The sequence below is a fragment of the Amblyomma mixtum genome, chromosome 9 (assembly GCF_055824585.1).
Source record: "Amblyomma mixtum isolate Tamu chromosome 9, ASM5582458v1, whole genome shotgun sequence".
Lineage (NCBI taxonomy): Eukaryota > Metazoa > Arthropoda > Arachnida > Ixodida > Ixodidae > Amblyomma > Amblyomma mixtum.
This window is the reverse complement of record NC_143020.1, coordinates 56,836,539-56,906,995: the sequence shown is the minus strand read 5'-3', so window position 1 is coordinate 56,906,995 and position 70,457 is coordinate 56,836,539. Positions and strand designations below refer to the sequence as shown.

Sequence of the window (70,457 nt, the reverse complement as noted above, 5' to 3'; positions counted from 1 at the left end):
CCTTGGAATCCCCCCCCCCTCCCCCACTTCCCTTTTTTTTCTAAACCGCGTCTCCGGGATTACTCTGCTCGTGGTCCATTGAGTTCCTGGAAGGTCCCTGTCGTCGAAGCCGGCACCATTCTTGAGAGCGAAGCATTCCATGGGGTCTGCTGACGCTGATGCACGCGCACAAGAGATCCGCCAGTGCCCCTGTCATCTTAGCTTATCTTTCCCCTTCATCTGAGAGGGAAAAATACCCCACTAACGAGGGGCCGAAACGGCCCTGCCCCAGAGGCAGTCGTGTCGGGACTCGACAGGTGTGACGCCCACCTGCCGCCAAAGAAAAGGGGTACCTTCCGCCCTGTCCCCTCGGGGTTGCTTAGTGTACTGAGTCAGACGCACAAAACTGGATGTTCTAAATGTTTCAAGAAAAAAGCCACACTTAGAACTGTCGGAATCGATGAATACTACTGCAACACTGTTGCGCATTTATACTTCGATATCCAGATCCTGAACTCTTGACAGCCAAGTTTTATGTGGCTTATTCCCGCGCTTTTTAGGTCCTTTATAATCATTGTAACTGTGTGCAGAAAATTCCGGCATGGATGTTCAGAGACAATAGTTTACGGCAATGGTTTTCAATTTTTATCATTAGACATTTCATTTTTATTGCTGCCGTTATTTATTTGTTACTTCATTTATACAGTTGTACTTCTGCAGTGGTATCTTTACCCGGCTGATTTGCATCTCGTGGCAATGTATGTCATCTTAGCAAGTTTTACTGTCCGTGCTCCTGGGGTTTTCCTTCATAATTTACTAACGATTTTTAAATCTTAGTTACCTTGCTACCTTTCATTTTCCAAATCAACTTTTACCTCGTGCAGTTTCGGGGTCTCTGCCTGTGCCCTTCTTAGGTACAAGAAATATTACTGCTTGTTGCCGCAATAAATTAAAATTTTCACTCGGTCCTCACTTGTCACAAACCGCACAGATTAAAATTCGATAAAAGGAATCAGGTTAATCACAGCGCTGCGCACCGAACGTTGCGGATACTGTAGCTTCATCCATTCTTGATAACCGTCCTTTCGTTAAATGTTCAGCTCAGGTTCACATTGGGAAATTTAAAGCGGAACATTTATTTCATGAATGTTTCCACCGTTCAGTCAAATACCACTGAATTATGCGTTCCTTGAATTCCAGAAGGGTCATTAGGATGCTGAACAGTCAATCCATATAAAAAAGTTAACGGTGCAGTGAAGAGGAATCTGAACTCGCCTTTTGCCGCGGGAACTCGACGTTCCGAGCATTCTTAGAAACTTCGACTTATTTCCCTGTATGGCAGATTTCTCTAATTAAATCGAATTAACGTCCGGCTCCCGCCTTTATTTTTTGAATTCTCCCCGTTCGGTGGGCGGAGTCGACCAAAGAGTGGAGTGCCTTACAGCCAGCTCCGTGTAGGCTTTATTTTCTCTTTATTTTGTTTTTTAGGTTTCCGTGAATAAATAGTTTCATTCGAAGATAATATAGCCGCAAAATGAGCCCGCACAAATAAAAATACGTGCGGACTATTTGCTACTACGGATTACTACGTATTACGCCGCCGACGGCAGCGCGGCAAGCGGCCACGGGACTGGGTGAAAGGCACTAAACGCGTTGGTCAACTCAGCCCACCGTACGGGGAGATAGCTAAAATAGTGCCAATATTTAAATCTGGAAACAGAAACTCCGCTTAAATATACCCTCCAATATCTCTCACGTGCATCTGCTACAAAATGCTGGAACATATAATTGCATCTCATGTTTTCTGTCATCTTGAGCAGAATAAATTTTTTTACGCTAATCAACACGTGTTTAGGAAGGGTCACTCCTGTAAAACACAATTATTCGTACTAACTGCTGATTTGCATTTTAATATGAACGAAAACATTCAAACTGATCGTATGTTCCTTGACTTTGCCAAAGCGTTTGACCGCATAGTTTACTGCCGCATGATTTCGAAATTACCATCACTCCGTCTAGACTCGCTAACTTTAATACGGCTTCGCAATTTCCTCTTGCTTTGCCAAAAGTTGATATTTGTTAATAATCTGTCCTCTGACCTTTCCCCGGTAGTTGCGGTGTACCGCAGGACATTCTGCTTTTTCTCTTATTATTTCTTATTTATATAAAAGATACCTAAAAATAAAACTTCCAGTATGCGAATATTCGCGGATGATTGCATTATATGCCGCCTCATTAGATCTACTAATGACCACCTGGCACTCTAAGCAGACCTTCTTAATATTAACGACTGGTGCAACTCATGGTTAGTGACCCTTAATGTATCAAAGTGCAAAGTCATCTCCTTCACCCGTAAAAGTAACAAGTCTAGCTATACTTATACCGTATTCAAAATGATCTACTCTCTCACGTAACACATTACAAATACCTAGGCGTTTCTTCAGATCTTTCATGGTCATTCCATATCTCATCCATATGCGCCGTCGCCTCCAAGTCATTAATCTCCGAAATCCACCACCTGATATTCGAAAACTGGCATACCTCACTTTTGTTCGTCCACAACTTGAATTTGCTTCTTTCATTTGGTCTCCCTGTCACAACAACATGATCACCACGTTAGAATCTATCCAAAACATTCCGTTTCAATTCATCCGCACTACCATGAGCCATCAGATTACGGAATGACATAACAGACAACATCGCTTCCGCATCTAATCTAGATTCTTTCCATACCTAACTCATCACATTTCACTGAAACCGTCATTTAGCACGCCTTCGTTCAAATCATATGTATCTCTTATTTTTTGTTCTTTACTTTGCTGCAACTGTCGTGCCATTTTGATGTTTTCTTACTTATGTTTCCTTTTCTTTTCACTCTTATATATATGCTTGCCTTAGTGGCGCTACGCTACTCACTGTTACCTTGTTCCGCCATCACAATATCCTTTATTACTGGTATTTATTTTGGTGGGATGTTTTAGGGGAATAGCTTTCCTTTGTAGCCGTATGGCTGCGCTCGGGTGGATGTCAACGAGTAATTAGTCCTTATTGGTATTTATTTTGGGTGGCGTATTTTTTCTCCTTTTATTTCCGCGTCTCTTCTTCTTCTCTACTAATTTGTTGATATGCTGTTTATCACGACTGTATGTTTCCCTTTTGTTTACTTTGGTTATGAATGCAGAGTATAGTATTTTTACGCACTACTTACACAATGCCCAATGGGCCTCTAAGGATTTCAAATAAATAATTAAATAAGCACAAGCGACGCCAAGGGAGCCTCTTGTCAATTCTGAGAACGAAGGTTGTCTGCTTTTGGGAGGATGCGACCCAGGAGACTATAACTACGAATTTGGCAACATCCCGGATTTGCATCGTGGGGGAGCGGGAGGGCGATACGAATAACTTAATGTTTAACAGTGAGTTTCTCAAACACTGATAAAAGATTATAAATGCAATGTAGCTTCCATCTTTGAGGGAAGAGTGATGAAAAAGAATATCCTGTTGGAACTTTTTTCCTCTTTTATTACCATAACATCAATTAAATGCGTATGCGTATCAATTAAATGATACGCATAAAGCAGAAAAAAAGTTACACAAAAAGCGGTGATGTTCCACATGAGGAATTTCCTGTTTTTAAGGGAACTGCGGGAGTAAGATATGCCTAAAAAGGAATCTTCACATCTTCTCGGGAAATTTTCTCGTTCCAACCGACTGGGTCACGTTGCTACACTGGTGAAAGGAGAAAGGGCTAAAAATATCGATTTTCGGGCCTAACTTGAGAAATTTTTCGTTATGAAATGTAACATCACTACTAACCGCAAAACAGAAGCATTAGTAGAAGGTTAAGTTTATGCATGAAACCGTCGAGGCGCTTTGAACAATTCTCGATCCATGCTTAGAAGCATGGACAAACTGCAGGGACTTCCAGAAATGATGCGTCCCGGATTCTCGCCTCGAGTGGATTAGACTCCGAAGATCCACCTTAGTTTGATCCGAATTATGTCCTCGCTCACATAGCCTTCATTCCTGAGGTGCCTCAGCCTAAGCGATGAAAAACGAAAAAGGACTCCTATGGTCCGCAATTTGGAACTGACCCAGGTATTCTGCTTCCGTCCGAATATTTTTCTACTCCCAATGGATGCATGAAACTCAGCCCAAGTGCTACGGATGGGGGCAGGCAATGGTTATCGTTACACAGCATCCGCACAGTCACTTGAAGCTGACAGGTTTGGTCGATACTTGCGAGCACAGCTACAGGTGACACGGAGCAGCCTAGGAGCCTTACCTCCTCGCACCTAAACTCAGCATAACCGTAATCCAGGTATTTATCTATCAGTGATTCGACACCCGTTATTGACGACTCACCGACAGCTATTCGTGGTTGTTGGGCTGGGAGCACTGGGTAGATGCGCTTCGATGTTTGGCTATTTTCTTGCGTTCCGGATTCTGGTCTCTCGACGGCAGCGGATAAGAACCCATTTCTTCCTTTTTCGACGCTCGCTGGTTCGTATTTGGGTGCAATATCGGATGTCACTGTGGTGCTCGAGAGGTTGCCAACTGCGTCGCTCTGTGCGGTGAGATTTGGCCTGTTTTCCTCATTAGGCGTGGTAGCTCTGGTGTCGTTCTCTGTCGTTCTGCTATGGTCTTGCTTGATTGTTACTTCGAGTAGTCGTTCCAGAACCTGACTGAAGGTGTCCATAGTGTGAGAGAGCTTCTCGAGTGCGTCGCTCTGTGTTGCGAGGTTCCTAGCCAGCTGCTCCACACAAGCCTGTTCTTCCAAAACTCGGCAACACGATCGCACGGACATAGAGTCGTGTCTGAAGCTGGTCTGGCTGCCGCATTCTGAAGGAGAAGGCGACAAGGCGCAGTCCGACTGCAGATGGGCGCACACGTCGGTGCAGAGGACAGAAGCCGAGCACATGGGGCAGAAAACTTTATGGTGTCTACATTCATCATCGAAAGGGCGGATTATCTCCTTTGTAGTCACCACAGTCTGGCAACCATATGCCGAGTTCCAGCGCTTCACTTGCGTATAAGAAATATGCGAAGAAAAACAATATAGGCTCTGTTCGAGATTATGCATTCAGCACTTTTTAAACACTGTGAACCCTGCACACGAGACGTTTAAAAGCATATCGATTACGCGACAAGGCCGGCATAATCTGAGTGCATATTGATCGTCGTAACCTAACAATTAATTGTAATAAATCAGCCAACCTTTAGTCACTGAATTTAGCCCGTATACTTGTTTTGAAGACTTAGCGGTGGCCACATTAAAAAACTGTGCCCCTTTGGCAGAGTTGTAGCATTGGCAGAGTTGTAGTTTATAGCTCCAAAATTTGCAATTAAATTCAAGCCAGTATGCATACAAAATGACAGGCCATGCTCTGCAAGAGCAAGGGGTTGCATACTAAATGACAGGCGTAATCCCGAGTAGATTCAACATATAATGCAACACCACCCCCTTTGCGGTTACTACGATTCATTACAAAATTCTTATAATTGTCAAAATGAAGTATGTCGCCCACATCATAATACCATGTCTCACTCAACATTATTCTGTAATATGAAAAAGAAAATTGACTTAGGAGATAAAATATGTTATCATGCTCTGCGGGTGCGGAGCGTGCATTAATGTGCAGATCTGAAGTGTACGATGCAGAGGGAGAGGGAACTGCTTGAGGTAAGACGAAAATGTGATATTTACTTTTCAGTCGTTTGTTTTCTTAGGGTGATTGGCTATGAGGTGGTACCGAAAATATCTTAGCAGGATCGTCTTCTTGGGTAATGGGTAGAATCTCAGAACCATCGGACTGCCTTGCAAGGATTTTTCCGTTTTGTGTCCACACTGAATTCCATTTGTGTTCCTTTTTACGCCTTATTGCCATACTTAGAAGCTTCTTCCGACTGGGGCATAAGTGCTCATTTACATATATCGTATTGTCATTATAAAGTCGAATGTCACGGTTGGGGAAGCGATTAAAACAGATGCTTGGGCAAGTTGGTAACTCATTTTCACCGGAGCAGCGCGCACTAAGACACGGACACCAAGGGAGACACGACACACACAGCGCTCGTGTGTGTCGTGTCTCCCTTCGTGTCCGTGTCTTAGTGCGCGCTGCTCCGGTGAATATGGTGAAGCGAGCTTTCTTTCCTTTCTTTAGCATGATGTCACGTTTCACTCCAGACTTAAATTGTACAATTATACTAGTTTTGTCACTGTTTCGGATCGGAACCCGATGGCAAACCTCGATATCGTCTGCAGAGATTGGTTCTTTGATGACATCACCAATTTTTGATACAATGGTAGTGATGTTTTCATCTTCCGTTTTTGAAACACCCTGGATCTCAATGTTTGCATTCTTGGAGTATTGTTCAATGTGAACGAGCTGCTTTTCAAGGTAAGCATTGTTTTTTCAAGAGCCACACATCTCTCAAGACTTGCCTCCTTTTTAGCGGCAAGTTTAGCATTCTTTGCTAATTGCGCATCGATTTTTTTCTTCAGTGATTCAATTTCTTCATAAGCAAACTCAAGACTCGTTGTCATGCTTTTCTGCTCAGACTTCAGATCGCGCATTTCATTACGCAAGTCCCTTTCATAGGCCTCTCGGGTCGTTTTAAATTCCTGCCTGAGATCATCTTTGAGCTTCGCGTAGATTTCGTCTTTGATTTTGGCAATTTCTTTTGACATCTTTACACAGGAAAAACGGCCCTAGACACTTGGCAGCAGCGACGGTAGAGTATGAAAAAAGAATGCACCGTACAACATACACTGCACTAACCTGCGTAAAAACGGCAGAACAGCGTCACGTGATGAACCCAGGTCGTCTCCGCTACTGCCAAGTGAAGGCCGGCAGCATCGAACGCTTCTTTTTACAGCATGAGACAGGTGACGTCACGGCCTCTGATGTCGTTAGGAATGCGCTGCTGGTGGCAACGCTATCATCCGCTTGAGCGTCGTTCCGGTGGGTGTCGTTCCGGTGGGTGTCGTTCCGATGGGCGTAGGCGCACGTGTAGTCAGCCGATCCTTCCGTAGCCACTCGTTGTGGTTTCGCAGAGTTTATGGTTTACGATTTATTGGGGTTTAACGTCCCAAAGGAACTCAGGCTATGAGAGACGCCGTAGTGAAGGGCTCCGGAATAAAGACCACCTGGGGTTCTTTAACGTGCACTGACATCGCACAGTACACGGGCCTCTAGAATTTCGCCTTCATCGAAATTCAGCCGCCGCGGCCGGGATCGAACCCGCGTCTTTCGGGACAGCCAATTAAAACCGGTTGAATTTTACTCGCACTGGTGGAGCAGAAGATAACGTGCGAACCACGTGATAACTTACAGGGCAAAACACTTGTCATGAAAACCAGGCTGAAGAAGCGAGGAGGGATAGATGTGGTTATGTGATGAGATTTGCAAACTCTCGCGAACTTTTGTGGCTATTTCATTTACGAGACGTTCCGGTCGGCTAATCAAAAAGAAAACCAAACGCGCTTTAGTTTGTGAATTTTCTCACATGAGAAAAATATAGCTAGAAAATAAAAGCTATGTTTTTGAGGCTTAAGGGCCCAAGGGGAGTCAGGCTGTGAGAGACACCGAAGCAGAGGGCTCCGGATCATTTCGACCAGCTGGGTTTCTTCAACGAGCAATGATACTGCAAAGTACATGGCTGTCATGCTGGCCGCCGAAACAGAAATGCTGCCGCCGAGGCTAGGAGCAAACCCCGGTTCCCCGGCTCAGTAATCAAGCGCCTTGACAACTAAGACACTGCGGCGTGGAAATAAGGAAAGAGATAAGTCAATGAGTAAAGCTTAGTTTTTTTCCTCAGCGTGTACTATAACCCATAGCTCATCCGTGTCGCTCCTCCAATGCCGCAGTTGTGTAATTCACTCTGCAAAAGTAAATGAATAGCCGGACACCAGCCGTTTCTGTACGAACCCCAGCCCGACTCGGGTCCGCAGCTTTAAGCCCGAGCCCGGCCCGGGCCCGCAACTTCAGGCCCGGGCCCGGCCCAGGCCCACCAAAACAGATCATGTCCCGGCCCGGCCCGCGGGCCGGGCCGGGCCGGGCCCGGGCTTTTGGGAAGCTTGCCATGACACGGCGTAGGCGTCTCACTGAGTGCTAGGCGCTCTTTATTTGGACATCGGGGTTTTTAAAATTATTAGTCCGGACAATTCACTTCGAACTGCCAAAACTTTACATAACTTCCACTTGACTTTACACTGCTGTGCAGGAAAGCACACTTTATTCACAGTTTTTTGTCTTGTTTTTTAAAACATTATTATATATCCATAGAAACACGGTATGATGAGCGAAATCTCGTGCAGTGGTCAGGGCAATTCTCTATACATGATCTTAGTTTCGATTCCTGGGCGCCGTCATGTTTGTTTTACTCGAGCGCCGACTACCGCCGACGCCATCGTGGGCTGATAATTTGCAGCCCGTGGGCTGCAGACGAAGCAGCATGTGATCTCTGGAAGTGTCATTCGCACGTTTTATTCCTTCCAAGCATAGAAATTGTGCGTGGGGTTTTGCCTCGTGTTCATCCACGTACGTGCCATGCTATTAGCGACTGCAACAACTAACCGGGAGCAGGCGGCCGTTCTTCGACGGAGCGATCAGCATCGGTGAGGCCATGCTCGCAGTTCACGCGTGTAGTTTCTGTCGCCGGTTGCCTCTAGAGCGAATGTGGTATGATGTTGCATGTTGGAAAAACGAAAGAAAAATGTGTTGAGACTCAAGATCGCGGAGAGCAATCGAATATCTAGTTTTTCAGGAAGCAGTTTCTTATGAACGCTTTCTCTGTCTGCTTGGCCACGGTGAGTGACAATGATGCAGAGCTTGCGACAGAGTACCCCGCTCACAAATTGAACATTACGGAAACAACATCGAGTACATGACCGAGACGAGTCCACGTCTGATCCGTGCATTGCTTGTTTGCGGAGAAACGCGCTATGAAATTGAAATTTGGTCACCCCTGTCGATCGTGCGCGGCGAACTGTTCGTACTACGAGCGATACAAGCCAGTTCACTGAAAGCAGTTAGCATTCTCGCCTACTCCGCTCCCGCCAGTACTCGCTGGTTTGCAAATACCAGAAAATGTGCAGTTATACTGTCTGATAGGTTGGTACGCTAATGGAACGCTACTACCGCTTACCGACAGGCCGAATCGCCGGACCTGTGTTGAGAATTCCGATCTCAATCGGGTAGGGGCACTGCTCAGGTCATTGAGTTTGTTGTATATCTGGTACGGTTATGCATAGTGGGCTTTTTTACGGTGCATTCGATTTGATTTCAGTCGAATAGTTTAGTATAATGCATGACAGTGTTTACCGTCACATGCATACCGTGTTTTTTTCTTCTTACGTTGCCGTAGCTGCATTTTTGCTCACTTTGCAGTTGGGTAAAATTTCGTGTCGCCGCTTCCATTCATGCCATGCTATGCAAATTAAATTAGTATTTTTGCACTTACGACGTTTATTTTTTTTTTTTCAGGTGGCGATGCCCTCACGCTCCCGACATTGGCGATCATGTGGGGTGGCAAAACCAAGTTGTGGGAAATTTGTGCTGTCCTTGCATCGTGTACTGTTGAATTAAAAGAGCTTTGCCATGAACGTGAAAAAGCTTCTTCTCTTAAAATTATGCACAGAGTATAGTTTTGGCAAGCCAGGCTCTCCGCTTCGATCCGCGCCCGATATTAAGCACAAGCAGTGAGTTTTTTTCTGTATGCATTTCATTCGATGCGTAAGCTTGCTGTTGGCGCAGGTATTTTTTGTTCACCAACTATGTCCACTGCCAATGCAGCTCGAGACCGGTGAGAAAGCGGTGCAGAAATAGACATCGCAGACGCGCTGAGACCTTTCCTTCGCATAACATGCTGCGCGTACATACTGAGGGCGTTTTTTTTTTTCCTACTTTGGATGACAAATGTCGCAACCGGAAATGAAACAATGATGTCTATAGGGCATTGACGTTCCGTACAACATTGCTGCTTTTGTTGTACAGACGCAAACACGCGCTTGACCGGTGGCTAAGCGGCCGCACGTTGCTACGCGCGCCGGATTAGACACTTTCAGTTGGACGTACGCAGTGAGCTTGCGTACGCAACGACACCGCGGGTAACGAATGCGCATGCGCAGAACGCAACGTATCTAGCTGCGCGTTGCGGACGTCCGCCCGCTATAAAGCATAGCGTAGCGTACGCAACGCGATACGCTACGTGCTGCGTAGAGAACATCGCGGCGACCATGTCGCCCGCTTCGGACCGATTTTACCTCGCCGCTGCTTTCTTCAGCGCGATGGCTCGCTCTAAACTGTGCTGTTAGCTTTTATTTTGTCTACTCTCACCCACGCGCCGAAATATTAGGGACAAATGCCCCTTGTTTTTCAGATAATGAGGTGATTTTTTACCTTTTAAGCCGAACTAACGTTGTGTACGTTTATCGTCATAGCAACCGCACCTGTCGAATAGTTTTTTTTAATCATGTGGCTACTTTTGCACTTCATTAAACATTTTTTCTTCCATTAAAAACAGTAATGTACTATTCAGTGTCCGAAACTGAAAAATGTTCAGCCGAGCGCTACTGCGCTTATAGTGTTTGTCACTAGATGGCGACACAACACAACGCGCTACACGATTGCTCTGCGGCGGTACGGCCAACTATAAGTGTGACGGGGGTGTCCTTTACAGCGTACGGAACGTAATGAGCGTTGCGTACGCAATGACGCTACGTACGCAGCAACTAAAGGTATCGAAAGGCAGCCCAGGGGAGGACGGCAACAGTGGGCTGCCGCGCAGCGCACATGTTTGAGAGTATTTCTCCCTCTCCTGCCCGCTCCTCCTAAAATGGTGAATAGCAACCGAACGCCGCGATGTAGCAAAAACAATGAAATTTTTAGCAGGTAGTCGGTTCCGGAGAGTGCTGGCTTTGCAGAAAAGCGTGACGAATGCTAGAGTTCCAATGAAATTTTTAACGACTAAATTAGGTGACATGTAATAGCAAAAACGATTGAAAACGAATCCTGAACGAGACGACTTGCTCTAATAAATTTTCGTACCCGACCGTTAGATCACTCAGTGCCCGACCGTTAGATCACTCAGATATGATGTCGTGTTGGAATTTTACGATAACGAAACGATTTTCATCTCCAGCGATAGCTAGTGTCGCTATTTGTATCTACCGCACGCGGATGCTGCCCGTGCGGATATTAAAGGGTCCACTCCGGCGCTTGCGAGTGTATATATATGCTTATCGGAAGGAATAATTTGGCGAATAATGCTTGCGGACTCTAGGGATTTGTTTTCCTCTGCAGAGTGCGCGAAATAAATCACTGAGAGCGATGAACGACTGCATATCCTCCAATTTGCCGCCCACTTACGTCTTCGCGGCTGTCGTGGCGTACCGCGGATTAAACTTCCTGTGATGCCGGCCAAGTTTTTATTTTCCAATTTTCCATGACTACCCGGCTGTAGTTGTAGCGATCTGTAGGCTAAACTTTCGGAGTTTCCGGTCAAGTCTCGCGGTTGGACTGAAGATAATGAGCGCCGAACACCTTGTTAACACCATATATGTTAACATTTAACACCATTTATGTTAAGATAAAAAATTCATGAAGCAATTAAGGTTTCATAGCTAATGAGTACATTACATGGTCGAAAGCAGGATATATGTGTGGCAAAACAAGGCTATAACAGCCTTTGCTGCAATATGCAAGTGCATCAAAATAATTGCGCCTTTTATAACGAAAGAAAACTCTGCCTTACAAAAAATGCTACTTGATCACTCAGAGTCCGAGTTTTATGATTCACTGCAACACATAAAAACTGTTTTATTTCACATTAAATCTGCTCACAACAAAAGTGATGCGCAGAGGTCAGTAGATATAAACAACAGTCAAGATCCACTTAAAATTTCTTGAGGTGAAGTTTCTTCCACAAACACCACTGGCCTTCGGGCATTTGCACGATGTCCTCCTCACTCCAACATGCAAGTACGGCTCACGAAATCAACTCCAGTGTCATCCGAAGCTGGTCTAGATGCACATAACCGTAACGTCTAAGGTCAAAGAGATTAAACGACCCTTCGGTATGATAAAAAGGCTCGTTCGATGATCCTGTGGGCCTTCGTATATATGTGCATAAAGGAGAGGGTTTATGTTCGAGCTGCCGTTTTGTACATTCCTTCGGGTGCACCACACTAAGCCTAAATCTGTGTAGGAATGGCCATTGAACTACGTCGTCCATGCTGCCCTCGTGTAGCTCCAACCCCAATTAAAGCAACAGAGCCTGGTCGTTTTTTCCTGAACACCACCGCAGGAGACACGCGGTAGCCACACAGGTACACTTGCTTGGTGTCATAGGCGGCGGATCCTAGCGCCACAGCTGTATCATGTAGCAGTTGAATGTTTCTGAGAAAAAAAATTGCACAGTGATGCTCCGTTTTCAGTCTGACGAATGAGTCTGTTCAATTGGCCCAATGCCCTTCAGTTTTCCTTTTCGCTATCCTCAGCTTCATTGATGGCTGCAGCAAGGCGTGAATAGCAGTCGTGCCTCTGTGCCGTCGCTTTTTCAAATTCACCTTTTATTTCTTCTTCTAATGATCTTATTCTGCTCGAGAGAGTGTCGGCTACCTCACTTCTAGCGATCAAGGATCCTTCTATTTGCTCTGGCGCGGTTATTTGGAGAAAGCTTCCGTTTAAAGTGTCGTGGCCTTCTCGGGCTCCCTGAGAGGGTTCCTGCTTTATAGCTTTCCTGACAGCGTTTACATCTTGCGAGATCTTGTTCAGTTGGTCGGCTCGTGCATTGCCATCGCTGAGCAACTGCTCCAGGAGTGCCCTCATTTCGCCTGTGTGCTGATCTAGGGCTTTGCTCAGAGCCGTCAAAAGTGACTCGTCATGTTGCCCAGTCTGCCCTCCGTGTTCTGAAGGAGGACGAGCTGGGAGAACTGAACAGCCAGATCTGAGGTGCTCGCACACGTTGCGGGAAAGAACAGAGGCCGAACACTTTGGGCAGTGAACAGAGTGGTGTCCACAGTCGTGCTGGAAGTGTTCGGCGATGTCTGAAGCAGCCATTACAGCAGTGCAACCGTTCTCTTCATTCCAGCAGCGGACCTGCATTCAAAGCGGTAAATGTTAGTTATTGAAATTACTAAAGGTGCAAGCAAGAAGATTAATAAAACATCAAGATGGCATGGCCTTGTCATCCCCTGTATATGACTTCGATTATTCAAATTAAAATATAAACAAAAACGCCTCCTCCACGCTTGTATAGGGCAGGAGGAAGATGCCGAACTGAAAATGACCCAAGTTATATAATAATGACTCAAGACAGGCGCAAAGAATTAATAAAATGTGTGCTCGCAATCAGAATCTTGACTGGAAGAGAAGGAATCATAAGTGGAATTTTAGCACATTTCCTCTGCAACGCTAAAATTGATCGCCCCTAATTTTCATCCTAAAGAGTTACCGTAAGGGCATGACGCGGTTCCATTAATCTCTTCAGCAGCCTGAGGTCCTCTTTGCAGATCACTCCACAGATATGAAAACTTCTTTATTGCATTATTTTGACGTCTATGTCATCTTATTTTTTTTTTAACACACAAGGCGTCATTTCAGCCAAGTCGAACAAACCTTCCTCACCGGTACCAGTGGTTGAGGAGTAGCAGTTCGAGTCACAGACTCGCATCTCGATCATTTTTTTATTTTCAGCGCAATTGCTTTTCGTTCTTCCAGGCACTACGTAATGGTGGTGGGATTGCATCACCACACAGTAGACCCATGAGGAAATGTTAGCAAAGTCATCACTGTTTCACTGCGTCATTGTTGTCTGTTGTTTGAATTACCCGCATGAGTCTGTGCTTGGTTTTGACGTCATGACCCTCTCGATCAATCCCGATTTTCTCGACATGCCATTGCCGATGGCTGGTTCTCCGCTGAATACGGCCCTTAATGCTTTCAAGTTAAAATTTGCCCTAAAAAGGCAGTTCTCAAGTGTGAACGCTTCAGAGACTGCATTTTTCAGGCTTGTGTTCAGGTTTTATGCTGTGCATTGGCAAGGAGTCCGATCGACGAGCCTTCAAATTTGGCATATTGCGCAACCTTGGAGCTACTGCTCTACTGAAAGTCGGGTTGAGCCGACTGAGTGCTAAATATTAGACAGCTTTAGCATGGCGTGTAGTCGGAGCCCGCACGCAGCCAATGCGCTTCCGCAAGTCGCTTTGACGGCGCCAGATGGCGCCAGGCACCGGGCAGCATTAAAGCCCCTAAAGAAACTAAAGTAGAGTCAATACGCCCTCCCTCTTCTCTCTTCCTCCCCCGCGCGCGGCCGAACGACTTTTGTTTTCTTTGTGATTTCATGTGACTGCGGTGGCCGCCTCTAGCCCGCTCCGAAGGAACTAACGCCCCTTTTCAATTGGTTGCGCTGAATTCCCGTATTTGCCGAGTTCTCTATGTCTCCGCATTAACCGTGCGTTCCGCTGCATAAATACATCGGTGACTTAGGAGAAACATTTGCATGCTTCACTGAATCGTTTAAAGGCAAAAATGAGCACGCATAGATGGATTGTTTTGGTAGAGCCGCGCGCATCGCGTCCGGGTGCGCCGAGCTTTATGCGGCGTGCTAAGTTTGATATCGAGGGTGGGGCATGCATTGAACGTGACCGTGAATCACGAGGCCGTAGAAGGAATTTGCGGTGATCTGTTTTGGTGAAGAGGAGTATGCAAACAGAACGACCGTCGCCGCCGGATCGCTGGACGTGCTACAACGGATGCACAGGTTTGACATCCGAAAAGACACCTGGAAGTAAAGGCATTCTAAATGCCCGTAGTTCAACCGATCTTCTAGTGGCTTTTGGTTTTGGTCTGCTGCAGTGTATCGCGGACAAGGTAAGACGCTTGAGGGAGTGCTCGAAATACGGTATGAAGGCCACGCTACGTGTACACTTATCTGTGCCTCCCCTGTTCTCCCGCGTGCATGAACTGTAACGATATAGACTCCCGCATAAAAATTTTATTTGGAATAGTTACTTAGTAAGGAGAAAACCTACCTCGCAAATAACCTTCGCCTGCCAGCAATGGGATAATAAAGTATACGTAAATGTTTCATCGGCATCAGTCATTTAGTGAGAAGCAAAACCTACCTGGCTTTTAACACATCTGTCCGATAATCTTCCACATTCGTATAGTCGCTATTAGAGCACTGCACGGGCCTTAATTATTCACGCGTCCCGAGCCCGTCAACCTTTTTCGTTACGCGCCCCAACCCGGCCCGATTTTTTCGATATAGGCCCGAACCCGGCCCGCGAGGTAGACTTGCCCGGCTCAGGCTCGGAAACAGCCCGAGTACTAAATGCACATCGGCAAAGCCAAAGCCTTTTCTTATACTGATCTCATTAAAAAAAAAGAAGCGGCTACAAAGCTTTTAAAAATGGAGATAATGGAGGCGTCACTGTGGGCAACGTTAACAAAAAAAACAAACAACTGTTTTAGCATTAATAAAAGAGGTTATCACAGATTTGCTCGCATTCGTAGCCTCCTCCAAATTAGTTCGGCGTCGAGGGGAAGCGAGAACGTGGAAGTGCTGTTACAAAGTATGTGACAGGAAACGCACTACCCACTTACGATGGGCACTATCACGCATACCCACAGCTACTGGTCATATTTTGAGAGTAAACGCAAGCCAGCGCGCGCTGGCTGGTGTTTCCACCAACGGTGCTACGGTGCCTTGACGATGCATATCGGCGCGATAATTCTTTGTCTTTTTCTGTAATATATATATATATATATATATATATATATATATATATATATATATATATATATATATATATATATATATATATATATATATATATATATATATAATATACACGCACGCACGTGCGCACGCGCGCGCGCGACTGCAGAATGTAACGCGTGCGATTTACGATTTCAGAGCGCAGTTTGATCTGCGCTTATAGTACTCATGTATGTCTAACTGCGGCATGCGCTCAGATTTAAGGAACTTCACTCTACAGTTAGACGTGTGCCTCGCGTCACTTACACGCTTGCGTGCGTGCAATCACGATGCGCTCAACGCAAGCGCCCTTATGTCGAGCTTACTGCGGCCATACGCTCGATCGCGAACAAACCACTGGACAGAGTAGCTTGAAAAAAAAAAAGGAAAACTCAGCATCTATTGAAAGCACGTCCCTTACTTCGCAAAGTCTGGTCGATGACGTTGCGTTAAAATTCGCCCGGCCAATTCTGTGTAGCCAAACCTTCCTCCGGCCCGCGTCGGTTTTCGATGATGGGATCGCGAAGAACCGCTTTCCACCGTCGTGACGGTTCCTGCACCCGAAGGCGCAGCAGCCCGTCACGCCGCACAGGTAGACGGCTTGAAGTTAGGTGACTGACACACGTTCCGAGCAAAACAAAAGCCGATGTTCTTCACAGCAAGCAATAGCGCAGTGCCCGCAACGACGCCTGCCGAACCTACGGTGCGCGGTTGGAGCGGACGATATGGCGTCTGCGGCCGCGAAAAGCGCGGGTTGAAAGGACTTTTGCGCGCGAAACCCTCGACCAATCGGAAGAGGCGACGGGCGCAGGAGAGGGAGAGGCGGCGCTCTGCAAAGGTTGTCATTACTTTAAAAATTTCCAGGGGCTTTAAAACTATCAACGCAACGGCGCCGTCTACATAGCTTGCACCGTCATCACATCCGGTGGACGTCGGTTTCTAGTCGGCCATGCTGCCGAACCACCGTCAGCCCGCCTCTAGCTTACCGCTGCCTATGGTAGCTCGCATCGTGTTGGTTCTCGTCCATCTGTAGATTCAGTATGGTTTTTTGCGCCACCCTTTGCTGCTCCAACCGTAACGACATTTCCAGTTGAAACAAGAGGCCGATTAACACGAACTTCGTCTGCATTCATCAGATAATCGTAGGCATGCAAGTGCGAGCTCTCCATCTTCGACTCAGTACGAATCTGCGCGAGCTGTGGCTGGCTCGCATTAAGCGCGATAATTTGGACCTCGATAACTGTAATCTCCTTGTCTGCGGAGCACACTTTGTGCAGGTAAGAGGCTTGTGTCGTCAACTAAATGTCAGCGAAACCATGGGAAGACACGGTTGCACCCTGAAGTGAACGTTGCTGTTTTCATTGACCCCATCCGATTTGTCTGACAACACAAACCTAGACTGAGACCAGCGTCGCTGCATCCTAACTACAGCTCAAGGCAAGCCGGTTCGGATCGCCACGACCGCAGCGAGCAATGGCGGCAGAGAAAGCGGCGTGCCGAGGCCGAGCTTTTCGTCTCGTAGGCGCATCGCAGACAGGCTTCTGTAGAACTCGTAGAGTGCCTCCATTGATTAGAAGGCTTTCGTCCCTTCCAATTTCACAAAGCTGCAAAGAGTACATAATATCCCCCTGGGTCACTTCAGGGAACACACCAACGCCCATCGTCGCGTCGACTCCCGGTCGCTGCGGGTACGGCCCTATATCGTCGCTAATTTTCACTTTGTGTGCTAAGCGCACGCGCGCCGATGGAACAAATACAGAGAAGTAGCCTGCGCTGAATGGTTCTTTCCTCTGTGGGGCAGGCACCGCGCCCGAAAGATAAGAAAGTAATCCAAAGCGTCCGAGGAGTGGTCGGGCACCGCAGGGCGGAGAAAGCCGAATGGCCCCGCAGCATGGCCGCAAGCGCTTGATGGGGGCGGAAGTGACGACACGTGCAAGCTATGTCTACACAGCGAAAACTCGTCTCCTCATGCGGTGGACACTCGTCCGACGATAACAGGAGCTCGCATATCCTTTTCGAAATGAGTGATTGTATACGCACGACGTCGTGTTCGCCGACCGGAAGTTCGTACACGCACGATGGATGGATGGATGGATGGATAGGAGCGCCCCCTTTGAAACGGGGTGGTGGCAATTGTCACCATGCTCAGCTTTTCTTTCTTCATTATTTTTTTTTGTTTACTGTGTTGGCAATTCTCATTAAGATTCTCCATCAACTTTGCCTACGGTTTCCTACTATTCTAACCTTATGCCACATCTCTGCTTTTCAGCCAACAATCCTCCAATCGCTTTTTGCTGACTTCCACTGCAGATTTATTTACATGACCATTGTTATCTTTAAACCCTAGGGCCTCAGAAAGAGTGACTGTGCCTGCATCGACATCCGGATGGATACCATCACATTTGATTATGAGGTGTTCAATTGTTTCCACAGATCTACCACACACTGCCCATGTGTCATCTTCTTCGTTAAATTTCTTTTTGTAGCTGCGCGTTCTAAGACAACCTGATCTAGCTTCAAAAAGTAGGGCACTGCCTCTTGAGTTATCATAGAAAAATTCTTTCCTGATCTGCCTTTTCCAGAATCTATATAGTTCTACACTATGTTTCTTTTCCATTGAATTCATTCAATTTTTAACTTCCGCGTTTTTAACCTGTCGTTTAATGCTCTTCCTTTCTCCGTCCTCATGACCGGCATACTTACTGGTTAGTTTTCTAGTTCTTTTCCGCCACTGTGAGTCAACGTTCTTTCTGTATAAATATTTAAATACCTTAGCTGCCCATCTGTTATCGTCCAATTTCCTCAGGCGTTCTTCATATAGTATTTTACTCTTAGCTTCCCGTGCCTCGAACGATGCCCAGCCCATATCCCCTTGTACTGCCTCGTTTGTGGTTTTGCCGTGGGCACCTAGTGCTAATCTTCCAACAGCTCTCTGATTTACGTCTAATCTCGACTGAACTTCTGCCCTTAAGCACAGAACCGCATTGCCGAAAGTAAGTCCCGGCACCATTATTCCTTTCCAAATACCTCTTAGTACTTCATATTTGTTGTACCCCCATAATGCCCTATGTTTCATTATCCCGGCGTCTCTTCGTCCTTTTGCCCTAAGAGCCTGTTCATGCTTTTCCGTGTATATCTGCCCTTCGTTTAGCCATATCCCGAGGTATTTGTATTCGGCCACTTTGGGTATTTCGTGGCCTTGTATTGTAAGCACCTGATCAGTTGTATCGTTAAAACTCATCACACCTGATTTAGTTGCGCTAAAACTGAATCCTAGAGCGTCTCCTTCGTCTCCACAGCAATTAACCAAAGTTTGTAAATCTTCCTGGCTATCTGCTAACAGTACAATATCGTCCGCATACATTAAACCCGGGAGTCGCTGCTCAACGCACGACGTGATACGCTTGCGCCATCTGACGAGAAAAACCAATATCAACTTTGTTTTTCCCACGGCCGGTCTCGAGGGGGGCGCGCGCCCCCCTCGAGTCCGGCCGTGGATTCTCCGTGATCGGCTCCGGCGGCGCGCCGCTGCTCTTTGCTCTATCGCGGGGGCCACGGTCCCACCGCTCCGTCCCAGCCTGTAAATGACACTCCACACACTGCAATTACGTAAAGTCCTTTAGCTCGCATTTGTGTTTTTTTTTTACTTTTCTTTTTCCTAACTGCGGGCCCGAGAGGAAAGGCGGAGGGAGTCGTGAAAACTCGTCCGCTTCTACACAGCTCGTTTGAACTTGTTTGTTTACGTCAGTCTCTTTTACAAAATTGTCAGTCCAATGTTTCCAATGCTGCTACAGCCTTGCTGCTTCCGGAGCAAAATGTGTCTGTGTGCGTGCGTGCGCGCGCGCCTGTACACACGCGCGTTCCAGAATAACAAAGCCGCTAATAATCGTTCGTGGCCGCCTAGACGGAGGCGCCTCGGGCGCGACCGCGAGCGCCCGCACCCCGCGCGCGAGCGCTGCTTCGTTTTAGAAGTTTCAATGATGGGCGAAATACGAAACAAAGAAAGCAAGCGCGCACTTATGCTGCCGCTACACATGTGTAGCGGCAGCTCCCAAAGGCGATGCGCGTCGATGGCAGGCTGGACTACGGAAAGGGACGCCGAGGGCGGCTGCAGCCGCTGGCATGGGGTTCGAAGCTGCGCTGCGGGACAGGCGCACTATAACGAAGGTGGCGAGGGGGAAAACCACTTGCTTAGAAAAGCAGAAGGTGCACGAAGGTCTGCAGCACGGGGGCCGGCCAACCGGCACATATAGCTAGGTCGCTTGCCAAAAAGCGCTGCCGAATGCCGCGCGGTATCTAGCGGTGTACGACGGCTAAGGCGCTCCTCGAAGGAACCTAAAGACGGGAGGTGGCGGTGAGGGAAGGGGAATGGTTCAAACAACGTTATAACTTTAACTCTGACGTCTTGCACTCGTGAAAACCACTCAAGTTAGAAATTTCCGGACTTAAAAAGGTGCTCGTTCTCAACGCTGTATTTAGTCGCGAACAGTGTATTCGTTCTGACTCGGAAAATCCTGAACGCTTGTTTCGCGAAGTTCGCAAAGCTGTCATACTTCTCCCCTAAGCAGATCTCCATCACGGGAACGACGAAATGCCTATCATCCACGCTAAGCCATGGGCGAACTGGTCGAGGCCGTCGAGCATGGATGGGGGAGAGAAAAAAAAAAAAACGCAGCACGCGACTACGTGCGGCGAGAGCGAACGCCAATTTTCGTCGCTAGACGGCGCAAGCGACCCACGACGTGCGTGTACAAACCTCCGGTCGGCGAACACGACGTCGTGCGTATACAATCAATCTTTCTCGGAATACACCGTTTTGAAGCGAAAAGCTTCACTAGGCCAGTCAACACCGAGGCGAGCATGGGCCCCGTCGTGAGAAAAAGCCACAGCTGCGCTTGCGCGAACTGTGTGACGTCACAGGAGAGGCGCAGGTGGTCGGAGCCGCCGCTGCCGTGACTCTGCAACAACCGCGTGACGTCACAGGAGAGGCGCATGCCGCCGCGGTTCTGCCGGTTTAGCCATGCCATCGCCGAGGCTTTTCGCTTCTGATATCCGGGCTTAACCGAGCTAAGCCCCAGCCAATTTTTTTGCCTCCTTTATTTTTTTAATTTTCCCAGGCTCGGGCGTAGTCCTGCACCCACCCCATACAAAGAGAAAAGCCACACACACATTATGATCATCATCAGTAGACCAAGGAGGTTTCATCCTTACAGAACACTGACCGAGTGGTCGGCTCGGTTCGTGTGTGTGCGTTTATGTGCGTGCGTACACGGATGGGCCACTTTCTCAATTGCTTTTATTTCTGTGCGTCTTCTTTTCTCCCTTTTCACTTTTCCTTCTCTTACCACTTGGGGACGCCAAAACGTTGCCTGCCCACTACAAGGCGACTATAATAGAATCATCGTTATTATCATCATCATACTCGCAGCCTTTTCCTGTTTTCCTGGATGACTTATTGGGGCCCCCAGCATTGCTCTTTACCTGGCGGTAAATTGTATTAATCGTCGAATGAAAAACTCGCACAAGAAAATTGCCGTCGATTACGTTACTTCCTTATGCGAAATTTGAGCGCAGCTCATCAGCTATTTCAGCGTTTCGATAGAATGAGGCCAAGAATTGGAGCAAGACATGTATATAAAATAAAAACCTTATTTCTCACACATAATCTTTCTTCAAGAAAAACTCCAGTAACGATTCCTTTATATCACTACCGCCACGTAGCTTAAAGCACGATTGAGGTGTCCGTTGTTCCAAGAGGGCACTTATGCACCGTCCTTTCTTCTTTCACTCCCACCTTTCTCCCTTCCCCTACGGCGTTGTTCAGGTGTCCACCGAGATATGCGAGACAGATACTGCGCCGTTTGCTTTGTTCAAAAACCAATTTAGCAATTATTATCCCTCTGCTTTCTAAGCTCCCGCTCCATTGGTTTCGCAGCTTAAAGTGCGCCTAAGGTGGCCACTGTTGATCACAGCGGACAACGGTGACGGCGACGCCGCGACACGCAGAAACGAGCGCCGAAGAGCTGCGCTCTAAAATCTAGTTCACTACACTAAAACCAAGGGTCAGTGCCATCTTCGCTTACCTCTCTTTCGGCGATATCGAAGGAGGATTCCTCCCAGTCGACGTCGATTTCCAGGTGCCAGCATCCGTCCAGAGGGCACATGATACTACCGGGAACGTCTGCGCACTGGTCGTGGCACGACCAGCACAACACGTGCATGCAGGGAAGCACTGCCAGCGTCTTGGGAATCAGCCCACAGGCACTGCATACTTCATCTAAGGGTATCGGGGCGACGAACTTCAAGGGTTTCCGCTCTCGTCGGCCGCAGAATCCGACCAGCGTGTGGACGTAACTTTCCATAGCGATCTTTCTGCGTCCGCTCAGTGCCGAGCGCTCAACGAGTCTGCCGTACCCGAGGCGGGCAGGACATGCCTTCTTAAGTGTTCCCTCTTCCTCCCTTCACTCTCGCTCTCCTTCACCCTCTACGTCACCTTTTTTTATGGTGACAGCAGTATTCCGGAAGAAAAGGAGGAAGGAAGGAGGGAAAGAGTGAATATGCTGAAAAGGAGAAAGAGCTGGGCGCAAGGCATGAACACAAAAAACACCCTCTCAAGCAGAATAACAGCAAAGGGATGGGGTAGAGGTAGCAAAAGAGGGCAAAAAAAAAGGTGCCTGAGGAGCAGGAGCCCGAGCGGGGATTGAGCAGGGGTGGCATAGAAACAGGGACAAATGCTGGGCGGGTACAGTGCGCGTGGATGTCAAAGAATGTCTCCAAGCACGGCCTCGTCAAGAGTGAGGGGGAGGAAGAGATTAGTTACGGTGCGTCCTTGGTCAGTTTGGCGCTCGCAGGGATTTGAGGGAAGTGGGGTTGTTCCCAGCAGTTTCTGGAGGGCACCACCTTCGCCTATGCTCCTCTGTTGAAGGCCAACCGAGGCTTGCAAGGAAGACAGCTGGACCCTCTCCCCCCTCTTTCCCCTGTCCCTTCTACTATCCCCTCACATCTTTCCTTTTACTTCTACACACTGCCTGGTATCCTTTATCTCGGCGGCCCCAGCTCAGGTGCTTCCAGCCCCGATAGCAGATGCGGGGGCAGCAAACATTCTTTTATCTTCCATATGCTCGCGGGCGCACAAAAGTATTGTTGCCGCTCGCTGTGAGTCATGGCTGGAATTCCGCGACGTTCAAAGAGTGGAGAAACTTGTCTCAGGGGCTGTCACAATAGTTCTCTGAACATCAACGGCCATGGAATGCCCATGGAATTCTACAGATTTCCTGGACATGTCCTGCATTCTTGGGGGAAAAAAAATTAATATTTTAAAATTGTAATGTACAGTAATGGAAATATTGAAGGTAATGGTCCACCCTTTCTATATGTAGCTAAATCTTAAAAATTTGTCATCGCTCGTATCGAGCAGTTGACGATAGGAAAAACGTTAATACGGGGAAAAAAAATGCAAGCCTATCGATGGGAGATTGCTACAATGAAATCTTCCAGTATATGAAAAAAAAATGCGGTCGTATTGTTTTCTATCCAAAAATGTTTTTGACCGGAATTGTAGGGTATGAAATGGATGAGAACGAGAAACGGCAGGCCTGGATAACTGCTGTGGACAGGGTGCAGTAAGCTTTTTCTGTTGCTAAAGATGTTTTGTATGTTGCACGCGTAATATTATTTCTGAGCAGTTTTTGGTGTAATTCACTAAGTATGCAGTGTTTAGTAAAGCTCGCTCTAAGGAAACTAATTTTTTTTTGCCATTTCTTATTTTGGAGGCTGACAACAACAGCTAGCGGCGTTATGCAGACGCGTGTGAGGCAAGGTCAGTGATCGCCTCAATGTTTCGACTTGTAACGCCTGGCTCAATTTTCGAAGTTGCTTTTCATGTAAAAAATTTCTAAAAATAAAAGTAATCAAAATGTTTGCTTGCATATGAATGAGCGTTTGCATATGAGCAATGGATATGCAAATTAATTGTTTTGGGGATGAGCGTGCACTGTAATCGGCATTAAAATAAATATGCCAACCGCTTATCTCCGTTGCACCAATTGACCAAACTAGAGCATTTTTTCTCTTAGCCCTATATAGCAAGCAGCTGGTAGGCGCATTTCGTGCGTGTTTTCGTTTTTCTCTCCAGCCTCGCGTGTCGCCTTAAGGCCACTTTATATTAAGTTAAAATAAAAATTATTTCCATTATTATTCAGCGAAACACGTAACAAAATCCTTATTATTTGGCCAACAAACCTGCATGCAGCGAACTGCACAGCCACTCAACGAAATTAGGTATTTATTTATTTATTTATTAGTACCTCACAGGCCCCGAAGAGCATTGGGTGAGGGGGGCAAATCGAAAAAATGGTATATACAGATGGAAAAAACCGTAATATCGGTACAAGAACGCGGTACAAGTCAAATACAAGACAGGAACACGAAATTTATACAAAACGGAGAAAATAACATCAGACACGAAAATAGAGGGAGGAAAAAAAGCGAAACACGAACATGAGAAAAAAAAAAGCAACCAGGGGTAACAGAAGTGGTAAATGGGAAAACAACGTTAAGAACAAATGAAACTGTTGTACATTTCGAACATCACTATGGCAATAAATGTATACATAGATGTTTTTTAAACTCACCAGGATCAATGAAAGAGATTATGTTGTCAGGAAGATCATTTCAGAGTTTTATTGCTCTAGGTAGTGCAGAGGAATTAAACGACAGGGTCTTCCCATATATCCGGTTGAAGCAGATTTAAATTGTGTAAGCGTTGTGAAGAGCGGAAAGGTGATGCCAGAGGTAACAACGAAGGACGGGTGTGAACATATTTATGGAACAAACACAGAAGTGAAAGTATCTTACGAAGAAGGCTGCGCCAAAAAAAAAGAAAGGTATTTACCTCGAATTACATGTCTTAAATGATCTCGTCATTTACTTGCGATACACATTTCGGCGTTACGGTACCGGCTTTTTCGTCAACAATCTGCTTCACGGAGTGGGCCTGATCCACTAGCAGTTCTTTTTTTCAAGTTTGCGCAGCGAAAAAAATAATTAACTGTCCACTATTTCTTTTAACCTACATCTCAGAGCGTACTGCTGCGACAGAAAGAAATGCGAATAGCGCGGTGCCTAGGCGCTCCGCTGTTGGAGTTTATTTTCGTCACGCTTATACTTGGCTCGCAACACAAATACGCTAGAGACATCCGTGATACAATAATGTACCACTCTGGCGTCTTTTTGTTACTACAGAGATAAAAACGCATTAAAGGTAAATTCCCACTACGCAGCGCGTGGGCGCCTTGCTGTTCGCGTTTCTTTCTCGCGCCCCTGTACATTTTACTAATCCTCTGAAGCTCGTCAGCGTTCAAGCACGAGGGGAAAAAGCGAACAAAACTCTCCACTGCACAAAGAGATTTGCAGGCTGGCCAACACGTGCAAAGTACGCGCAGAACTGGCTTTTTTTCAGGAGAAAGCACGCTGCTGGCGCAGCTACTCAATGGGAGGGGTGATCGGTTTGCCCGGTCAAAAATGCGGAGTCGGCCGGAGAGGGCGCATTTCACTGGCGTCCGCAGCGCCCCCCTGCGAAGCTGCGGGCGCTGCCATCTTGCATCTTTCTCTGCTCTACCATGCATCCATGTTTTGACCGACATAGTTCCCTCGGTCAACAGATTGTTTTCTATGTAAAAAACCTGAAATAGTAGATCACGTGTTTTTAGATTGTTGGGATGCGGTTTTTTTCTGGGATGTGCTTTAAAGAACATTAAAGAAAGATTTACCGCTACACCCGCATGGCATCAGGGTTCTTACAGGTAGGAAAACAGGACATCCCTTATGACACTATTATGCTCCTTGGCCTCCATAGTTCATGGAAAACAAGGACGCAATTCAACAATGCAGAAGTAGTTGTGAGATCTCCACGCGAGCATTTCATTGAAGGTGTCATACGTCTGAGGGAAGTGTATCAGGCACTACCTGATCATCCAACTTGGTTAAATGTGTTGGATGACTTGGTTGTACTGAAAAAATTTTAACCTGCCGTGTCAGTGAAAGTGTTGCTGACAAGTTTTACTTCTTTGTACCTTTTGTGAAAATGCAATAAAGAAAAAAAATCTTTCTCTGCTCTACTTTCTTTTTCTTTTCCTTTAGTTTGTGAATAATCAAGCCACTTTTTTTGTATTTATGTAAATTATCATGTCATCTTTTTTTCTTTTTTTTCGTGCTTGGCACCCTGATTGATATTCGTCAATAAAAGAAGCTCACCGAGGATTCATCATCCCTCTGTGCTCGTTGAGCCCTTCGGTTACAATGCTACCGTGCCCTACTTTATTTTTCTCATTGGGTTTCTGCACCAAATTCGAGTTTTGGCCACATGGGCCCTGTTCTTTTATTTTTTATTGGTTTAAGTCTGTTGATGCTACGCAGGTGCAGGCTATTTCTCATTCCCTTTTAATGTTGCCGTTACTTTCGATTTTAGCATGGAATGAGACTCCGACTAAGGCGCTGCCATCTTGCATATGCAGCACCGTCTATGATCTGGGCAATATCGTTGCCGTGTTGGAATGTGGGATTACGTGCAGCTGTGCATTCGCATGTGGGTCAACTGCAGCTGTTCTCTTTCTAGCGTGCTTTAATGTCGGTGCTGCAGTGCACCTGACGCGAAAAATGATTGCATGAGGTTGTTGAGTCAAGCTCGCTGAGACATGTTTGGAGCTTCAGCTAGCAACGAAGCTGCGATAGCTCGTCGACTCTCAACAGTGTGCTGGTTGTGCCTGATGTTAGCATTGGAGGTTAGTGATGACTCTTTATAAAGGCATTTGCGTTGAATGGCTTCCTAGATCGTTATATTCCATTGTGCACAGCGCAAAAAAAGCATGACAGGCCAGCGGTGTCCTTAGAGATGGACATTCGCTCTGCTTAGGGTCTTCCGTTTGTGATCGAATTCATGCGCGGGCATGGGTCGCCATCCGACTTTCACCTCAGCAAAAGTGGATTTCAAGGTACAATTTTTCGCTCAAAACGAAATCATCGTCATCATGGTCAAAAACTTTTTAACAACGAGAGGGGTTTAGAGCACGCTTGGTGCTCTAAACTCCTCTGTTTAAGGAACCTCGGGCTATGAGGTTGGCGGCTTCATTTCCAGGATTCCAGGAACCAAGAATAAAAATGGAAATAAGGACCCTTTATTTACATTTTATTTGTACAAAAAATTTTGTGCGCTTTGTGGCTGAAAAATAAAGGACAGCAGGCAGTGTGTAGGAGTGAAATGAAAGAGAGTGTTGTGGGAGGGATACTGATTTCGGTACCAGGGTCGTCGGCTGAGATATCCCGCTGCGGCGTGTCCAGGAAGGTCAAAGCACCTGGCCGGGCATTTCACGAGCGGGGTTAGTGGTGTTCATTACTCAGTTCGGGGAAGGGGCTTTGTTCCGCCCTCGGACACCTCCCACAAGGTGGCGGGTCGGCGCTCCTTGTCAAGGCAAAAAAGGGATAATCCCCTGGTTGGCGTCGCTGTGTCCCATAGTGGGATAAAGACATGAAGAGGTGGCTCTGTGCTGCCCCGACGAGGTTGTTGGCCACCGTGACCGCAGGGGAATGGCACCGCCGCCACCACCGACGTCGCCCCGAGGGCGCCAAGGCAAGACAACGGTGGGGGGACATCAGGACTGCAGGTGTGAAGGCCTGAAAAAAAAAAAACAGTGCAATATTGGAAAAAAAAACGTTTTTTTGAGGTTTTTTTTCAGACGAGAAAAAATGGAAAGAGATATGGAAAAATTTACAGTGGAATTTCAAAGTTTCATGATTGCTTGCTTTCAGTTTAGGTTTTTGTTTTTGCTTTGAAAACCATTACAGCGTGCATCGTTGAACGAATGGAGAGCAGTCGTCATCGCCGGTGCGATGTAGAGCTTTTAAAACGTTCGTGCTGTGAGTACGCGGGTTGGAGGCCAGGTCACATATAAGATCCAGGCTTGACTTAAAAACAGGTTTGGTTTGGTTTGGTTTATGGGGTTTAACGTCCCAAAGCGACTAATACCCGTGGCACACGGACAGATTTAATGCCATTAAGTGCTTACTGCCTTACGTTTTAATGGCATGCCTGCGGTGCCACACGCACAAATTTAATGGCATTAGCCTTACTGCCATTCGCGACCTACTGAGTTTGCCACAACTCATTCGCCCGTGCAATGCCTACTCTCGTTCCCATTCCACACGCAGAACAGTATGCAGCTGTTAGTAGCAACTTCCTAACCAGTAGGAAATAGTTAATTCTTAACTTTCAGTCAGATAAGGCAACTATACTGCATTTTCGATGCGAAGAGCGCCATTTTTATCAGCCTTATTGACAGGTACTCTCGACTTCGGTGCTGACATGCGAGTCTATGGCTACTTTTTCGACTTGTAAAGCAGGAACAGCCGTATTTTCTGAAAAATCGATTTTATATTACATTTGATTAACATTTCCCATATATTGTGCTCATTAGCAATGTTCATATTCAGATGAAACTTTTAACTACCTTGCAAGCGTTATCGTCATCGTCACTTTCGATAATGGCATTAAATGTGGACGTGTAGCACCAACACCGAAAATAATGGCATTAACAAACTTAAGGCCTTAAGCATTTACTGCCATTTCTTCTGAGCGTGTGGCACGGTTATAAGGCTATGAGAGAAGCCGTAGTGGAGGGCTCCGGAAATATCGACCACGTGGGGTTCTTTAACAAGCACTGACATCGCACAGTACACGGGCCTTTGAAATTTCTCCTCCAAAGAAATTCAACCACTTGAACTCACGCCTTAAGTAGAACAGAATGGCTGCAAATTCTACTGTGCTACACACATGGCATAAATTACATAGGCTGCTGTGAACGTAAGCGGTTTTTGGCAAATACAAGCCTAGCTTCTTGATTTCCAACGCAGCAGAGTACGGGACAACCGCAGGAATTTTGTCAAAGACAGAGGTCTTCAGCGAAGCACGTGGCCCCATCTACCTGGTGGCAAGGCCTTTGTACCAACCAGCCGCTAACTCGTCTGGCTTGCCGACTGCTTGCCGGCCACCATCATCCGCCAGCTGCAAACGAAACTGGTCACGTTTCGGAAACATCCATACAAGGATTCGCAACAGGCTTTCAGGGGAACGCGTTCGAAAGCTTGTGTATGTGCAGTCGAACCAAGCTGCGGACAAAGCTTCAATCCATGCTGCTGCGCGTAGTACTGTAGCGACACTGACTCTGAGTCTTTCCCTTTCTTGGTGCAGTAAAACAAGAAGTTCGTTCCATAAATATGATATTTATATCTCCATATAAGCCTGATGACAAATCATTCTTTATCTTCTCGGTGCAGTAGAACAAGAAGTTCGTTTCACAATATGACATCTACAACTGCATATTCCGCTGAACTTCGGAGCATTATTATTTATCGTTGTGCTGTTGCAAACAAATCTGTTTTCGTCACACTTTGAAAAATTTCCAGTTTTTCATGAAAAAAACGGGAAAAAAAGTAACTAAATACGTTACTCGTTACACTAAAAAAAAACGCGTTACCGCCCTACGTTACCTACCAAAAAGGTAACGCGTTACCGTTACCGTTACCGAAAAAAGTATCGCACGTTACTTTGCCGTTACTCTATGACCATAAATTTTATTCAGTGTGTCCTCGCTGTAAGAACTCAAGATAACAATTTTATAAATCTCATACTTCATAGAATTCCAACTTCACAAAGAAAGAACACTTGCTTCTGGGCTATTTGGTTTTGGTTCATATTTGAATAGGTTTTAGGCGCAAAAAACAGACGAGACACATAGGAATTAGGTAATAGGACGCAGGGCCATCGCCGAAACAGGACGATGGCGCTTCGTCCTGTTACCTTCCTATGTGTCTCGTCTGTTTTTTACGCCTAAAACCATGTCAAATATGTTCACAAAGAAAACAGCTGAACTCAACAAATTTACAGGAATTCTGGTGTGCTTCTGCTTACGAAATTACGCGGAAATCGTGTAGCAATAAAGAAATGCTTAAATGTCAGTTCCAGAAAAAATAAATTTGCGCACGAAAACAATTTTTTTTTACTTGAACCTGCATAATTATCGCAAAATGCGAGTGTTTATGTCAAGGTGTTCAAGGTCAGCTTTGCTCGCAATAACCAGAAACGTAGCCGCAGTTGCAGATAGAAACAGCCGGTTGACTGCAATCCCCTTTTCTGTGCTGTACCATTGTACTCTTTCCACGACTCTCTTGGGGCCATCTTGAAGTGAACTGGCGACATTCCTGAGTTCGTGAGTGGTTTGGGGACGGAGACAAGTTTGTGACTGCGTGTTCGTGTTTTTTTTTTTTTTAGTTGAGTGCGTCGTCAAGGACAGGTGTTTTTTGGCATGCACGCGAGCCGCAACACGGGTCGTCGAAAACACCTGTAGATTTTGTTTATTTGAAAAATCATTTTCGGCGTTTTTCTTTTCTCTTTCCGCCTCTTTTTCAAAAAGAGGCGGAGGCGGGCATTTGGAATAAAAAGTAGCTAGTAACGTGACACCTCACGTTGCCGGAAAATGTTAACGTAAGTACGTTACCCGTTACAGTTCCGAAATGGTAACGAGTACGTTACTAAGTTTCCGAAAAAAGTAAAGCGTTACCGGCAACACTGCGGGGGAGCCTCGATCGGTTGCACATGTAGCGAGCTGCATACGCGAAACTGCTCGCCCTACACCTTCTTTGGAGTACGGGGTCCACTGAGTAAGGCACTGGCGAGCCCTGAGCTCCGCCTACTTGTTTTTGTATTGCCAATGCACTCTTATTGGTTGGAATTACGCGCGAGCAGGAATAGTAAACTTCCGACCAACTGCCGAAGGTTTTGAAACCAGCCGAAAACAAAGAAGTTGAAAGAGCGCGCCGAGTCTCAATCTTAGCCTTTCTTTTAAACCACATTTTTCTTAAACTGCCTTCTATTTCATTCCAGTCCTTAATAAACCAGTTCTGTTTGTTAAGTTGGAATTACTGCCCCAACCGGCAACGTGTCGCCGGACGGGCGGACGAAGACCGGAAATGTTCATTGTACTACTAACCGCCGTGTATGCGACCACCGGCCAACGTGCCATCATCGTTCGTCGATCGCGACGAGCCTGCGACCAGCCCAAACAGGCCACCCTACGTCGGAAGTTAAGTGTAGTTGTCGCATCCGAGGAGGACGCAATGGTTCCCACTGGGTCTCGAGTTCGTTGTCTTAGCGCTAAATCCAAAAAAGAACAAAAACGTGGTAAAAATGCGTCAAGCGCCCAGCTGGCGCACTGAAAACATGGCGCAGAGGAGGAAGCATGAAGGAAGGCAGTCGGAGCGCCGCCGAAGAACTAGGTGCGAGGCTTAGACGGAACACGGTGCGCATATTCTGAGTAATTAATGTCAACGCTCTGGTAAAATCATATCCAAGTCGTTGAATAATTAAGGAGAATGTAAACAGGAAAGTAAACAGAGTATAACGCTTTACAGAATCTGTACAGAGTGAGTCAATAGTTTCTAGGTCGCACTGTCAGGTTTTCTGCAGTTTATTATGACACTTAATACGTCTGTAAAGCTACCAAGGCTTCCAGACGTGAGAATGATGCCTCTCCTAACACATACACTTATTTCGAGGTTCAGGGATGGTGTTGTAGACGTTCCAGTACGCAGCTTAAAAACTAACTCCGTAGCCCGGGGACTTTTGACCAGGGGAGGGGGGGGGGGGGAGGTGTACATTATATAGGAAAGCCTACTGGGAGTACTATCGGGGTCAAAAGTCTGTGAACCATGGGTCCCTCAAACGAAGCCTATAGCTTTATTGTTAGCCAGCAGCTGGAGACCACACTTGTGGAGATGAAGGAACAAAGCTTTGACTTTCACCTCCCCAAGCGGACTCTTTAGCCCCCTGCTAAATGTCACGTGTTCCTCAAACCAGCCGCCGCTTTCGTTTGAGGAACACGTGGTTCACAGACTTTTTTCCCCGACTGTACATATGCTTTAATAGCATGTATGCATAGCAGATATCTGAAAATATATTCACGTGAATAGTGAACAACCAACCTGTCATTATCATAGACACGTGTCCAACTCTCCTTTGTTAGTAAGGCACGCTGTTCAAGTTGTCTTATGGCAATAGCTGACTCAGGTAGCTTGTAAGCCTTCTTGAGCATTTCTGCTTTTTTTCCTAATTGGCAGAGCGAAAACAAATTCCCCGCATGTGGCAAGCGCTGCTTTTTCAGTGGAACTTCTTTTGCTGCTTCCCAGATGCGATAGCTATTTATGTAGCTTGTTGTTTTTTGCAAGAACAACTTTTATTAGCGGTTATCTTGTCACTATAACATTGTTTTTAGCCTCAAGATGTTGCGCGATGGTTCTGGCATAAATGCGCCAAGCAGGTGCCGCGACAATTTTTCATTGTGAAGGTAGACACAACGGAGAAAGAGTGTAGCCTCTTTTAAGCTCCCAGGTATGATTTAATTTAGGACGGTGCATTTGTGAAGTTCCTGGCGAATCTATGCCGCTCTGAAGTAGCAAACCTCGCATCAAATCATTTGGAGCTTGCGGTGACTGCAGACTCAACCACCAAAAACAAAGTCTGCAGCAGCTTAGCTTGCGTGCTAATTTACAACTTATTTTGTGGCATATGCGTGTAGCCTTGGGCAGTGAAGCTCGCTTTTTAAACCCACCTTTCTCCTTCGCACATAGAACGAGAGCCGTCTCCATCTCCAGCCTTCGAATCGTCAACAGCGGCAGCGCTAGGCCTATAGTTGATTGCGTATCATAGGATAGTGCAGGCTCTCAGAAGATGGAGACGCGCAAAGATGGACGCACCAGCGCCTAGTGTGTTCATCTTTGTGTCTTCGTCTTGAGCGCCCTTTTACGGCCTTATAAAATCGTCAACCTTAAACCCTTGCTAGACATCCCAAAATGTCTTTTGCCATACTCGGTGGTGTTCCATGAGCGAAGTCATGCGCTCTGATGTTACCAAGTAAGTAGTCAGGAGCAAAGACCGAGTCTTTGTGCAGGAACTCTGCCTCGAAGACATGATTGAAAGGTTTGGCGTCATCGCGTACGGCTGTACTGAATCACCGACTTTGGACGACACTATAATGACAAGCTCGAGGTCGCATCTGCTGCTATGAGTGCATCAATTTCTTATCCGATGATAATCATTTATCCCAAGTGCCCCGGCGAAGGTTGTCCAAAAGAAAAGGCAATCCCTTAAAGAGGGAAACCGCTAAGTAAAATCCGAATCTATTACTGCCCGCAAGAGTAAGTGATGGTTTTCCGCAGACTAGGGCAGGCACGTAGCCAGCAGTATTTTTCGAGAGGGGCCCAAGTTAACGTTTCGTATCGAAGGTCAGGGACGGGGGAGTTTAGGCTAAGACGCCGCTCCCCCCCCCCCCCCCCCCTCAACCCTTAGATGCATGCCTGCACTATGGCTCTAAAAGTATAAGCCCAATACCATAGCACTTAATGTTTGCCCTTTGTCGCTTCAAAATTGAGGTGCCATGAGACGCATGAATATGCGTCACAATATGCACATTACACAGAACGGAGAAGAGTTCGTCGACTGTCAAATGTTACCAGAGAAGTCTGTATCCTCATGATTGTACTGTAAGAATTCAGCCCCGAATTAAAAGAAACTACTTGGGACAGTCGTGATGTTTTATCTCTCGTTCTTGCTGTCACGTGTTTAAAACACGCATTACGTTTCCAACGCAACAAGCTGCTTAATACATGCAGCACAAGTATGCACAAGAGCTGTACGTTTCTTCCTTCCCAGCCGCCCGCGACCGTCTTCCGAGACCGTTTTTTTTTTTTTTTGTCGTGTGCTGCACTCGCTCGTTGTGACGTTCCCTTGGACTCCCCCCCCCCTCCCCCACTTCCTTTTTTTTTTTTAAATCACGTCTCCGGGATTACTCTGCTCGTGGTCCATTGAGTTCCTGGAAGGTCCTTGTCGTCAAAGCCGGCAACATTCTTGAGCGCGATGCATTCCATGGGTTCTGCGAGGTGGCTTTGGTTCTGGTGACCCTGATGCACGTGCACAAGAGATCGACCATGTGCCCCTGTCATCTTAGCCTCTCTTTCTCCCCTTCACATGAAAGGGAAAAGGACCTCACTAAAGAGGGGCCGAAACGACGTTGCCCCGGAGGCAGTCGTGTCGTGACTCGACAGGTGTGGCGCCCACCTGCCGCCAAAGAAAAGGGGTACCTTCCGCCCTGTCCTCTCGTGGTTGCTTGGCGTACTGAGTCAGACGCACAAAACTGGATGTTCTGAATGTTTCAAGACAAAAGCCACATTTGGAGCTGTCGGAATCGATTAATACTGTTGCAACACTATTACACATTTATATTTCGATATCCTGATCCTGAACTCTAGTCAGCCAATTAAGCAAACGAGGGGAGGGGAATGAGAGGCTCGTTATAAATAATTATGAGAGAAGCCAACAGCCACAGAAACCAAGGGACGTAGATGATTTTTAATTTATTTATTTCGTGCTGTTGTTCGATTTAGAATATTACTGAATATGTTATCACTCAAAGCTAATTGATTAGAAAAGCAGAAGAAAAAACAACCACGTGCCGCCGGTTGGATCCGAACCCACGACCTCCGAATTACGCGCCCGGTGCTCTACCGCTGAGCTTCGGCGACGGCTGTCAAGCCATCGAACGGCGAGGGTGGAAGCTGTGTGAGAACCCTCTTATGCTTCCTATGGCGTCAAGACTGCTTGAACAGAGGCACTCGCTAAGCAATTAAGCAAACAAGGGGAGGGGAATCAGGGGCTCGTTATAAATATGAGAGAAGCCAACAGCCACAGAAACCAAGGGACAGCCAAGTTTTATGTGGCTTATTCCCGCGCTTTTTAGGTCCTTCATAATCATTGTAACTCTATGCAGAAAATTCCGGCATGGATGTTCAGAGACAATAGTTTACGGCAATGGTTTTCAATTTTTATCATTTGACACATTTCATTTTTATTGCTGCCGTTATTTATATGTAACGGTATGCAGAAAATTGTGTCATGGATGTTCAGAGACAATATTTTACGGCAATGGCTTTCAATTTTTATCATTTGAGACATTTCATTTTTATTGCTGCCGTTATTTATTTGTTTCTTCATTTATACATTTGTATTTCTGCAGTGGTATCTTTACCCGGCTGATTTGCATCTCATGGCAACTCAGCATGTGTTACTGTTCGTGCTCCTGTGGTTTTCGTTCAAAATTTACTAACGATTTTTAAATCTTAGTTACCTTGGTACCTTTTATTTCCCAACATCAACTTTTACCTCGTGCAGTTGCGGGGTCTCTGCCTGTGCCCTTCTTAGGTACAAGAAATATTACTGTTTGTTGCCGCAATAAATTAAATTTTTCAATCGGTCCTCACTTGTCAGAAACCGCACAGATTAAAATTCGATAAAAGGAATCAGGTTAATCACAGCGCTGCGCACCGAGCGTTGAGGATACTCTAGCTTCATCCATTCTTGATAACCGTCCTTTCGTTAAATGTTCAGCTCAGGTTCACATCGACAAATTTAAAGCGGAACATTTATTTCATGAATGTTTCCACCGTTCAGGCAAATACCACAGAATTATGCGTTCCTTGAATTCCAGAAGGCTCATTAGGATGCTGAATAGTCAATCGATATAAAAAAGCTACGGGGACTCTTAACATCGCCCTAGGAGTGGAATCATCAGTTTTCTCATTTGTTGAGGCTCCTTTTGCAACTTCCGCACACGTTTGGATCAGTTCATTTGGCTATGATCGACTGCTAGCTGCAGTAGCTTGTGTCCGTTATAGACCTTATGCAAAAACTGGCGCCCCCTTGCGTTGACCGCGCGCGTTTCCGCCATGTTGGGGGCTTACGGATACCGCATTATATGGCTACAGTGAACTAGAATATTGGGTAGTGTGCTCACTCCGCGCCGGCTCAATGGGGGAGCGGTGGCCCAGCGAATGTCGACAGGTTTCTGCTTCGCGGCGCCGACACGAGGTGGCGCCACAGTAGACTTCACGGTAGGATTTGCCGTCGCCGTCAGTGCGCCGCGTGTATTTGTGGGCTCGTTGTTGTTCTGTTGTGCGGTTTTGCACTGGTTTGAGCGCTTCTCGGGGGGTCATTTCACGTTTTTGTTCACGTATGGTGCCAGTGCTTGTTCAAGCTTGCCCAGATAAGCGGCCTTCAAATGCAGGGCCCTCCAGATTCAAACTTGGGTGCCTGCGCATGACCACGATGAGCACGTAGGTAGAAGTGACTGTAGACTTGTTTTCTACGTAATAGGGTATGTTGCACGGAAGTGTGTACTGGAGACAAATTGCCAAATGTGCATTACCTTGCTTACAATGCAGTCTCCCAATGAAAACTGTTTTCCTGCGAGGCTGACAAAATACCGCGACCATGGAGGACTGCTCTACCCACCGGCGCAGCTTTATGGATTTGTGTTGAAGCTTGAAAACCTCTCCACAGAAAACCTCACAGAACCAACTTCTTTTTGAAGTCTGCTTCTAACCATTTCCAACATATGAAGAATGCTTTCGGAATGTAATTCATTGCAGCGAAGAAAAACTCGAACGGGTGAAGCACCTTAAACTGAGCCGTTGCTGACGCTGCTCTGAAGTGCTAGAAAAAGTTGAACGAAAAAGAGGCGAAGTGGTTTAGTTTACGGGGTTTTATCGTCTCTGAGCGACTCAGGCTATGCGGGACGCTATAGTGAAGGGCTCCGGAAATTTCCACCACATGGGTACAACTCATTGTAACCTGGGGTTCTTCAACGTGCACTGACATCATACAGTACGTGTTCCTCTATAATTTCGCCTCCATCGAAATTCGACAGCCGTGGCCGGGTTCGAACCCATGTCTTTCGGATCAGCAGCCGAGCGCCATCTGAGCCAACGCTGCCAGAGGCGAAATGAGCGAGCATAAATGCATGCAGTGATGACAAATCTGCCTCATTCTTTATTTTTTTAAATAGCAGTGGATGCTGCATGGCTGTTCAAAAAAATGTGAAGTCAGTTACTGTTGTGTCGAAATTGTTTCGGTACGCGTGCCTCGATCGTATTTAGCGCAAAGCGCTAATTTTAAATAATGTATATGCCCCCCCCCCCCCCCCCCTTCCTTGTACTTTCGCTCACTTATGTGTCTCCCTTCTACCTCCCTGCCCCTCTGTGTTATATGTGCTGCAGCTTGGCTCCTTGCGAATAGAAATAACTGCTGCCACCGACACACTCTCCATTCCGCGTTTGTCCCTGGCATATATAATCAAATTCCGCCACACCACATGCTACTACTATTAACTTTAAGTATTAAGACAAAAAACTGTATGACCCCTCGGTACGCAGTGCGTTGTAACTGCAAGGAAACATTGCAGGCACGAGTGACAATACGTGATCATCCCTGCGTGCCAAGCGTATACTGATAAAAGTTGCTCATGTAACCCCTCATGCAATGTCCCTTGTGGAACTTTGAGAAATAAATAAACATGTGCACATGCCAGAAATTAAGTTCCATTCAAGATCTGCCGACTCATTTCGATGACACACACGCGAATGTTGCGATAATAATCATGGGCGTCCGGAGGGGGGGGCAAGGGGGGGCGGCTGCACCCCCCTGGAAAATCACTCACTCGAACCGTGAGTGATGGCCGCACGCCAGAAGCGGTGGTGAGCTCAGCCAAAAGGGTAAAATCAGCCCCGCTTCCACGCTTTGGGGCACATCTGCGAAATGCCGCGTCCGGGCGCGCGCCGTCCCGCCGTTGTCAAACCACGCCATCATTAGTTCTACAAAAGGGCGACCTGTTGCAGACATGCAGCGGCACCGGCGAGCATGTATTTCGAGCCGTCTTGAGATGGGTGTCTGTTTCTTTGATCTCTAGAGAGATAGCGACACGGAGGCAAACAGTGCACAGGGCATGTTGTTTTCGCCTTCGGATACGTTCGTACGCCGGCCACCGATGAATTCTTCAGGAGGGAAAAACAAATCAGCCGTGTCCACCCCCGCTTTGTCGGGCTGCTCAGGGGCAAGCGGGCGATGAGTTGGCGCCGCCGCCGCTCACTGTCTCCTCCGATACACGGGAGAGCGCAGTTCGGTAGAAGCGCCGCTTTCAGAATCTTCGGCAAAGGGGATTAGCTGCTTTTGTTCACGGCGACGCAGTCTCCGGAGGCGCCCCCACACCAGCGTTCCTTGCGTCGTCTCCGAAAACCAGCGCCTTTGGTGAACGCAGCCCGATGGCGCCTGCCTGGCTCGCCTGTCACCACTGGCTGGGCCTCAAATCCCAACAGCGCCCATGTGCGATGTCAGTGCATGGTAAAGAGATCCAGGTGGTCGACATTATCCGGAACTCTGTACTACTCCGCCCCTCATAGCCTGAGTGGTTTTGGGGCTCTGAACCCAGTAAAAACACACAAAAAAAATTTCCGACCGGAGTGGCGAGTGTCCCTTCCCCTCGGAAGTCGCGCGGCGTTCCTTTCACCCCCAAAGTGCGCATTCGGGGATATTACCTTGCACGTGTGCGCGCCTCTGTGTTTGTGCTTCGGTGTCTTTAGTGGCCGGTTGTCAACGAAGGTGAGAACAACCACAACAGCGGACGAGAAAACGACGAGCGGCGAGCAGTGTGTGTGCGGTTGCTCGACTGCGCGGATGCGCGAGCAAGATGGAGCGAGGTGTATGAAGCGGCGAGCGTGCATTTATCTTGTAAATAAGTTTCCGTTGTATATATAGTGGTTTTTTGTTTTCAACGTACGAGTTCAACCGTTTTTCCAATCAATGTGTATGATGAGTGTGCACCGAGAGCGTGTAATGAAGCACGCAAATGAATTTATCACCCGTGTAATTACGCAATTCGCCCAGAAAAATCCGAGGCGCCTACAGTTGCTGTTCAAGGAAGACTGACGAGTGACTGTAGTTGCGTGTTTGTGAACATATTGTGCTGTGTGCTGGTCATCAATCCGGGTGAGTCGAGAACCCGTATGCAGCAAGACTGAGCACTCTTCTCCACGAAGTGACAGTATCTTTTTTCATTTTTTAGTAATTTTAATTGTTTCTTCGTTGATAAACTCCAATATATCTCTCCTAGCCACGCTTTAATTTGCTGTTTGTAATTTTTCTTTCATGTGCGTATTTCCCTTATTTTTTATTTATATATAAATAAATGAATTTACTCCGCAAATAGTGCCTTTTTGCTACGAACATACCCCCCCCCCCCCCCCCCTCTGGCGCCAAGAACCAATGGAGCCCCCCCCCCCCCCCTGCAAAAAATTCTGCGGACGCCCTTGATAATAATTCAATTTGTCGGCGCGGCTACCACGGCTACTGCGACGCCAGCCGAATGCGCCACTCGCTTTCACCCGTGAAGACGCGTGCAGCGCCACCACGCGCCACCGCGCCCTGTCGACACCGGCGGGGTCACCCCGAGCGGGCCTGTGAGCACACTACCCAATATTCTAGTTCACTGTAATATGGCAGTGCGGGAATAGCGACGCGCACGCTGGCATTTATCGTCGTCCAAGGTGCCCAAATATTACTCTGTACCTTGCTGTACACAAAGAGGACTCACGGATAACCAAGGAAAGAAGGTAAGAGTGCTAGCTTCGTGCCCTTTTTTTTTTATTTCGCGCCTGGAGCACGATGCGAGGCAGCAGGAGGCCTCTTGCGGGTGTCGAGTGCTTTTCGAGAGTTAACAATCAGATCGTAGACGAAGTCGCAACACAAATAACATTTACAGAACTAAAAAGGCTAATAAGTCGGATGTTTGCTCATCTTGTATTTGCCGAGGAGCGCTCCTGCCTGCTAGCAGTTACGGCGCACTGCGTCGGTCAGCTAGTAGTTTCTCACGCGGTATTAGTTTTGTGTCTGCCGCTCGGGTTCATGTGCCCGTTTTTTTTTATCCTGAACCTTCGGTTTGCTTTTATGCAAGACTTATACAATCTTAAATTTGGGAAGTGTCACAGGCGAACGGATCCGCAACGGACATTCGAGTAGCCCGTGTCAGTGACTTGCGCACGTAGTAGGCAGCGTAAATCGATCATTTACCGTTCGTGGTCGGCTGCTCGATCGTCGCGTATTTTGTGAAGATCGTATTTTCCAAGGTATGACCCACAGTGCAGCGTCGCCAGTCATGGTCGGGCGATCACTTTGCCGAATACGAATCCTGGGGAGCATAAATGCGAGCAACACAGATGTACAGGTCGTCTTTATTATTATTATTTTTACGCGCCGAAGCTACACCTGGGCTATGAGGCGCGCAGTAGTGGAGGGCATCGGATTAATGTTGACTGCCTGGGGATCTGTAACCTGTGCCGAAACTTCAATATACTGGCGTTTTCGTTTTTCGCCTCCATCAGAAAAACGGCTGCCGCAGCCGGGATCGAACCCACGTCCTTCGGCTCAGCAGCACAACGCCGTAGCCACTAGGTGGCTATGCTGTCACCAGGCATTTTAGGCTTTATGTAAATTTGAAAACAGCTCATAACGTATCGTCCCTAATGCTCGACTAATTGTTGTTCTGACATATTTCGGATAGTTAACCTCACTTGCAGTTATCTTGCAATTGTCCATTAAGCAGCAGTTTCCAGAAGAACATAACTACAAAATCTCTTCTTAGTTCCAATGTAAACAAGATGTTTAGCAAAGCATGCATTGAGCCAAATGCAGAAAAAAATTATTTGCAGTTATGCAGCATATTTTACTGTGCGTTTTTCTTTTGCAGGTGTCTTTCCACTGCATCCCAGGTGAGCTGAACATGCGCAAAGCATGGCTAATCGCCATAAAGAGAGATTCCCCGTTCAACATTGCGACTGCCCGCATCTGCTCAGAGCATTTCACAGAAAATGACTTCCTGAGGAACATAGTAGCTAGTGGGAGCAGGAGGCTAACTGTCACGGCTGTACCATCCGTGTCTGCATTTTCCATGCCCGAAGAAAAGACGAAAGCCACCAAAAGCTCTTAAAATAAAAAAGTTAAAATAAAATAAAAATAAAAACTTAAAGTAAAGCGATCGTACACGGTCCGCACCAAGCAACTACGTTCATTCCATGACTACAACCCCCAACATGGCGTCGCTTGCTTGTTTCGGTTTTCTTCCGGTAGATGGCAGCACTTTCGCATAAGGTCTATGCTGTGACGGTGTCGACATTTACATCGCATTCTTTTTTTTCTGATTGTATGACGTCCTACCAAGGAAAAGTGCAGGCAAAAAATAACGAAGCGAATAGATGGCGGGCCACTCGTGAACTAAAGCATTCTTGTTATGTGTAACGCCTACAGCTAGGTTGCCTGAGGAACGGAAATGGCGGTTTCCTCGGGGCAGCCTTGGTACAATGCAAGAACGCTCCCCCTCAGGTACGGCGGGTCAGCAGAGGACAAGGCGGAGAGACGCGCTCGTGCGAGCGAAGTAGCAGCAGCGTTTGGAGGGAGTGACAAGCCATCCGCACCAGTGGCATAGCCAGAATTATTGTTCGGGGGTGGCGGGCTCATGTTGCAGCGTGACCACATAGAATTTGTGGACGGATCAAACTCAAGAACAAAAACTGCATTGTCATTGTGCATTAGATAACGCTACGCAATGTCTAGACGAGTGAAATATGTATTTTTTTAAATAAAAGAATGTAATCGTATGTCTTAAAATTCGTGGCAGATATAACTAATACCAATGCTTGCAAGTTTTTGCGTATTCACTAAGGAAATAAAATAGCACACGATGTCTAGAACTATATCAGTCCGAAAGCAGCAAAGCAGTGCATGCCGCTGATATGGGACACGAAAAGGCCATGAAATCAGCAAGTACAGGACGAATATTTTAATGAATCTTTGTCGTTCAAGAACCTTTACATTTTTGTACACATGCAACGGCCAGGGGAAAATCTCAGTGACGCTATGAATCTTTGTCGTTCAAGAACCTTTACATTTTTGTACATATGCAACGGCCAGGGGAAAATCTCAGTGTCGCAGTCGTTCGTTCCAGTGTACTGCAGCAGCAGCAGCTGTCACCGGTCATGTATTGCGAGTAATTGCAGCGAAATTTTAGTCGCAACTGCGAGCAAATGAAGAAACGAGTTGTGAAAGATATACATTAGAAGTGCGAAGATAAAATCGAGTATTATAAATGCGAGGATACAACTTTATAAAGCACAAAAAAGTGCCCCTGGAAACAAAGTCACAGCATGTATACACAGAACCTCGCAACAAAGTATTTAATTACACGTATGTATCCATTAAATTGGACGCGCATTCAAAATGGACTGAGGTGTACGTCATGACATGTGCGTCCGCGCAAGCCACCATAGCAAGATTACGTGATTTCTTCGCTCGATACGGCGCGCCGGAGACTGTTGTAAGTAATAACGGCACACAGTTCACCTCATCCGAGCTCCAAGCGTGCATGAAAGAGCACGCCGTTCGACAAGTTTTCACTTCTGCCTATCACCCGAGCAGCAATGGGCTGGCTGAAAGGTTTGTGCAGACGGTAAAAAATGGCTGAGGCTTAACTTGGTTAAACGTGGAGAATGCGAAGCATCATCGTGTCGCGTAATTTGGAGGCGCACAACCACAGCGACGGCGCGAGGTGGGCCCCCGTTTCTCCACTGTCGTGACGTCATCGTGTCACGTGGTGTGACGTCATGTATCTAGTGATTTGGAGGCGCACAACCACAGCGACGGCGCGAGGTGGGCCCCCGTTTCTCCACTGTCGTGACGTCATCGTGTCACGTGGTGTGACGTCATGTATCACGTGATTTGGAGGCGCACAACCACAGCGACGGCGCGAGGTGGGCCCCCGTTTCTCCACTGCCGTGACGTCATCGTGTCACGTGGTGTGACGCATGTATCACGTGATTTGGAGGCGCATAACCACGGTGAAGGGCTGAAGTGGTAGCTAAAGTAGTATGCTTCGCATAAAAACGCCTTACGCAAAGGCCCAGCCACAGAAAGCCTTGAAGAAACATTTTCCAAGTTCCTGATGGCATATCGGAACACACCGTATGCGACGACACTTCAGACACCATCTTATCTTTTCCTTGGGCTTGAGCTGCGCACTTGTTTGGACGTTTTAAAGCCCGCCCTGTCGCGTACAGTCGGAGCAAGCCAGTTTCAGCAAGCGATGCTGCGAAGTGCTGATCATACTGTGTTTCAAGTGAATGAACAGGTTTTGGTGCGCAATTTCAGGAGCGGACCAAGGTGGCTCAAAGCAACTATCGTGCAGCGCACCGGGCCAGTGTCGTACGAGGTCAAGGTGCAGACACCCCAGGGATCCTGCATGTGGAGGCGACCCAAGGACCATTTGCTACGAGCCTCGGCTGCGAACACGCCGTCACCATTTGCGGTGGGGGAGGAGACCGACATCTGTCATCCAGAAATTTCAGACTGTCCGCCACCCTCATCAACCGCTGTCTCCGCAACTACCCCTGCACCCGTGGTCAGCGGAAACAGCCCTACGAGGCGGTACCCTCAGCGAGTCAGGAAGCCGCCTGACCGATACCAGCCATCGTGACTCTCCAAATTGCGGTGGAGGAAGTGACGCGTGCCGGCGTTCTGTGCGAGCCGAGAGAGACGTGTGCCGGCGTTTCGTGTCTACCGAGTGAGACGCGTGATGACGCGCCAAATGACGTCAGCAGTGGCTCTACAAAAGCGAGCGCCTGCATGAGCGCCGCGGCAGAACGCATCTCAGCTGTTGCCCAATAAAGTGCTACGCAGCGTTCTTATCGCTTCTTACTTGCCGGGACCCGCGAACACCACAGTCATCTCCTTCACCCGTAAAAGTATCAAGTCTAGCTATACTTATACCGTATTCAAAATGATCTACTCTCTCACGTATCACATTACAAATACCTTGGCGTTTCATCACATCTTTCATGTCATTCGATATCTCATCCATATGCGCCGTCGCCTCCAAGTCATTAATCTCCGAAATCCACCATCTGATATTCGAAAACTGGCATAGCTCACTTTTGTTCGTCCACAACTTGAATTTGCTTCTTTCATTCGGTCTCCCTGTCACAATAACATGATCACCACGTTAGAATCTATCAAAAACATGGAAGCGCGATTCATTTCACGATACTACAACTACTGTTCAAGCGTCACTCAGATTAAAACCGATCTTTGGCCACAATCACAAAGCACACGCCGCCACCTCACTCTCCTAACGCTATTTCACAAATATGTACATACACTTGAATGGAACAAGTTCATTTCACCTCGATGTCTCAGCCCGCACGTTGAAAAGATTATGTAATCAGCTCAGTTTCGCAAGGATATAGGTGATACATTCGGTGTCAATTCATCCGCACTACCACGAGCCATGAGATTACGGATTGACAGAACAGACAACATCGCTTTCACATCTAATCTAGATTCTTTCCATACCTAACTCATCACACATTTCACTGAAACCGTCATTTAGCACGCCTTCGTTCAAATCATTGTTATCTCTTATTTTTTGTTCTTTACTTTGCTGCAACTGTCGTGCCATTTTGATGTTTTCTTACTTACGTTTCCTTTTCTTTTCACTCCTATATGCTTGCCTTGGTGACGCTACTCACTGTTACCACGTTCCGCCAGCACAATATCATTTATTGCTGGTATTTATTTTGGTCGGATGTTTTAGGGGAATAGCTTTCCTTTGTAGCCGTATGGCTGCGCTCGGGTGGATGTCAACGACTAAGTACTCCTATTTGGTATTTATTTTGGGTCGCGCATTTTTTCTTTTACTTCCGCGTCTCTTCTTCTTCTCTACTAATTTGTTGATATGATGTTTATCATGACTGTATGTTTCCCTTTTGTTTCCTTTGGTTATGAATGCAGAGTATAGTATTTTTACGCACTACTTACGCAATGCCCAATGGGCCTCTAAGGATTTCAAATAAATAATTAAATAAGCACAAGCGACGCCACTGGAGCCTCTTGTCAATTCTGGGAACGAAGGTTGTCTGCTTTTTGGAGGGTGCGACCCAGGAGACTGTAACTACGAATTCGGCAACATCCCGCATTTGCATCGTGGGGGAGCGGGAGGGCGATACGAATAACTTAATAGACAGTTTTAGCTGTGCGTCCGCAAGGGCTTAGCGTACGCAAGGAGACTGCGGGGACCGTAGTGCGCATGCGCAGAACGCAAGCGCGATCCCTGCGTCTTGCGTACGTACGCAAGCCAGCGGACTTTGCGTTGCGTTGCTTGCGTGGCTTGCGTGGTTAACGTGGCAACATGGTGGCGCCCTGCACGCCCGCTTCGGACCAAATACTGCATCGCCGGTGCATTTTTCGACGCGATAGCTAGCTCTAAACGGTTGTATTCACTTTTATTTTGTGCATTCTCATCCCTCCGTAACGATTTATGTGACAAATAGTAATCGTTTTTTAGATAAATCCAAGAATTTCTTCATGTTAAGCCTAACTATCTACGGCGTACGCTGTCGTCATAGCAACGACCTGCGGTAAAGTACTTCTCCAACTTTGCGCGAGAATTTATATTTTCATTTGATTCAATTGATTTACATTAAAAAAGAAACAAAGCCTTCGAATACAACCACCACTGCCATTAATAAAAGCGGAAAAAGTTTCCTCAGCACACACTTCACAAGCTTTGACTTCCTGTCGCTAGATGGCGCCACTGTGCCCGTTCTGTGAAGAAGTTCAGTCGAGATTAGACGTAAATCAGAGAGCTGTTGGAAGATTAGCACTAGGTGCCCACGGCAAAACCACAAACGAGGCAGTACAAGGGGATATGGGCTGGGCATCGTTCGAGGCACGGGAAGCTAAGAGCAAAATACTATATGAAGAACGCCTGAGGAAATTGGACGATAACAGATGGGCAGCTAAGGTATTTAAATATTAAGGCGGAAGCCTTTAATGTCCCATCGTTGTAAGCAGCAGTTGTCGACAGAAAATGTCACGCTCTTCAATTGGTGGAAACGGTCGTGACGTCACAGTGCGCGAATTTCAAACGGTGCCAATCGCACTTTGTCTAGTAGCCATACAACCAATAGAAGGGATCGTATAGTGATGCTCCAAGTAAGTGGGACTGACCTTAGTTAATTGCTTAATTACCCAATAAGCCTAATTAGTTTTACTAGTCAGGCCATATAAATAAATAAAAGCGATTAAGTAATTGGTCAAGCTCAGGAATCGAACCCCGCTCTTCGGCGCGAGAGACGAGCGCGCTATCCACTCCGCCATGCCAGCTCGATGGTTTGGAATGAACAAAGGCGCGCCTAGTGAATACGGTGTCTTCACTCACTCTCATCCTCCTCCATTCCCTTCCGGCGAGGTTTAGGTGTCCACCGACAAATGAGAGACAGATACATTTCCTTTCCTCAAAAACCAATTTACCGACGAGCGAGGCGTAGAACCGAATGGGCGATGGCGTTCTATGGACTCCTTGGCAGCGTTGCAAGACGCACATAAAATGACAGGCCATGCTCTGCAAGAGCAAGGTTTGCATGCTCTAGCAAGCAATTGATCAGACTAACGAGTGCTTAGCTACTTTTCAAACCACTGCAAACACCTTTTGTTGGCCATTGCAAACACCTTTTATTCACTCTTAACTTCACCTGAACCACTGCCACTGTCGTTTTGCTTGGAGCCCTGGACTAGGCGCCCCAACCACCTGACTTCTGGGAATTAATCTATTCTAAATGAAAGTTTTTTTCTCTCTCTCTGCGCTGTGACGGAGCCGAATATAAAATACGGGAAGCAAGGGTGTGATAGCACGGGTGTTGTGACGTCGCGAACCGGTCAGTTAGCCCTAAGTTTTCGGTCATGACGCTGGTAACAGCGACTAGCGCGTTGAGAGACTACCGTTGGGCTATGCCACGCACACAAGGGAGTGATCTCTACTGAGTCCCTCTACAACAACAGCGTCGGCAGCACACTGCTCTTCGAGGCACGAGGTACAGGCGGCAATGTAAAGGGCCTGTCGGAGGCACATCCTACTATACTGCTCACAACTGTCGCCTCCACCGAGAGAGGGCACCCATGCTGCCGCTGGCACTAGAGTTACTGGCTTATAGAGTTGCGGGGTTTTTTTTTCCCTGGGGCGCTCGCGCCTCTATTGGCCATATGCGATCACATGGTTGAAAAGCATTGATGTATTTCGGAGACGCTAACTCATTTGCATTGTACACCGACAAATATTATGTACAACATCTTTCCTCGTGCTTTGTGGCAGTTTTTTTTTTTTTTGCCGTAGAGCACGTGCTGTCTGAAAACGATGTTTTCTGATCATTAACACGCAATTTTATCACCAGTGCTCGCTAATGGTTCAAAAGAATAATCGCGGAGGCCACAAGAAAAACGTTTCTGATTTGTGACGTTTACAAAAGATGGCGTCACCCATCCACAAGACGCGTATTTTGTTCGCAGCTCATTGAGGCAGGCCTCGTTGCAGCCGGTGCATTACTAGTGAGCTGTATGATTCAATGCGACAGTAATTTACCTAAAATAAAGCAAGTTCGGCTGCCAGAAATAAGCGGATTGAGCCTGCACTTGCTCCAACCCCTGCACCTAGTCCACATCCTGCATTCATGAGTTGCGGCTTTCCCTCATGGTTTGGATGCTTTGCGGCAACAAAGCAGATCTATGCGCAACTCTAGGTACTTATGCAGTAACTCTAGCGGCGGCTGAATTTTGTTGGAGTCGAAATTCTAGAGGCCCGTGTACTGTGCGATGTCAGTGCACGCTAAAGAACCCCAGGGGGTCGAAATTTCCGGAGCCCTCCACTACGGCGTCTCTCATAGCCTGAGTCGCTTTGGGGCGTTGAACTCCACAAACCACAGACCAGTAAAGGCGCGGTTATACTCCGACGTAGCGCGCGCGCGGGCGAGAGCCGGTTGTGGTCGGATACGTCACATCGGCGACGCTACGCCAGGCTCAGTTCAGGGAGCTCTACAGTCCAGCCGCTCCGACGCGAGGCAGCGCATGCGCAGAACGTTCTTCGTTCGAAAACCGGCTGGGAGAGGAGGCGAGTGGCGAAGGGGGTAGAGGGGAGGAGTGGCGTGGGAGGCGCGCGCGGTGCATTCTGGGTGGGCGGCTTCGGCGCGGTCTCGGCGCGGCCCGCGCAAAATGCAGCCGGTTGCATTCCGCGCCGGGCTCCGTCAGACCGCGCCGGAAGCCGCCGAACACGCTGGCGGTCGGGCGCCGCTGGAGTATAGAGGGTCGCGTTTCGCCGACGTGACGTCGCCGTGCCGCGCGCGCACGCGCGCGCGCGCTACGTCGGAGTATAACCGCGCCTTAACTCTAGCTGGCGCTGGGATTGGCACCGGCGGAAAACTAAAGCCCCTAAAAAAACTGTAGTAGCGACAAGACGCCCTCCCTGTTCTCTCCTCCTCCCTCGCGCTCGTGGGCGAACGACTTTTGTTTTCTTTTTGATTTCATGTGACTGCGGTGGCGACCTCTAGCCCGCTCCGAAGGAACTAAGGCCCATTTTCAATTGGTTGCGCTGGATTCCCGTACTTGCCCAGTTCTCCTCTATGTCTCCGCATTAACCGTGCGTTACGCTGCATAAATACACCGGTCATTTAGGAGAAACATTTGCATGCTTCACTGAATCGTCTAAAGGCAAAAATGAGCACGCATAGTTAGATTGTTTTGGTAGAGCCGCACGCGCACCGTGTCCGGGTGCGCCGGGCTTTTATGCGGCGTGCCAAGTTTGATATCGAGGGTGGGGCGTGCACTGAACGTGACTGTGGATCACGAGGCCGTACAATGAATTTGCGGTGATCTGTTTTGGTGAAGAGGAGTATGCAAACAGAACGACCGTCCCCGCCGGAACGCTGGACGTGCTATAACGGATGCACAGGTTTGACATCCGAAAAGACACCTGCACAAATTTAAAACACTGCAACCAACAGGGATCAACATGTCCAGAGGAAACCTGGAATCTCTCAGGTACATTCCAGGTTCAGCATAATTTTAAATTAACAAAAGTCTTGCACGTGGTCAGACTATTTCCTAGAACCTCACATAAGTATATTGTCGCTTCTTGCACCCTTCCCAAGTCATATCTTCCACCCCATTTCCGGCCTTGTCACCCTCTTCCTTTGTTCACCTTTTTTTTTTTCTCTCTATCTTTTTTTTTTTCTTTTTCTCCTAATCCCCTGCTACCAGTTCTCGGAAACCAAGACACTCCTGTTACCCCCTCTGCCCCCACTTTTTGGCTTTCTCTGAACACGAGCCATTCCCCCCCCCCCCCCCCCCCCTGCCTAGTCCTTCCTGGGAAATGCCCCCCTTCCTTTCTCCTTCCAGTGCCAGCCCCCCCCCCTTTTTTTTTTTCCCTTGTTATCATGTCCCTGTACCACACTGACTAATCCTTTTATCTGAGTTTTGCAGGTTCACCCAGCGCTTCCCCCCCCCCCTCCCGTCGCAGCCCCTTCAAAGCCTTTTGTTCATTGCATACCACCCGGATATAGGTTGTTGCACTATTGTAGCCTAGCGAATGATGATTCACCTCCCTCCCCTTCCTGACACGCATCCCCTCCCACACCACTTTCCTTCCCCACCCCCGGGGCCTTCCTCCTCGGAGCGAAGGCCCTATATAATCCCTGCCGATGATGAACGCTTTGCCCAGACGAAGACAAGTCCCCTTGTCGAAACGTTGGCTCTAGCAAACTGAGGTTTTCCCCTCCCTTGTTCATTTTGTGATCACCTGCAAGTGAAGGCATTCTAAATGCCCGTAGTTCATCCGATCTTCTAGTGGCTTTTGGTTTTGGTCTGCTGCAGTGTATCGTGGACCAGGTAAGACGCTAGAGGGAGTGCTCGAAATACGGTACGAAGGCCACGCTACGTGTGTACTTATCTGTGCCTCCCCTGTTCTCTCGCGTGCATGAACTGTAACGATATAGACTCCCGCATAAAAATTTTCTTTGGAATAGTTACTTAGTAAGGAAAAAACCTACCTCGCAAATATCCTTGTCCTGCCAGCAATGGGTTAATAAATTTCTACGTAAATGTTTCATCGGCATCAGTCATTTAGTGAGAAGCAAAACCTACCTCGCTTTTACAACTGTCCGATAATCTTCCACATTCGTATAGGCGCTATTAGAGAACTGCACGGGCCTTAATTATTCACTCGTCCCGAGCCCATGAACCTTTTTCGTTACGCGCCAAAACCCGGCCCGATTTTTTCGATATAGGCCCGAACCCGGCCCGGCCCGCGAGGTAGACATGCCCGGCTCAGGCTCGGAAACAGCCCGAGTACTAAATGCACATCGGCAAAGCCAAAGCCTTTTGTTATACTGATCTAATTAAAAAAAAAAGCGGCTACAAAACTTTTAAAAATGGAGATAATGGCAGCATCACTGTTGGCAACGTTAACAAAAAAAAAGCGTTTTACCATTAATAAAAGAGGTTATCACAGATTTTCTCACATCCGTAGCCTCCTCCTAACTAGTTAGGCGTCAAGGGGAAGCGAGAACGCGGAAGTGATGTGACAGGAAACGCGCGACCCACTTGCGATGGGCACTATCTCGCATACCCACAGCTACTGGTCATATTTCGAGAGTAAACGCAAGCCAGCGCGCGCTAGCTGTGTTTCCGCCAGCGATGCCTACAGTGCCTTAACGATGCATATCGGTGCGATAATTCTGTTTGTCTTTTTCTGGAAGAATCTAACGCGTGCGCTCCACCATGTCAGAGCGCAGTTTGATCTACGCATGTATGTCTAACTGCAGCGTGCGCTCATATTTAAGGAACGTCACTCTACAGTTAGACATGTGCCTTGCGTCACTTACACGTTTGCGTGCAAGCAATCACGATGCGCTCAACGCAAGCGCCTTCATATCGAGCTTACTGCGGCCGTACGCTCGATCGCGAACAAACCACTGCGCCGCGTGGCTTGAAAAAAAAAAAGCTATTGAAAGCCCCTCACTTAACTCGCAATGTCTGGTCGATGGCGTTGCGTTAAAATACGGACGGCCAATTCTGTGTAACCAAACATTCCTCCGGCCTGCGTCGGTTTTTTGATGATGGATCGCGAAGAACCGCTTTCCACCGTCGTGACGGTTCCTCCACCCGAAGGAGCAGCAGCCCGTCACGCTGCACAGATAGACGGCTTGAAGTTGGGTGACTGACACACGTTCCGAGCAAAACAAAAGCCGCTGTTCATCACAGCAAGCAAAAGCGCAGTATCCGCAACGACGATTGCCCAACCTACGGTGCGCGGTTGGAGCGGACAATATGGCGTCTGCGGCCGCGAAAAGCGCGGGTTTAAAGGACTTTTGCGCGTGAAACCATCGACCAATGGGAAGAGGCGATGGGCGCAGGAGATGGAAAGGCGGCGCTCTGCAAAGGTTGTCATTACCTTAAAAATTTCCAGGGGCTTTAGGCAGCATGCCCAGCGGCGGTGGGCGGGCACTCAAGTAACGGTAACATGGTACACGGTACGTAGGTAACTGTTAATAGACGCCTTTAGCATACCGTGTAGTGTGTTACCGTCGCCATTGCCGGAGCACCGGGATCCCGCCCACTGCCAGTGAGCCCGCGCTGATTGGTCCTGATGCTGAAGGCGTGCACGCAGCTGCCGGGCACCTGGCGCCCTCTAGCGTTATCGAGGGGATCTGCGCATGCGCAGTGGCGGTGGGCGAGCTGCCAATATTCTGGTAATTGCATGCTAAAGGCGTCTAACTACTAGCGGTCCACGCGATGCGTGCAATGGTAGGAAGCATGCCATGAGACGGCGTCAGGCGTCTCGCCGAGTGCTAGAAGCTTTCGACTGGGGGGTTTTTAAAACTATCAGTCCGGACAATTCACTTAGAACTGCCGAAATTTTACATAATTTGCACCCGATTTTACACTGATGTGCAGAAAAGCACACTTTATTCACTCTTATTTTTCTTATTTTTTTAATACATTCTTTCATTTCCGTAGAAACACGGTATGATGAGCGAAATCTCGTACTGTGGTCAGAGCAATTCTCTAGAGCAACCGAAAGCCGCGATGTAGCAAAAACAATGACATTTCTAGCAGGTACTCGGTTCCGGAGACGCATAGACCAAGTTGCCTTGACAGTCGCGTTGTGCCACGGATATCTCTGCTGCCTGATACAAGCGAGGCAGAAAAGCGTGACGACCGCTAGAGTGGCAATGAAATTTTTAACGACTAAATTAGGTGACATGTAACAGCAAAAACGATTGAAAACGAATACTGCACGAGACAACTTGGTCTAATAAATTTTCGTGCCCAGCCGTTAGATTACTCGCAGTGTTTACATCCCAAAGGGTATACCGACGTTTGTGCATGGACCACATAGGAATCTAAGTCACAAAGCAGACTCGCTTATCCCCCAAACTCTGAAAGCTTCCTTACCTCAGTAAGGAAGCCTTCACTGCAGTGAGGCGCCCTCATGTCAATCTGAAAGCTTCCTTACTTAGGAGCCCTGAGTAAGGTCGTCCTTGGTGCCTCCTCACAGTTGAGGCAGCTGCCAGCTGCCTTCATGCGTCCTTACGTCGCTCCTGGCCCTGGAGGAGCGCTTCACCTCACTGCTGCCACAAGTGACTCCGCACACTCACGCAGGCGGCGAGACGCGAGCCCGGCGTGAGCGCAGTTGAGCAGGCGGAGCGGAAGAAAATGGCAGCGTGGACTGATCGCTACGCAGGCGACTACACGCAATTTTTTAACCGTGCTTGTGAATACGCATTCGATGAATTGTACCTGTATCCTCGAACAGCTAGGTCGCTTCGCGACGCGGTGAGTCCAGTGGAAGTGCACTCTAAGGAAGAATTTGCGTTCAGATTCCGCACTGGTGCGGCTCTATCACACTTGGGCATTCGGCGGCGAGAGCGAGCAAAATACGCCGCCGCCGAAATGTTGCTTCGTTCACACCTCCTGGCCACCACGTCGCCGCTCGCGGCTCGAGAGATATGGCTGGCAAATAGCATAAATCTACGCTAAACGCAGGTATTCTGCGGGACTTTACAACGTTTCTCAAATTTCCACTTTTAATTCAGCTTATGCAAACAGCGACGCAATGACATGACGATTGACGTTGATCTGGCTATTCCATTTGCATCTGGTAGACGAGTTTTCCGCCTAGCTGAGCCTAGTGGCGCCATCTGATTGTTAGAATGGAAACCATTTCTGTCAACAAACCGATGGTCTTAGGCCTAAAAGCGGCTGAATCGCCAATCTAAATAAGAAAATAAGGCAAATTTATCACCCATACTTTCCTTAGAGGCGAGATGAGAGGAATCGAAAGACCGATGGTCCATTTATGGCCAGCGAACGCACTGAAAAACGCAGTAAAACGACGAATTCAGTCCGAATCGAGGGGCCCAGCTTCGAAGGGCGCCGCCATATTTGTTGTCGCCGCTGGAATGCAACTTCCTACTCGGCGTCCTATTGGCCGATGTGCAGGAACCCTCAAACCCAGACACGCGGCATGCGTTCCTTACTTGAGGAGAGGCGAGGAGAGCTTTCAGAGTAAGCTGGCTTCCTCCATCGAAACTTCGGGGAAAGGCGGCCTCACGTAAGGTTAGGAAGACTTCGAAGGAAAGGAAGCTTTCAGAGTTTGGGCCTATGTGTTGTAATTCTACGATAACGAAGCGCTTTTAATCTCCAGAAATAGCTAACGTCGCTATTTGTATTTACCGCACGCGGATGCTGCCCGTGCGGATATTAAAGGGTCCACTCCCGCGCTAGACAGGTTATATGCTTATCTGAATAAATAATTTAGCGAATAATGGTAACGGCCTCAAGGAATTTGTTTTCCTCTGCAGAGCGCGCGAAATAAATCTCAGAGCAACGATCAACGAATGCATGGCGTTCAACTTGCCGCCCAATTACGTCTTCGCAGCTGTCGTGGCGTGCCGCGGATAAAACTTCCTGTGATGCCGGGCAAGTTTTTATTTTCCAATTTTCCATGACTACCCGGCTGTAGTCGTATCAATCCGTAGGCTAAACTTTCGCAGGTTCCGGTCAAATCTCGCGGTTGGATTGAGGATAAGGAGCTCCGAACACCCCCCACCAGTAGAAATAGAATTACGTTCCTTACGTGAGCACATCTGAGTGGCAGAAAGCTTGCTTAAAGTCCGATAGTACAAGAAACGCACTCGAACAGTCAGTGCGTCACCGCTAATCGCATCCCTGAATAGCGAGACGTTCACCTTTCGTTATGAGAAGGCGTCGTCATGTCGTCCGCTTACGCGAAACTTCCAGCCCTTATTGCATCTAAAAACACCAAACACCAGACGCGTAAAACCTGAACAGTAAGCCCTCGTCACTCACCTCTTTACTTAGCAGCTCTTCAACGGGAAAGTCCGTCCAGTTCACGCCTTTTTCCGGGCACAGGAGGCCATCCAGGGGACGCACGGGCTCGACGCCCTCCGTGCACTGCTCGTAACAGGACATGCAAAGGACGTGCTCGCAGGCAAGGACTGCCGCCTTTGACCGCACCAGTCCGCAAGCACTGCACACTCTGACTCGTAGAGGCGACTTCACGAAGCGCAGAGGCCTCCAGTGGAGCTCGGAGGTGAAACCGACCAGCGTGTAGGACACTTTTCCATGAGGCATCCCGTCCTGCTGTCGTCCTAGTGCTGAAGACGATGGAAATGCTGTGCCCATCCGAGAATGCTTGTCCCGCTATCTCTGTCTCTCCCTCTCTCTCCATCGATTTTGTTTTTTGCCCGTCGTCAGGCTCCGATCGATGTGAATAGCCACCGCGTATACACCTGTCCCAGTTCCTTGCCACGTTGTGAATCGTCAACACTTTCAAGTCACTCTTCAGAATGCTACCCCGCAGGCATGCGCATATCTGCCGCTGAGCAGAAATGATAATTCGATGATCACCGAAATTTTGACCATAATGGGAAAGAGAGACGGGATTCCCGGAGCTTCGCCTTGTTTCATTTTTGTTTTGCAGGTACGTGTTTCTTCAACAAAGATTGCGTGGTGACGGAATCACCACGCGCTTGTGGGATAACCGCGTACCCCATTTCCTCCGCCAGCCAGCGGCGAGCGTGCGAACGCCACATGGCGAACCGCGCGAGCCACCCGGGAACGGAGGACGGCGCAGCTGCTTGTGCTCCCGTTCCTGGAGGCCACCGCGGGGTAGCCGCTCACGTAAGGGGAAAGCGTGAAACACTGCGCAGTGGAGAGCGAACGACAGCCACCCCGAGCTGTAATCGGCAGGCAATGACAGCAAATTGCCCGGGCCGGGGCCGTGGTCGACGCTGGGGCAAGCCCAAGCATAAGATGGCGCAGTGGGCCGCATACTTTGTGTGACTTTTGGAACACTTCCTTCGTGTAACTTATGTGTGCGCATGAGACCCCCGGAACTGCTTGCACTAACGTAGGGGGCCCTAGAAGCGTGTTTCTTAGAGCAACGGCTGATGTAATGTTCGGACCTTCGCCAATAAACCCAAGGTTTGTACATACCGAGAACGGCATGTGCAACAATTTTGCTAGGGCTGGAAACTGTATGCACAGAAGGTGATGAGCTGACCATGCAGAATCCCATTCCATGCTATAACGTGGTTCATCATCATCATCATCAGCCGGACTACGCCCACTGCAGGGCAAAAGCCTCTCCCATGTCTCTCCAATTAACCCTGTCCTTCGCCAGTTGCGGCCACCGTATTCCCGCAAATTTCTTAATCTCATCCGCCCACCTAACTTTCTGCCGCCCCCTGCTTCGCTTGCCTTCTCCAGCAATCGACTCCGTTACCCTTAAGGACCAGCGGTTATCTTGCCTTCGCATTACATGCCCTGCCCAAGCCATTTCTTCCTCTTGATTTCAACTAGGATGTCATTACCCGCGATTGTTCTCTCACCCACTCCGCCGCTTCCGATCTCTTAACGTAACACCTATCATATGTTACGTGGTTAGCCTTACAAAAATAGCACAATTTATTTCTCATTACACTTCGAGGAACTGCGTATTCCTCAGCCCTTTCTTGAACCCTAGGTCAAAAAGAATTGCTACTTAGGCTTTTTCTCAGCGCACTGAAATGTAATTAGTAAAGAAATCTGTCTAATATTTGCAATCTTTTCCAAAGTAAGCAAGCAGAGGACAGCAGTACACTAAGCGAACTCATCTGAAAGCAGCATGGATTGCTTTTAAATGCCAGGATATTTTATGTTGCATTATTTTTGGTATTTAATGCCAAGAAGTTACACGTGGGCTATGACAAGAATCGTAGTGGATGACTGTTGGTTAATTTCGATGAACGAGGTCTTTGATGCGCACTGATATCACGCAGCATTGGTGATTAAAAAACCCGAGGTGGTCAGAATTAATCCACAGGCCTCCGCTACGTTGTGCTTCATAGACAAATTAATTCACGGGGCCACTTCCTGCACTGGTCATTAGGGAGAGATATTACCGCAGTGGCCTTCAGTATCTGGAAGAGTGAGAGTGAACGCTATTGGTGAAAATGGTTAGTGGCTGTTCCTGCAGATGTTAGTTCACCCCGAAGAACTTGAAAGGCATTGATGGAGATCTAAAATGGTGCTGTAAATGCAACTGAATCGTTTTGACTCGCATAGAGAAGCATTTCAAATTGGCTTTCTAGGTCGTGATGGAGCCTATGTATTTTTCGTTCAACTGTTTACATCGCTTGCAGAGCAAGCAGCTAAACTGTTACATACTTTTGGCTAGTAGCGTGGGCAATAGCTCCTTCTAACTCCTGCAGGTAGCAGGACTTGGAAGGTGCTAGGTGCTGAAAGTTGGAGAAGACCGAAAGGTGACACTATACTGAATCTTGTAACGTACTTGCAGCAGTAACTTTCTTAGCAGCCATCACAGAACGTGTCTCAGCGACACCCTTCCGTGTGTAACCCATGAGAAATGTTAGGCTGGTTATTCAACGCTCGCAAAAAGCAAATAGGAATGTTGTTATTAATTTTATTTTATTCTACCTCAATGCCGCAGCAAAATACATGTCGAACGTATGTCAGGCCTATATGCTGTTACAGCTGCGACGACCAGGCCGGCATGCCTGGTCATTAAGATATGCTCCACCGCAATGCATGAGAGAGCAACTGGAAGCATGAACGATCTGGTTCCGGGCGAACACTATTTATGGAAGACACGGTGACTCTAAGCAAGAGCCGAGCCCGCAGCTTTGTGTTCTCGCGAAAGTTCGCGTACATGGAGTTTAAACCACTGCGGGTTCGTGGTTAGCGTGAGCCGAACCATGGAGACGATGGCCGAGTGGAGCGCACTCTCAACTTTAATGAGAAAACAGCTCACAGAAAGGAAAATATCAACGTTCGTGGAGCCGGCTTTGACACATGGCAGAAAATCCCACATATGCGTCATGTTAGCATGGAATTACGCTGGAGTAATATTTTGCGTTTTTGCGCTGCAATCGAACGACCGAAGACGTGGTGTTTGTCGTGCGCGTAGCAGCACAAGCAGTTCGCTCGGCTCTGCGAAGCTTTTGGTAGTTTAACGCCACATTCGCGACTTTTGAGGAAATGGAATTGTAGAAGGTGGCCATTTGGCCAGACAACGCAAGGACATCCTGAATATGACCTCAGAATGTATGACCTGAGTATGACCTCCTGAGTATAAACTCAGGATGTCCACGTCGGAATGTTCGGACATCTTCAGGCTTTCTAAACTGGTCCTGAAGCAGTCCAGCTGGGATCCATTTTTCCATCCGTGTCGCATGCTCATATCGTTTTGAGGATTTAGATTGGGGACATTTTCAGTGCTACTTCTGAATTTGTATCAATAGCTTTTTTTTTTCGTAGGAGTGCTGTAGTCAAAGCTAATATGAAACAAGCTAACCAGAATAAGCAAAAAAGGCGCAGCACGGGTTTACTGTGCCCAGTGCCAAAGAGAGCTATAGCTCTCTTTTCCCTAAATCTAAAGTTGAATGGTCCAAAAATGTAAACAGTGTAACCTCATGCAAGCATCGAAAAATATTTCATGATAACTCCTCAAGGCGCCTAATTTTCACAGGCACATAATATGTCTGTGTACACACTTTATAATAAACCTACAGTTCTTAATAATGAGATCCTGAGTGCATGAGGTAAAGTTGGTTTGATCTCAGTCCCACGATGTTGTTCTGCGATAGGACGATTGTAGGATATTCAAGGAATTTTCATCCTCCAGAAGCCCAGCAAAGTACAATCTGAGGACATCCTCATGACGATAATCTAAACCGCGGAACCTTATGGAAAGCATGCAAAATTATTGCAGGATATCTCCTCAAGGCACATAATTTTGAGGTCGCAATGGTCTACTTGATTATATGCATGTACAAGCGCGATGGAAAGAAACTCGAGAAGAGCGGGGCCTAGGCGCTCTGCTGTTGGCGTTTCTTTTAAACACGCTTATACTTCAGTGGTAACAAAAAGATGCCAGATTTGTTTGTGATGCATTCTAGGACGACTCTAACGTCTTTTTCTTCCAGCCAAGTAAACACACCGTCAAAAGAAATTCGAACAGCGGTGCACATAGGCACCGTGCTGTTTGCGCTTATTTGCATCGTGATTGTACAGACGTTTTAATGAACCTAGAGATTTTAATTAAAGAGATCCATGGAGCGAGAGATGAAGCTAGTTTGATCTCAGTTCAGTCCCACAATATTCTCCTGCGATAGGAGGATTCTAGGACATTCGAAAAATTTTCATCCTCCAGTTGTCCAGCAAAGTACAATCTGGGACACGCTCAAGACGATAAGGCATCGATGCCCTTCAAAGGTGCTCAGAATTGCCTCTTCAGAATAAGGACGTTCTGAGCATTTGAGGACATCCTCAGGACAATTAGTGCAGCCTGGGTTATATCTCTGGCTCTCGCTCAATAGATGTGGCGACGACGAAGTTATGTCGTGCACTCGATAGCGAGACCAAATCTTGTGCTCATCTGAGAATATCAAAGGGCTGCCACATGACCTGGAATGTTTTTCCACAAGGGCCTTCAAGGTGCACTGAAGAGGAATCTGAACTCGTACTTTTTTACCGCTGGAACTCCATCTACACGTTCCGAGTGTTCTTGGAAACTTTGAATTATGGCCCTGTGCGTCCGATTTCCCTCATTTAAATCCGATTAAATGTCCCATCTCCCACCTTTTTTTTAAGGAGTTTACCAACGCATGGGGTGCCTTTCAGGCAGTCGCGTGGCAACTTTGTTTTCGCAATTATTTTGTTTCTTTTAGGTTTCCGTGAATAAATAGGTCTAGTCAGAGACTACCTAGTTGAATATTAGGCCCACCGAAGTGAAAATACGCGTGCACTCTTTGCTTTCGCCGATCACTACGTATCACTCCGCTGATGGCAGGGCAACAAGCCGCCACGGGACTGGATGAAAGGTTGGTCGACTCCTCCCACCATTTGCGGGGAATTAAAAATAAAAGAAGGGTTGAGCTCCATGTTAATCGGTTTTAAATTAGGGAACTTGGCCGCACAGGGTAATAATTCGAGGCTTCCAAGAACGCTTGGAAAACGTAGACCGAGTTGCAGCGCTAAACATACGAGTTCAGATTCCTTTTCAGTGCACCTTTAAAGCTAGTTTCTTTAAACGGTACATGATGATGCTAGATTTTTATTGGTGCAAGTGCATCTAAGGCGAAAGAGCGCCAGACTCGAGGTTTTTGGCCAGCTCAGGCTAAAATATGGCACATGTTAAAATCAACTCTTCTTGAGTAGCCTCTTGATTATTTGTACGCCTTTCTCCGCGAGTCCATTCGATTTCGGATAATAAGGGCTGGAAATGATGTGTTCAAAGTCAAACATCACTGCAAAGTCTTTAAATTCCTTAGCTGTGAATTGGGGACCTCCATCAGTGCAGACCTCGTGGGGGATGCCATAACGTGCAAATATCCGAGACTCAAAAGAAAACATTCGACAGAAGTCTGTCTGGTTGGGAAATTTAATGTTATGAGAAGGTAAGTGACGCCAACCAAGTAAAATACAGGAAAAACACGACGTTTCGGGACCGGCTCGGCCCCTTCTTCACGGTGTGACTACGGGCGAGCGCAGCTTGGCTTTTTAAGCCCCTGTGTGGAGGACCACTCTACAGTGGTGATGGACCGACGCGACTACGAGGAGAAGGCGTCAGCCCTTTTGAGCAGTGGGGCGTATGAGAAGGTTCGCAAGGATCCGACTTCAAACACTCAGGCAACACTCAACAAAACCCTGGCAGAGATGTTCAAGCGGCATCCTGATTTCAAATGGCTTTACCTCCGCCTCATCTCCAGAAACGGCTCAGCTCCAGGTTTTTACGGGCTACCTAAAACTCACAAACCTGGCGTCCCCCTTCGGCCAATTGTAGACTTCACCCTGTCTCCTCTGCGACGTCTCTCTGACTACCTGCACAAGGTACTGGCGCCGCTCGCCGGCAGAACACCCACGCATGTACAGAATTCGCGGCATTTCGTCCAACTTGTCTCGAACCTTACCGTGGAGGAAGACGAAAGCCTAGTCTCGTTTGACGTGGTGTCGCTATTTACCTGCGTACCGGTTCCCCTTGCTGTGTCCGTTGCTCGCCGCGCACTCGAAAACGACCAAACGCTGCACGAGAGAACTCCACTCAACGTCGATGAGGTATGTCGCCTTCTCGACCTCTGTCTGCGCAGTACCTTTTTCACCTACAACGGAGAATTTTTCAAGCAAACAACCGGAACTGCTATGGGGGCATCAATTTCAGTCACAGTGGCTAACCTAACCATGGAAGACGTCGAAAGCCGGGCCCTCTCCTCCTTTAATCCCAAGCCAAAGTTATTCCTCCGTTATGTAGACGACTGCTTTTGTGTGGTGAAAACCTCAGAGATAGAAAACCTCCAGAGTCATCTAAATTCAGTTGAACCGGCCATACAATTTACTGTTGAGCATGAACAGCAGGGCAGCCTGCCTTTTCTGGATGTCCTACTTACAAGGCACGACAAAGGCCTGCAGTCCTCGGTGCACAGGAAGCCAACCCACACAGGACGGTACCTACATTTCGATTCGAACCATCCCATCCCGCACAAAGCATCTGTCGTGACGTCATTACTGAAGAGAGCCGACTCCATATGTTCCTCAAGTGAAGAAAAAAGGAAGGAGAAGAACCGAGTCATTTCTGACCTCCAAAAGAACGGCTACCCAAGCTCATTCATCCGGCGCATTATCAGGAAACAAGAAAGGCAAAACAAAATCCGGTCTATTATTTCCTCAGACGCATGCCAGAAGCGGAAACGTGTTTGCGTCCCCTACGTGAGAGGCGTGAGCGAGACGCTCGGTCGCATTCTCGGAAAAGAAGGGGTGCTGACAACGCACAAACCGACCAGCACTATCGGTCGCCTTCTCCCCCGCCCAAAAAACCGGCAGCCCAGAGAAAAGGCCCAGGGCGTCGTGTACAAAATTCCGTGTTCCGTCTGCCCGGCGTCGTACATAGGGGAAACGAAGAACTTCGCGGAAAGGATGAACCAACACAAAGCGGACGTCCGTCACATGAATCGTCAACGCAGCGCCGTGGCCGAACACTGTGAAGGGTGTGACCACCCAATTGACTTCGACAGCACCATTGTATTGGAAACGGAAGCTAACCCACGCAGGAGGCTTCTACTCGAGTCGTGGCACATACAGCAAACACGAGAGAATGTTAATCGTTCCCTGGGGACTCTCCCCTCATCCTACGTCCATGGGCTGCGGCCATTGACCCGCAGGTCCTCCACACAGGGGCTTAAAAAGCCAAGCTGCGCTCGCCCGTAGTCACACCGTGAAGAAGGGGCCGAGCCGGTCCCGAAACGTCGTGTTTTTCCTGTATTTTACTTGGTTGGCGTCACTTACCTTCTCCTAACAAATATCCGAGATAGTTTGTTTATGACCTCAGTAGTTGTGGTGCCGTTCAACTCCTCCACCTCGGGATAGTTAGAGTAGGCATCGTACACAACAAGGTAATGCTTCCCAGCATGCTCGCACAAGTCAGCTCCCACCCTGTACCAAGGGCGACTGGGCGTATCCCGTAACAGCAGAGGTTCAGCAGGCTGTTTGTAAGCATGTATCTGACAAGTCGGACACCGCTCAGCCATTTCTCTTATTTCAGCTGCCATCCTGGGCCAGTACATGAGTCTGCGTGCTCGTGATGTGCATTTCGCTATGCCCAGATGCCCTCGATGCAACCGACAAAGCATTTCCTTTCGAAGCTCGGAAGGAATGACAACTTTGGTACCTTTCAACAACACACCTTCCACCACTGACAGTTCACTGGTGTGCGTTTTCCACTCCCCGTTCAAAGACTGTGACGCCTGCAGTTTTGCCATGATTTGCTGCAGCTCCGGGTCCCTAGCCGTGGCATCTTTCAATTTGTCCATTGTTCTCTTGCTCACCCGGTCCTCCAAGACACTTATGGCGTGTACTTCCACGTCATCTGAGAAGTTATCTGACAAGCGTTTCCCTTGCATCCTGGAAAGAGTGTCAGCAATAACCAGTTTCTTTCCAGGAACAAATTGCAACCGGTAGTCGTATTTCAGCAGTCGCAGGAAGAGCCTTTGAAGTCGAGGTGGGATGTCTTCGAGTCCTTTCTTCGAGATAGATATCAATGGACTGTGATCGGTGCACCTTTCGGTGTTCCCCTAGACCGTCTAGGGGAACACGCCCTAAATTTAGAAAATAAAAGCGATAAATACAAGCATCTTGTTGCACATGTAAGTAAGTGTGGAGCATGCGTGGCCCGGTTTGAGGAGACAAAGGTTCTTGGCAAAAGTATAGACAGGACTGCACGGATAAGCCTAGAAGGCTACCACATACAGAAACTTGGCAGCGTGTGCATCAGCGAACCTTCTTTATCTCTGTTCCAGGCTGAGATTGACTATTTTAATGCAGCTACTTAGATGGAAGATAAACCGAAGTGTGATGCCCTTGTCTACCCGCGCATGCGCTCGCGATTTGATGGCTCTGACTCAACCTTTGTTTTGTTTTTTTGTCATTTTTTCTCACGATCCTTCGGCCTATAAAAGGTGTGGCTTTCACCGAATAAATTCAGTTGACAGTTAGCGCTTGTGTGTGTGTTTCCTCTCTTTTTTGTCCGTGTCTTTGTTTGCGCTATAATATTGTCACGTGCTTCCATAGAACCTCGACGGAAGAAGCAGAAGATGAAGGACCAGCAGAGAGAAAGGAAGAGAAAGAGCTGAAGGACGCTGGTAGGCTTCCTGCTTCCATCCTGCTCCGACCGATCCCCTCTGTGAATAACCCCCCGTGCGTGCTAAGCACGTAACAGTTTGGTGAGAGGTGCCGGGTATCGACCACGGAGCATTCCATCTACCGAAGGAGCCGTAGACTGGCAGGCTTCCCACCACTGCCATCGGACATGCCTGGAGACGACAATGCCGAGCAACCCGGGACATCCACAGCGAACAACTGGCCACATTACCGAGAGCCCCGCACATTTTTTGGAAAACCTGAAGAGGACGTTGACGAGTGGCTGAAACACTACGAGCGGGTGAGCAAATACAATCGCTGGAACACTGCTACCAAACTGGCTAACGTGGTGTTTTTCCTTGCCGCCACTGCCCTTGACTGGTTCGACAATCATGAGGATACACTGAGTTCATGGGCAACCTTTACGACCGAAATCAAGAAAAATTTGGGGGATGAATCGGCAACAAAGAAGCGTGCGGAACAGACATTGCTTCACCGCGCGCAAGTACCCGGAGAAACTTGCACGGCATACATCGAAGCCATCTTAAAGTTATGCAAGCTAGTTAACTCCAGTATGCTTGAAGAAGACAAAGTCGGCCACCTTCTGAAAGGAATTGCGGAAGATGTTTACAATTTCCTGATTAGTAAAGAGAGCCTGAGCACCACCGCTGACGTTATAAAACATTGCAGAACATTTGAAGCTCTTAAGCTGCGTCGAATTACCCCTAAATTCGGAAGATTGGCCAATGTAACCTCTATAGCCAGTGTTGAAGCCTGTCCTCCAAATTCTATGGCTGATATGATTCGAGAGATTGTGCGCGAGGAATTGTCCAGATCCCGGGACACTGTCTGCCGCACAGAATATCTGCGGCACAGTTCTGCACCGGAGGAAAATCTTGCCGCCCTGTCGACTCCGTGGGCTCAACCTAACAGCACTTTGCCCATGGACGATCGGAACATTGCCCAACGTTATGGCCACCAGCCGGCGGTAAGGAGGCCCACCTACCCAGAAGACGTTGTTCGTCAGCAGCGAGATCCTGGCTCCAGCCAACGTCGCGACTTTGTTCGCCAGGACTTTTATGCCGGTCGCTGGCGCTCTCAACCTTTGTGCTACCGGTGTGGCATTGCAGGGCATATCGCTAGATATTGCCGCCGTCGTTTCCCGACTTCTCAAGACTGCCAACCCCCGGCGCCTACTTACGGACAAGTGCACACCGCGCAGCAGCGACCCTCAACGTCCGCTCTGGACCCATACAGTCCGAGCACTTTGCGGAGTTCATCACCTGCATCTGACCGCAGTGTGACGCCGCCACCTCAGCGCCAACGGCGGTCACCTTCTCCTCGACGTCGTGCATCCCCTCCGCCTCCGGGAAACTAGGAGGCGCGGCCAATGGAGGTGAGGCCGCCGGCGAGTCGATGGCGTCCAATATACCTCTGCCCGTGTTTATGTTGAAGAACAAACTGGAAGTGTTTATTGATGGTGTGAAAACAATGGCTCTTGTGGACACTGGTGCTACCGTATCCGTTATGAGTTTGAGGTTTACGAACCGTTTAGGTAGGAAAGTGATGTTTAGTGGTGACCGTGCAGCGTTATTCCGTGGTGTCGGTGGTGAACCTTTGGTTCCACTTGGTGTGTGTGCTTCGGATGTTGTTATTGGTGGTGTAACGTTTAGAACAGAATTCGCAGTGCTACCACGGTCAACGCTTGATGTGATTCTTGGAATTGATTTTCTGCAAGAGTGTGGTGCAACTTTAGACTTTCGTACGGGAGAAATTGCTTTGAATTCTTCACTACTTTCAGCTCTTGTGGATAACTCGACACCGGATTTTGGAGCATTTGCGGTGGAAGAAGACACTATTGTACCAGCTTTCTGCGCAGCATTCGTGCGGGTTTCCTCTATTCACAATCAGTGCGAACCTTTTGAAGCTGTGGTAGAGCCTACGACACTCGCCTGCTCTAAGAAGAGTATCGTCGTGCCTCGTTGCGTCGTTCCCGTGGTGAGAGGCCGTACTGAGCTGTGGACAGTGAACCACTCTGAAAAGCCAGCTGTGTTGCCCCGGGGCCTCAAACTCGCCCGTTTCGAGGAAGGTGTGTCAGGTTCCGTCGCGACGTTAACCAACTCTGTCAGTGAGCAGCACGTGAAAAGAGATATGGAGACCCAAGTTAAGGCTATGATTAATCAGGCTCTTCCCACAACCGAGCGTCGCACTCTAGTGGAACTCCTTCTGAAGCACGTGTTCGTGTTCGACTTTGCCAAAGACGATTCTACACCACCGCCTACCAGTCGTATTCATCACACGATCAACACCGGCTCCGCACCTCCTATACGCCAGAAGCCCTATCGAGTCTCAGCCACTGAACGTAAGTTATTAGATGACCAAGTTCAAGAGATGCTAAAGCGAGGCATAATTCGAGAGTCTTCAAGTCCTTGGGCAGCTCCAGTTATCCTTGTGAAGAAAAAAGATGGCACATGGAGGTTCTGTGTTGACTACCGTCGCTTAAATACGGCCACGAAGAAGGACGTCTACCCGCTTCCATGTATAGATGACGCAATTGATTGTCTGCACTCCGCTTCATACTTTTCCTCTATTGATTTGAGATCCGGCTACTGGCAAATCCCCATGCACGCTGCAGATAGGGAAAAAACGGCATTCATAACACCAGACGGACTTTATGAGTTTAACGTTATGCCTTTCGGATTATGTAACGCACCTGCAACATTCGAGCGGTTCATGGATACAATCCTGCGAGACCTTAAGTGGCAAATTTGTTTATGTTATTTGGACGACGTTGTAATTTTTGGCAAAACGTTTAGTGAGCACAACAGCCGCCTGGATATTGTGCTTGATTGCATGGAACGAGCTGGCCTTATCCTCAATTCCAAGAAATGTCATTTTGGAAACCGTGAAACAATTGTTCTTGGTCATTTAGTTGATAAATAACGTGTTCGACCAGATCCAAAGAAAATTGAAGCTGTCAAAAGTTTTACGGTGTCTCAGTCAGTGAAAGAGCTGCAGAGTTTTTTAGGGCTCTGCTCGTACTTTCGACGCTTTATAGCTAGGTTTGCGGACATCGCTTACCCACTGACGTGTTTGCTGCATAAAGATGCACCGTTCAATTGGACCAGCGAATGTGACGCAGCTTTCCGACATCTGAAATTTCTTTTGACCTCGGGCCCCATCCTACGCCACTTCTGCCCATCTGCACCAATTGAAGTGCATACTGATGCAAGTGGTATCGGTATCGGCGCTGTACTTATACAACGCTATGGTCACGATCAGCACGTGGTAGCATATGCCAGCCGGTCATTGAGTAAGAGCGAAAGAAATTACACGGTTACTGAGCAAGAATGTCTCGCCGCTGTTTTCGCTGTACAGCGCTTCCGCTCCTATCTGTACGGGAATGCTTTCACCGTCGTGACCGACCACCACTCGCTTTGCTGGCTAGTGAGTCTTCGTGACCCCTGTGGCCGGCTTGCTCGATGGGCTTTGCGCCTACAAGAATTTAATTTCACTGTGGTGCATAAAAGCGGTGGTGCATAAAAGCGGCCGTAAACACTCAGATGCCGATTGTCTTTCCCGTTTGCCGCTTCAAACGACTGATGACGACGCAGACAACTTTGATGAATACTTGGCGTCACTTTCACAAGCCTTCCCCGATCTTCAAGTTTTCCGAACTGAGCAACGCAAAGACCAAACATTAACCTCTTTGTTTGATGCCGCTCAAGATTCTGTAAAGAATACTTTTTGCATTCGTGACGGTTTGCTTTATAAGAAGAATTTCGCTTCTGGAGGAGCACGCATGCTTCTTGTCGTACCCGAAAACCTACGCATCACAGTTCTTGAAATGATGCACGACGACGCCACGTCTGGGCACTTGGGAGTGACACGCACACTCCACCGCACACAGCAACGATTTTACTGGCCTAACATGCGTTCAACCATCCAGCACTATGTAGCCAGCTGTGTGCAATGCCAGCGCTTTAAGCTGCCGACTTCAAGTCCACCTGGCAAACTGCGGCCAATCACACCTCCAACAGCCCCGTTTGAGCAAGTTGGCATTGACCTCCTTGGACCTTTCCCACGGTCCTCGAAAGGAAATCGATGGATTCTTGTGTGCGTAGACCACTTAACCCGTTATTGTGAGACAGCCGCGATACCAGCTGCTACTGCGTCTGAAGTATCTAACTTCTTACTTCGTTTCGTCATTCTTCGGCACGGCCCTCCTGCAGTTCTCATTAGCGACCGTGGACGCCAATTTACAGCGGACGTTGTTGAAGAACTTCTCCGCCTCAGCAGCTGCAGTTTTCGCCACTCCACGCCATATCATCCCCAAACGAACGGTGTGGTAGAACGCACTAATCGGACGCTCACCACCATGCTTGCTATGTACGTCGCTGCAGATCATAAGGACTGGGATGGCGTCCTCCCGTTCATTACTCATGCATACAACACAGCGCAACATGAGACAACTGGCTACAGCCCCTTTTACCTGCTCTATGCTCGCTCGCCTCGCTGTGGCCTTGACACCATTCTACCATTTTTCATCCACGACGAACCTTCTCTTGCGACCACACTCTGCAGAGCTGAAGAAGCTCGCCAGCTTGCCCGCGTTCGAATTTTATCTTCGCAAGAGCGTTCCAAGAACCGCTACGACGTCCAACACCAAGAAGTTTCTTATGCTCCTGGTGACATTGTGTGGTTGTGGACCCCTCTACGCAAGCGTGGTCTGTGTCAGAAACTGCTATCCCACTACACTGGACCGTTTGCTGTGTTGGAGTGCATTAGTGACGTTAATTACGTTACATCACGACTAACTGCTAGTGGTCGACGGTCACGCCAGTCTCAGGTGGTGCATGTAGCCCGCCTCAAGCGATTCCATCCCAGACGGTCTATTTAACTCGCCCGACGGGCTTCGTCTGCGATGAGGGAAATGTCACGTGCTTCCATAGAACCTCGACGGAAGAAGCAGAAGATGAAGGACCAGCAGAGAGAAAGGAAGAGAAAGAGCTGAAGGACGCTGGTAGGCTTCCTGCTTCCATCCTGCTCCGACCGATCCCCTCTGTGAATAACCCCCCGTGCGTGCTAAGCACGTAAAACAATATTTCTAATTCAATATGAACTACCAACTCGCCCAACAGGAAGTTTTAATGTAGGAGTTGAAAGTTGGAGAAGACCGAAAGGTGACACTACACTACATCTCGTAACGTACTTGCAGAAGTAACTTTCTTAGCAGTCATCACAGAACGCGTCTCACCGACACCCTTCCGTGTGTAACCCGTAAGAAATACTATGCTGGTTATTCAACGCTAGCAAACAGCAAATAGGAAGTTCGTTATTAATTTTTTTTTGTTCTACCGCAATACCGCAGCAGAATAGATGTCGACGCTATTTCAGGCCTATATGCTGGTACAGCTGCGACGACCAGGCCGGCAAGCCTGGTCATTAAGATGTGCTCCACCGCAATGCACGAGAGAGCAACCGGAAGCGTGAACGATCTGGTTCCGGGCCAACACTATTTATGGAAGACACGGTGACTCTAAGCAAGAGCCGAGCCCGCAGCTTTGTGTGCTCGCGAAAGTTCGCGTACATGGAGTTTAAACCACTGCGGTTCGAGGTTAGCGTGAGCCGAACCATGGAGGCGATGGCCGAGTAGAGCGCACTTTCAACTTTAATGAGAAAACGGCTCACTACAAGGAAAGTCTCAACGTTCGTGGAGCGGGCTTTGGCACATGGCAGAAAATCCCACATATGCGTCATGTTAGCATGGAAATAGGCAGGAGTAATATTTTGCGTTTTTGCGCTGCAATCGAACCGAAGACGTGGTGTTTAATTGTCGTGCGGGTAGCAGCACAAGCAGTTCGGTCGGCAATAATTCTAAGCTTCCAAGAACGCTTGGAACATGTAGATCGTGTTCCAGCGCTAAAAATACGAGTTCAGATTCCTCTTCAGTGCACCTTTAAAGGCAGTTGCTTGAAACGGTTTATGATGATGCTAGATTTTTATTGGCGCAAGAGCATCTAAGGCCAAAGAGCGCCAGACTCGAGGTTGTTGGCCAGCTCAGGCTAAAATATGGCACATGTTAAAATCAACTCCAGGTGTATAGGGCCTACGAGCAGTTAGCATGTCCATGAGGATGTACAATTCAGGTGGAATTGCCTAAGGTGGTGTACGGCACCTAAAAGTTGTGGTAAGAGGAGTTATACATAAAAGACGGTAGCCTAAACCTCGGTCCTTGCTGGACAAAAAGAGCGACGCATCTAGCAGCTCAGCCTTCTCAGCATTGAGGAGGGGCTGAGGTTACTTTAAATAAGAGATATCTTGCCAAAAGTCTATTTGTCTAAAGCGTTTGAAAGCCCTATCCAATAAAACGTGCAGTCATCATCTGAAAATAAAGAAGGGTGCAATGGTTTTTTGAATGTGGACAGTTCTGGAACGTGTCGTCTTTCTGTCTCCAATCTCGCGCACGTGATTGATATGTGCACAGCTGAGATGTGGGCTCCACATCTCACCCACTGTGGTGCCGGTGTAGATTTTAAAAGATGTGAATGTGTGATGTATGTATATCATATCCTCAGTTTGCAAGAGAGCACCTTCTTTGAATCAGTTTTGTTCATCTCTGGCATATCTTCCAATCCTTGGTCGTATTGTGTGTAGTTTGTTTTCTATTTGTCCCAATCCTGCTGCCATTCTTTGCGGAGTGCAGTCCTAAATCTGGCCTGAGTATGGTGTGGAAGTTGGTATACATGAATAAGACTCAGTTTGGCAGCTGACGCAGCAAGCCTATCTGCTTCCTCATTTCCTTCTATGCCACAGCGACCTAGTACCCAGCATAATGTAATATTGAGGGTCAGTGTGCATGCAGCCATAAGGCATTTCAGGAGGGAATTCATAACAGGGTTTTTACAGGGTTTCCCGGAGTACAGAGCCATAACCACACTTAAAGGATCTGAATAAATAACAAAGACTGGGATTTTCTTTTGTAGGATGGATCTGACAGCCAACAGGATACCATGACATTCTGAATTAAATATGCTGGTGTATCTATTCATTGTTCTCGTTTCGGAAGATTGACAGCTGTAAACTGCACTTGCAACTGAAGAAGTCTTGGAGGCATCAGTGTGAAACTCCGTGCACGAATACTTGGCTTGTATCGATGTGAAGTACTGTTTTATGCCAATTGGCGACCCATGCTTGCCAGCCTCACGAAAAAAAGTGTCGCAGTCAACTGGATCTCTAGACTGTTCAATTAAGAGCCACATATTTTATTGTCAAGATCGGAGGGGCCCTGTCGAGTGCAAACTCTGGTTTGCTTGGCATGGAATGACCCCTTTGAAACATGGCACGCTTAGGTTTGCAGGTGTCAAATTCAATTCACTTTGAAGGTGGTTGCTGATTTAAACTCAATTCTGTTATTTAAGTTAAGATCAAAAATTCATGAAGCAATTAAGGTCTCATAGCTAATGATGGCTTGGTTTGGTTTATGGGGTTTAACGTCCCAAAGCGACTAAGGCTATGAGACACGCCGTAGTGGAGGGCTCCGGAAATTTCGACCACCTGGAGTTCTTTAACGTGCACTGACATCGCACAGTACACGGGCCTCTAGAATTTTTCCTCCAAAGAAATTCAGCCGGCGCGGCCGGGATCGAACCCGCGTCTTTCGGGTCGGCAGCAGAGTACCATAACCACTGAG

General features: G+C 47.8%; 1 pseudogene; it reads right to left on the bottom strand.

The window, feature by feature from the left end:
• Positions 1 to 11,970: 11,970 nt before the first annotated feature.
• Positions 11,971 to 54,205, bottom strand: LOC149329149 (uncharacterized; annotated as a pseudogene).
• Positions 54,206 to 70,457: the final 16,252 nt, after the last annotated feature.